Here is a 72089-nt window from a genome sequence, read left to right on the forward strand (position 1 = left end):
ATCTATATAGGATGTTTGATCCGTTACAAACTTCTAATAAACAAAAGCGCGCCCATAATCTTGTATCATTCTTATTCGTACAAGCAAAACTGAACACTTGAAATAAACAAAAAAAAAATAAAGGGTTCCTGGAACATGTTAGTATCTAGTGGAATGTCCCCAAGACTTTTTAATTGCTTACATCGTCGCCGCATAGAATACACTAATTTCTTGCACATTTCGGGGCTGATTTTCTGCCATTCCTAAATAATCACACTTTTAAGTTCCTCCTTCGTACGCATACGTTGCCTACGGAGATTTTTCTTCAACGTAGCCCAAAGATGTTCGATGGGATTTTAATCCGGAGACTGGGAAGGTGTTCTAAGCTGCTTAGGAATGTTTCAGATCAACCATGTCTTTATAATATCAGCAGTGTGTTTTGGTTCATTATAATGCTGGAATATATAAACAGGTGGCATCCCCACATTTTCGGCACCCTGCTTCACGTTTGCCCACGATTACATTATAGCCCTCCTTGTTCATTATTCCGTCGATGAAATATATGTTACGCACACCTCTGGCTGACATACAGTCCCAAACCATTACAGACCCACCACCGTATTTTACAGTTGGGAGTGCATTCGCCACATTATTGTCTGTGCCAATTATTTTCCATATTCTGTGGATGCTATCTGACCCAAGAAAGGTTTATTTTTGTCTCATAAGACCAGAGAAGATCATTCCAGAATTCTTTCTCCTTATTTATATGCGCCTTAGCGAATGCCAGTATAAGCCGTCTGTTTTTATACTTACATATGGCCTTTTCCGAGGGATTCTTCCATAGTACTCATGCCGATACAGGATCCGGCGGATGGTGGAGTTGCTGATCTTCTTTCCAGTTCGTTCCTCCGTGAGTTGCCTCAATACTGGTGCACCTAATTTGGAATCTGACTTTATAAGTCGAATAACAAGCCGTTCTTTCCTTTCAGTTCAACACTTTCTCTTGGGTTTCCTTGGCGTGTTCTTAATAGTGCCTTTGTATTTAAATGTATCAACCACATATTGCACCGTAGACTGTGTTCTATTGACCAGCTGTTCAGTCTTTCGTAATGGAAGTCCTTTAAGTGCCAGTTTAAGTATAGTGTTCTTGAGCTCCGTACATAAATCTGCACTCCTGCCACGCCGTTCGGTCTTCACACATAGCCGTAGCACGCTAACACGTTCGGCCACTCTGCTCGGTCTTCACACATAGCCGTAGCACGCTAACACGTTCGGCCACTCTGCTCGGTCTTCACACATAGCCGTAGCACGCTAACACGTTCGGCCACTCTGCTCGGTCTTCACACATAGCCGTTGCACGCTAACACGTTCGGCCACTCTGCTCGGTCTTCACACACAGCCGTGGCACGCTACCACGTTCGGCCACTCTGCTCGGTCTTCACATCCTAATATGAACTTAAATTTTTCTCCTAGTAAACAATATTCTAAAAATACTCTTGAAATTCTACGTCACTCGTCACCTTAATACTCACTAATATCGACGGAATATCTACACTACGTATTGAGAACACTTCACATATTTCATAATCACGCAGAATGGGCTCGCATATTTATCGTAAAAGTCTGAAATTAGCTTCTTCACCGGGCGAGTTGGCCATGCGGTTAGGAGCGCTCGACTGTGAGCTTGCGTCCGGGACCTGAAGATGGTTTACCGTGGTTTCCCATTTTCACACCAGGCAAATGCTGCGGCTGAACCTTAATTAAGGCCACGCCCCTTCCTTCAAACTCCTAGGCCTTTCCTAGCCCATCGTCGCCATAAGACCAATCTGTGTCGGTGCGACGTAAAGCCAGTAGCAAGAAAGAAAACGCTTCTTCGTCTCTCTGTGGCAATCGTTCTTCACGCTTTTTAGGGCACTTTCTTTCTTGAAGTAAATTAATGTGGTTATGCAAAAGCTGATTATCGAATATAGTTGAAAAAGTGTCAGGTGACAATTTAAGATCTTTCCTAGAAATGCGAATTGGTTCACTATTCTCAAGGGGAAAAATATATTTGCGGACAATTAAATTAAGAATCAAATGTTTGATGCGCACGACAGTTTCATTATCTACAAGTAAAATTATAGAGACGAATGCACAGAATCTATTTCTCCCGAAAACCTTATCCTTCCGTTAGGGCAGAAATGCCCGAACAATTGGCCATTTTTGACCTACGGAGAAGTACACAACGTGACCGATCCATGCTAACTACATTCTGCAACACCACCACACAAACACAGTGATAAACACTAACCTATACGGCACTAGGTGTAAACACGAAATAATTAATCTCCAGGTATTTTGAGCTTCCACGTAAAAGCATCTAGCGACTCAAGTACCTCAAATACCCCTTTATCAGTGTTGAAAATCATGAAGTAGACCAATCACAAGTAGACTCGAAATAATTATTTCACAATTATCACGTACTTTAAACTCGTAACCGCAATCACATACAGCCTATGCATGGCCTGCGTTCACGGCCATATTGCCGCCAATCGAAACCTGCAGTGACGTCCGAGTATTGTCGGTCTTGATTTGTGCTCCAGCTGTTCTCCTCGGCTGACTGTATTGTGATGACGTCATGTTCCTTACTAGTGGCGCTGTGGTGTGCAGGACTACACTCGCCTTGGTCGCGTAATACTTGTGGGATGTTACTATAGACCACCAAATAGCCCATTATGTGACCTTGAACAGTCCCTGGACTTAGTCATTGCAGCTCTCCCTCACGGCGAAGTAATTTTAATGGGCGACTTTAACTTGTCTATAAAGTAGTCTTCTCCAACTACCGGACTGTCAACTAACCACTGTGACACGTATTTTATAGACAGTTTTATTAATGGTCTCGGACTGAAACCGTTTAATATGTACCAAACTCGAGGACACAACACCCTGAACCTCATGATCTCCTCATTAGAACTTAAACCTTTTCCTCTGTGAACACCAGTCTCTCTATGTTACATTCCTCCTATCCCACCCTTCCTCAAAGCCTCACAGCAGGACATCCTCCCGCCCTACATACATCTGGCGCCGTGCCGCCTCGCCTGCAATGTGCCGAGCCCTGGAATGCCTTCCCTGGAGCCTTCTCGAAATAGCTGATATCGAATCGGCTTTTGACCTGCTGCACGATTGACTGCAAGGTGTAATTCAAGACTTCGTACCTGCACAACGAGCTACTACCAGCAAATGTGAACTCTGGATATCACAAGAGACCAGACTGATACTTTGTAATAAGAACAGAGCTTGGCGCCTGTGGAAAGACTTCTCTAACCTACACACTCACAATATCTTCGTTAAAATCCGCCGCCACGCGAGGTTTATGGTCAGAAGAGACTACAAAACACACGTATACAAAGTCGCTGGAAACGTCCGCAGCAATCCCAAGCGCTACTGGAGTCTCATCAACACACACTGAGAAGGACGGAGCGGATTCCTGCCAGCGTGAACCACAACGATGCAACAGCAGACGGCGCCGATCGCAATGAACTGTTCAACAGGTATTTCTTCTCCAACTTCTTCCCTCCCTTACAAAATCAACCGCTCCCTCCCGTACGTACAGTTTCAAACAGAACCCTATCAAGCATAACTACCACACTAAGTGAATTTCATAACCTTCTTCAAACTCTTCGTATCAACAAAGCTACCGGTTCCGACACTATAGGTCCTCTTTTAATTAAAAAAATACTAACAGCACCCTTTGTGTCCCTCTCTCTAAATTATTTAACAGGTGTTCTGCCGCGGACTATTTTCTCATTACCTGGAAACAGGCAAATATTGTTCCACTTCTCAAATCTAGCAAAAGATTTAATGTTTCATCTTACCGATCAACTTCCATTCTCCCTACACTATCCTTTATCTTTGAAAAAATTATACACTAGCGCCTCCTCGCATTCACCTTGCCCTATTACCTCAACCAATCAGCATGGTTTGCTACCAGGTGGCTCTGGTCTAACAAACCTGTCCACTCTGCATAGCTTTGCATCACATGCCATTGCAAGCTAAATCACAGCTGGATAACTGCTACGTAGATATTTCGGAAGCTTTCGATTCTGTAGACATACTCTCACGATTTAATATACATGGCAGTCTTCTGATCCTTCTTGCTGGCTTCCTACATAACCGTTGGCAGGGAGTGGTAATATCAGGCACTTCATCCTTATGGTTACCAGTCACCTCCGGTGTCCCACAAGGCAGTACCCTTGGCCCCTTTATGGACGATCTGCCGTCCGAACTGAACGAAACAACAAATACCCTACATTTTGCTGACGACTGTAAGATTTTTAGGAAGACCAGGAATCCAGCAGATGCAGCTCTGCTACAGTTCTCATTTAACGCCCTCTCGAACTGGTGCCGTACTTGGAAACTTATCCCCAATCCAAAAAATGCAGCCACATGACAATAACACTACGTAAATCTCTTCTACCGACATCACATTACCTACTCGACAAGCCCATCACTTTAGTTACGCAACAGCAGAAGCCTTAAGTCGTTTCACGTCTACAGACCAGAACCACTTACTTTCCCTCTCAGTGGACTCGCAGTCGTTTGTTATCTTCCCTGATGGTATCTGTAATAAAATCCTAAAAGAGATATAGCACTGAGAAGTGCTAGACAAATGATCTTGGTGTGTACTTAAAAGTACGCGAATGCAGACAAATTGCTCCTGTATTTGTATGTACAAGTTGCTGACGCGAAGAGAGACTAGCCATAAGGCACGTTCGTTCGTCTGTTATCACCACAGAGCTCATGCGGCTAAGAACTATGATGCCCGCGAAATTGCACTTCAGGAAGTGGAAAAGATGGTAAATAAATTCCATTGTCATTAAAGCAGCAGTAATACATGAAAATGGACATGTCATTGTGAAGTATAGTGGGAAGGAACGGATGAAATGGCTTCACAGAGCAACAAGATCAGCACGAAATGTTAGTAAGGTAGCTTATGATTTGACGAAGGCTGTAATTGTACCTATCCATAAACGAGGGAACAGGAAAGAATGCAACAACTATCGAGGTATTTATTTTATCAGTATACCAGACAAGGTGTTGTGAAAAGCAAGATAAAATCATCGATGAGAGTAACCTAGATGAAAACGTGTGGTTTTAAACAACTGAATTGTTTTCAGAAATTGAAAAATACTACGAGAGAAAACCACAGTTTTTTAATTTTCTTTAAATTAAGGCATTCAACTTCTTAGAATTACTGGTGTTCATATGTATGTTGTTAATACCACTAAAATAATGTTTTTAAAAAAAAAAGCAGTTTTATTTTCCTTTTTATGGAACCTAGTTCAGTCTGTCTTACAAAAATCTCGTATTACGAACTTCTGACTTGCTTTGATTACCTTATCTTGTCATGTGTCAAACAAAATGTTTAATTTGTTCTTGTGTGTCGAAAATGTTAATTTCCACTAGGGTATATTCATGTTACGGTTTCAATTTATTGGACCACTATATGAAAAGAACGTCTGAAATGAATAAGTGCCAGGATATTACAGTGCAAACCACCGAAGACCCAACCCTGCAGGGACTCAGGTTTGTGATTTTCATCTGAGAAGTAAGGAAGCACATCGAAAGCTCAAGAAAGCATGGTCAGGTATTTAACTACAGACCCGTGACACTCCAAAATATCTGGGAGTAACGCTTGGAGGAACCCCCACATTTAAGAAGCAATGCATGAATTCCAAAATGAAAGTTTCCGCACGCAACAACCTGTTGCGTAAATTGGCTGGATAACAGTGGTAAAACCAATCACAAACTATCCGCACATTAGCTATGGCTTTTTGTTACTCCGTCACAGATTATGCATGTCCAGTTTGATACTCACCATGTCATGTCAAACAGGTGGACGTGGTCCTCAGTGAGACCTGTAGGTTAGTGACAGATTGCTTAAAGTCTACTCCAGTCAACAGGCAGTATCATCTAGTAACAATTTCTCCACCCGGTATTCATAGCGAACAAGGACACCACTAGATTAAAACAAGAAAGTGCCCATCCACCGCACGGCCGTGTACCCCCAGTTGAAAGCTTCCTGCGAATATTACAGAAACTAATGGGAACACTTGAAACAGCAAGAGTACAGTTATGGAGAAGAAAGTTCCCTAACATCCCGAGAGAGTACGTTTACCACCTGACTACAATGAAACCTGGACTGTATGGAAATTTCTAAATAGACTGAGGACAGGAGTGGGCGGGTACAAAGCCAACCTTGCAAGATGGGTCTACAAATATGCTAACAACATCAATTGCAAATGTGGCGATCAACAAACCCTGAAACACTTCCTTTTCTTCTTTTGTTTAATACAATCTGCTGTAGACTAAGTCGCAACGACAAAGATAGGTCTTATGGCGACGATGGGAGAGGAAAGGGCTAGAAGTGGAAAAGAAGCGGCCGTGGCCTTAATTTAGGTACAGTCCCAGCATTTGCCCATTGTGAAAAAGAGAAACCACGGAAAACTATCTTCAGGGCTGCCGACAGTGGGGTTCGAATCCACTACCTCCCGAAATCCAGCTCAGAGTTTTCGCGTTCCTAACCGCACGGCCAACTCACTCAGTAACACTTGCTTCAATGTCTGATGTTTCCATCTTCTTGTCCTGAAGACGAACTGTTTCAAGCAATGCGCAATGCGTTCGACGTCGCAAAATAATGGTCACATTCCTTCGGTGTTTCAAAATAATATTTGGCTGTGTACAAGATATTTCTGACACGATTATAAATATAAAAACTATATGAAATTAAAGAACGAAGCAAACGAATCCATGAGTGATCCTGGACGGTTCCAAAATCGCCATTTCTCAGTTGTATTTGCCCTTCATGCTCATATTTTGAGTAGAGTCTTCTAACTTATTTCTTTGCAAGAGGCTTTACGTCGCACCGACACAGATAGGTCTTATGGCGACGATAGGATAGGAAAGGCCCAGGAGTTGGAAGGAAGCAGCCGTGGCCTTAATTCAGGTACAGCCCCAGCATTTTCCTGGTGTGAAAATGGGAAACCACGGAAAACCATCTTCAGGACTGCCGACAGTGGGATTCAAAGCCGCGCGCCTCTAACCGCACGGCCAACTCGCCCGGTCTTCTAACTTTCAAAGTGTCTCTTTTCCATATATACGTGAAGATATTAACAACATCAAGATAATGTAATATAGAATATGGTAAATGCTATTGTTTACGTCCAGAAAATCGTTTCTGTGATTCGCCAACCCTGTGGGGGTCTAAGGGATTTTCAAAGGGATTCGTCAATTTCTTTCTAATGAAGTAATTTGAAGTTACTCTTATTGTATTGTACCCATACTGGGTCATTAAGGGCAACTATTACATAATTTGGTTTCACAAACAAATGTATAGATGGAATAGTTGGATGAGAACCTCCAGAAGTCACTTACCATGTTTGAAGTCTCGTCCTCCCTACTTTCATTTCGTCACCGGCTGAACTCATAGCATATGGGCAATGGAATGTTCGAAAAAAGAAAAATAGGCACTAGATAAAATATAACGAAAGTAGGATTCAAGGGCGGTGCGTGGTATTGTTGCAGGTTTGCACAACTCCCAATAATTTTACGCTTCATTGGTAGTCTTTTATTCCTATTTTGCAGCTTAATAAACCAAACATGTACTCTAAAATGTGTTAAAACCAACCATCTTTTGTCGTTCGATGTACTAATGCTTCGTAATGGACCATTAAACTCCGCCATCTTCAAATCAAACTCAGGGGGTTGACTTTCCTACGCCAAACTCCCTAGCGCACAGCGCGCCGCTATTTAGTTTCAACAGGGACGAACCTAAGCCTGTATACAATGTATAGCATCAGGTAGCAAGCCCGCCAGTGTCGGTCCTAGGGAGTTGCACGAGAACAGCAAGTCCCCTAACGAAAAACAATTTCAAATGTCCCCGTTAGATTGCACCACTCTGCAGAGATGACTTCATCCCTGCTTTCTCTCCTCTCGCAACGGTAATTTCTTTTCCACGCCACTAGGGTAAGCTGTACCGCACCATTAACAATGTTACCAACATTTGTATTTCATGGGCAATCATGACCATTTTTTAAACCGCAAAATTTGTTTTGAGGATATACTTTCGGAGGAAACGTTTCTTCATCAGCATAACTTCATGTTATACATTTGTCGACCGTAAAGCGAGCTTTGTGACAACATTGTCACATGTTGATTGTTGATAAACGGCTGGACTATTGCGATTTGCGACATGGAGTTGTTGGTGTTACTGTAGACGTTATGTTTACATTTATCACGTGTAAGTATTGGTGTGTCTTCAGGTGATTGAGTGTTTTGGTTGTAGATAGTTTGTCTGTGCGTTATTATTATAACTGATGGATTCTAGATTGTGAGTAAGAGTTCGTCACAAAGCTGCCGGTGTTAGTGTAGTTAGGTATGACTATTTGTTGGTGTCGTGTCATGGCATTATCGGTCAAATCTATCACCTGTGGGTGTATTAGTATTTTGTTTTAACTGAATGTTTGGTTTGAAATATTAACTTTTCAAGGTGCAATCTCATGTGTAGCGGAGTGTGAGTGAAAATGAATACTGTAAGTAATTTACAAGTTAGAGAGTTTTTCCAGCTTGCTGATGAGGAGAAACTTACCGTAAAGACACTCGGAAAACCATTACCGGACTTAAATATTGTGCAGAATATTAATATTGGAAATAGACAGTTTAGGAGGGTGTTTAAAAGGGACATTTATACAAATAGTGATTGATTATGTGGTTGCGAACTTAAAAATGCGTTATTCTGCTTCCCGTGCTTGTTGTTTGGTGAGAAACCCGCGTGGACCAAAGTAGGAGTTACGGACATAAACCATTTAAGAACCAAAGTAAAGAAACACGAATCTCCAGCTGTTCACATTCAAAACTGTTTAAGACTGACACTTTTTGGAACTGTCAACGTAGCTGCACAACTCGATAGTGCATATAGAAGGGAAATTGCGGAGTATAACGAAGAAGTTAGGCATAACAGATATGTGTTAAATATTTTAATAAACTGTATTCGTTTCTGCGGTTCTGTTGAACTGGCCTTAAGGGGGCACGATGAAACTGAACCATCATCAAACCCAGGTGTTTTCAGAGGATTAATTAATTTTAGCGCGGAATTGGATGCCGTGCTAAAAGGTCATTTGGAAAATGCAACTGTTTTCAAAGGAACATCCAAAACAATTCAAAATGAACTTTTGAAAATTATGTTGGAGGTATTCCAGGAATAAATATCAAAACAAATAAGGGAATCAGAATTTTTAGCTATTATAGCAGATGAAACCAATGACATTTCCAATATATTCCAGATGGCTGTTGTGTACCGTTACGTAGTAAGAGGCAAACCAATAGAAAGGTTCTGGAGTTTCCTGCCTCCTGCAAAACATGACGCACGGACATTAGCTGCGTGTTTATTGGAAGAATTAAAGAAGCACAAAGTAAATGAAACACCCCAAAATTTAATTGCACAGATATATGACGGGGCATCCGTTATGGCTGGTTCCTCTGGTGGGGTACAAGCTATTGTAAAAAAATCCTATCCCAACGCAGAATATGTGCATTGCTATGCCCATCAAGTTAATCTTGTAATGAGCAAGGCGGCATCAATCAACTGCAATGTGAAAGTATTTTTTTCAAGTTTGCAAGGAATTTGTGCATTCTTCTCCAACAGTCCACAGCGTATCGCGATACTTGATGAGGTAGTGAGGAAACGTTTGCCACGGGCTTGCACTACTAGGTGGAATTTTCAATCACGATGCGTAAATACAGTTTATGACTGCAAGGAAGATCTTATTGAGTGTATGAACCAGATATTGGAAGGTGACTCTGTAATGAGTGAAACTACAATTTGTCAGGCTGGAATTCTTCCGTAAAATTATGCCACTAGTCGAAGTTCTCTTCGGTCAGCTACAACACGGAGACACTGATGCTGGTTCTGCACATAAGGCCGTTTCAGCATTTGAAGTAAACATCTCCAAGATCCGAGAAGAAATTGACTTCACGAGCGGTAATGAACCTACCGATTACTCATTGAAGAAAAAGAAATTGGACAGGAATGAATGGAAAAGAGAAGCAAAGGAAGTGTGCGATGTGATAATTTCCCAGGCTAAAAATCGGTTTAGCTTCTCAGGTCATCTTGTAGCTTCATCATTGTTTCTTCCAGAGAAGTTCTCCTTGTACTGTTCTAAGTTCCCTGAAGGTACCTTACATACAGTGTGTTCAGTGTATACGTTTTTGGACAAACTAAAACTACGCCATGAACTATCGTCCATCTATTTAGCACAAGAATTCAAATCATTGTCGGCTGCTGTTAGTCTAGCAGAGTTTATAATAACCAACAACCTAGAGAAAACGTTCAGTGAGTGCTTGAAACTGTTGAAATTAATTCTTACAATCCCTATGACGTCTGTTGAAGCAGAAAGATGTTTTCCTACTTTGAATAGGATAAAAACTTTCTTAAGGAATTCTATGACCCAGGAAAGATTGTCGGCTTTGGCAATGCTTTCTATAGAAAGAATTCTGGTGATGGAAATCGCAGACTTCAATCAATGGGTGACTGACAAGTTTGCATCAATGAAAAACAGGAGGGCACATTTTCAATTCAAGTGAGGTAAGAATAACTGTAGTTATACTGTATAAATAGCCTATTATTTCCTGTGTTTTAATTGCTGGTTATATTTCAGTTTTAATAGGAATGCAGTTCATTACATACGGATACTAGGGATTCTTGTTATTTCTGTAAGATTCTCATTTAAAATTGCAACATTGAAAATTTTGGTGCAACACCCAGCTTCAGATACCACCAGCCGCCACTGGTAGGATTCTATCACGTGAGAGGAATACACTAAATTTATTAAATGAGAAGATTCTTCGTTAAAATATTATTTGCTAAACATTTTATTTATACTGATAAATAACACGAGATGGTGCCATACTACAACATATGAACAAGAAACAGTCAAGAATAATGCAACAATTATATATAATATGCTTTCGTGTCCTTGTAGTTTATTCATAGTTGTAGTTAGTCCTCGGCAAACCTCAAATCATTCGATTATATTCTTGTCATGGTTTAAAAAATATATAAGTTTTATTTAAAACACGAGATTGCATCGCCGTATGTCAAACACATGGTCCATTTGACCACAACAATTATATATTTACACTGAACACATACGTGTATCCTGGGTTTACCTAACAAATTAAATTCAAAGAAAAATCAGCCAACGCTGGAATCGAACCCATCACCATAGAACACTTTGGGAAATAATAAAACACATAAACACACTACATAAAACATATCAAACTTATATCACACAATAAATCTCGTAGATTATGGCTTAACCAAGCCATGGTATCTGGTTAAATTCTTTGTTCCAACACGTGTCGAACACAGGTACTTCAGCTTCCAGGGTAAACAATTTTAAACTCCAATCACGAGTTTAATTCAATGCATAACATGGGAAGGGATTTATCGTTCGCAAAAATCAGAAAATTATCCGCATTACTAAAAACGTATCATTAGAATGGAATTGAGACTGCTCTGGTGAATGAAAAGGTTCTCGCCAGTAAACATTAGCCTGCTGGAAAACGACAAGCATTCCTCCGACCCTAAGTCCACCCCAATAAACCTGTCAATCATGACAACAGCTGTGTGACCAGGTCTGTGGCTACAAACACACTGAAATCGTAGTTCTTTCTTTCTTTTTCTTTGTCTTTCTTTTATATATCATCTCGGCTTATTCTCAAGTACGTATTCATTTGAGAGCCATTACTTCTTATGATTCATTATTTGGCTATATATTCAGCCCTACTCAATAAATCACAACAGCCACAATTATTATTATCTTTTATCATTCCAACAACACAACATGTTACAGCTTCACCCTTCCATATCGTACCACCGCATCTCAAAATCCGGTTTATTAATTCACAGAGAAGACTCAGTTATTACAGGTTATTTAATTCTTCTCGCATATCTCTATAATTCGCGAAATACCTCGGTCTGGGACATCGTCAGTGACCATCTATTATCATACAGGATTTATAATACCTGAACCACCCTGAAGCGAACATACAGTTTATATTCAAACTACTATAAAAATCTTTACCAGATAATAACATTACGAATAAATTATAAGTTTAGCTAAATCGCTATTCTTCCCAAATACGTGCTTCATATACACTACGAATTTAAGGGGATCTATATAATAATTCGTGCAAATAGACCTGCTAAATATCAATGATTATTTTTAAATCATTTTAAAATCCTAACTAAAATAATAAATCTTTCCCAGTCACACATGTATGGTGTTCCCTACATTTTTAATGATTAATTATACATTTTTAATATTTACAAAATAAAAACTGCTACTGGCATGCAAATCTCGTGGTTTATATATTCAAAATATGTACTTATCACATGCTGCGTATGGTTTGCCGTCATCTCGAGGCACATCTTAGGTTTTTATTCCTTCATGATGAGCGGTCTTCTCTCTGATAGTCCTTGGTTCCTCTCCATACTACCACGATCCAAGTCACGAACTGTGGTCTTCTTAGTTGAGTCTCTGGACGTTCCCTGTAGAAATGACTGCAGGCACTTAGGCGCGACTCTTGTAGGCTCCAAATCTTGGGTTCGATGATCACTCACGAACATACAAGCAAAAACGGGAAATTAGTTATTAAACACTGTTTATGTACTTTCAGAAGGGATCTACTGCTGGCACGATACACCGATAATTTTAAATAGATCAATGCAAATAGTGGCAAGTTTGTAGAAATCACTGTTCATTTCCCCATTAATCACACAGTATATCACCACGAGTGTCCATGGAGTACGCAAACGCTAAAATTTGTCAGGAACAGTTATTTAATTTTATTGAATGTCACTCACTCGTAGAATGCTTTGGATCGGTTATTACTGATTATTGTATATAATTAACTGTCCCACTACTACTAAACAATCTGACACGTTTGCCCTTTCATTGATGATTGCACCATGAGCTGTAACTGACTGTTGTTAACCATTAGAACGTTAAATATTAAAATAAGGCTTCTATTCACTAATAATGTATATTGTCTGGTACCACACGGCCTATTCCGCGATATCCTTCACCGGACTGATGTGTTTTTCTTCTATGACACAACTCTTCATAAACTGATATCCAAGTTCACTCCTAACGTGTTAGTACCGCAGCTACACAAATGACAATGAGATACTGTATCTAGGTCCTGGCTCTACTTATAGCCTCCGGACAAAATGATCAGGGGGAGGTAAATTATGCCCCTGCTGAATTTGAAGGTCCGGTAATCGGAAACTTTCAGCGACGTGAAAACACTCAAATTATAGCTTGTGACCTCTACTTTTTACTGGTCGCATATAATACTAAAGCGATCAGTAGGTAATTCACATTCTTAAAAGCGTCCTTTTAGAAGATCACGCGTCATGGTTCATCACGCAAGATCTCCCACTTTTTCCACACGTTGTCAGATTTCAGCAGTCGTCTTTACTCTGCGTACTGCTATATGACAAGCGTCATTACCGATCCACTATTCAAGTATTGCATTTATATGCATCAACAATTAGCATTAAATACATCAGTTCGAATGAGACCTGACTCATAATTTTCCAAAAATTATTTCAGATGAAGGTGTTCTTATTCTTCCTCTTTTTAGTAAATTTTAGTGAAGTGGCACCAGTGAATGCGGTGTTGAATTAGTAGAGGACATTTATTTCTCAGGGGTTAACACACCTTAACTCAGCCCACTCTCCGACAACCTACATCTCTACGCGTAGCGTCATCTTCCCTTCTCGCTTCCTCGGAAAGAGAGCGCGATTTCAAGGTTCAGCGGTACTGCGCTATCCTTTTCTCGTTACAGCGCAGGAAACTGCTCCCTTCGAGCTGTGGTATCGCGAATCACATCCCGGTTCGGCATGTAGACTGCTAATTACTAGATTATATGTCACAGAATGTTGCGGAAAACGGCATATATAATTGACTAGACCTCCTAACATGCCTATGGCATGGTGATGAACGGTTACATCCTTCCATCGCTCCGACTAAGAAAAATCACGAAACTAGGGATTTTCCTTATTCAACATTGTTACAAGTTATTCAATTTTATAAAATTATAATCTTATTTCCGAAGCGTGATGTTTTCTTGCATTATTTTACGTCTTTCCAGTAATATTGGTAGATATATTTGCATTTTGAGGTCTCGTTTTCCTGCACATTCACTGCACTCATCATCATCCGTAATTTTATCATTATTATTCACGACGTGTAGATCTTCTCCATCCCATAATAAATTAATTTCAGAAAATTCTTCATTATCTTCAGTATCATCTATGACATCGATTTCTTCTTCATGTGATCTATCAGTAACTAATTAACATCTTTTTCTTATAGCTCCGCCTCCCGCGAAGTATTCAGTTGCTTGAGGATCTGAACTAACTCCAAGACTCAGACTTAATTTTATTCTTATCATATAGTTTCTCATACTATTGATCTATATAGATGCTCTTAATATTATACTGTATATACACAATATCCATTTCCATTCAGTCGTAACTTGTCATTAGCCTACAAACCTTTCCTTTCGTCCACAAGACCCTACTTCTAAAGCATGAGGTCTTAAGCCAAACATCCCTCGTCTTTCACTCTAGGGGTGCGGCACAACCACTTTCTCTTTCTTCAGCCGCTTTCTCTTCATGAGTGCGTAGCTTGTCTGGAATGCTAAGCTGGGGTAAAACTTTCCTTTATTCATGTGTCTTCTGAATACATTTTGACGTATCATTTTATTGACGTCTTTCCTCTCCAATTGGTTCCTGACGAACTGAATATCATCATGCAGCTGATTTGGCCCAGTAACGCATCTCTTCAATATCCTGGACAACCGCTGGTAACTTGTAAAGTTGTCCGTCCCTTGGGTCCATCTCATAAATTTCTGAAGTTCTTTGATTAAGCCCTCACGAAGAGCAATTTTAAATACACTCTTCCGGACTACTGGTAAAACTCCCATCTTCTTCTTCTTCATCCGGTGTTTCAACTTATCAGTCTTCTTTTTATTCTTTATATTTTGTGTCAGCTTGCCTTTCCGAATTATCATTATTTCCTGATCCGCCTCACCTTTGAGCTTACTAATCCATTCATCATCATTGTCCATCTCTATACATGTATGATGAGCCTTCTGACTTCCTTTGTTAGTCTTCTCAGGTAATTCCTGCAATTGACCATGGATTTCCCGTTGCTTTCTTCTTACATCCAAATCAACATCTTTCTTTACACGGTCTAGCCGTCTGTCCATTAAAACTTGTACATCTTCTAACTTTTCCATTACAGTATCGATGCGGATATTGTATTCTACGGCCTGGGCTTTACAAAACGCTTTCTGGTTGTCCTGGCGTTTAATGAGACAGCCTACCTGTTCAGTTTGGTGATCAAGATACTCACCCATTTTATTAAACTGTTCCTGAGTATCTACGTTTGCCTGTTCCAAACGTTCTTCCAATTTATTAAAACGTTATTTACATTCTACGTTTCCCTGTTCCACACGTCCCTCCATTAGATGTTAAGAGACAGGCAGTAGCTTCCTCAGTTGATAATAAGAAACGCGTGCTAGATGACGGAGTAGGAAAACAGACGGGCGTGTCGGGTACAAAGATGCACGCCTCTCTGCTATGGCATTAGGCGGTTGAACAGTGACGGGGTAGAATCCACAGCCTGGTATAAACAGGAAACTTATTTATGACCAGAAGTATGAGGCGATTAGGGGGAGGGGGGCATTATTTTGTACAGGATGCGCATTCCTAGCTCCTAAACGATCTTCGTATATTTTCATGAGCAATTATTTGCCATGTGTTAATTCTTTTGATGCATTTTCGACGAGTTAGCACACCCTGCCCGAACCTTTAGGTCTATTGCATTTTGGTACCACGAAGAGCCGAATTGCAATTTGAGTTGGGTTTTGAAAGACTGATAAGGGTGTGAGGGTAGCGTGCCTGCCTCTCACCCGGAGGCACCGGGTTTGATTCTCCGCCAGGTCAGGGCTTCTTACCTGGGCCTGAGGGTTGGTTCATCATCTACTCAGTCTACGTGAATACAATTGGGGATCTATATGACAGTAAGATGGCGACTCCGGGTAATAAAACCGATAATAACGGCCGAGAGGACTCGTCGCACTGACCATATATCAGCGGTCGCTTTGTAGGCCAAGGTCCTTCTGGGCTGTAGTGTCATGGGGTTTGTTTGTTAAAAGACGTGTTTTGCATTATTTTTCTAAGATCTAAACTTTATCTTGAGAATGGTTGAAGTCCATCTCAGAAAAGGAACAACCAATCAAATCGCAAATTTATAAACGTGACAACTTTTATCGTATCAACCAATCATAACTATAACATTTTGCAGTTTCAAAAATATGCTGCCTCTACACGGCCTGGACGGGAAATGCAGTTGCTTATTGGTATCAGAATAGTTTTTCGCATTTAAAATGAATTAATTGGAGGGAAATCGTAAGGTAGGCCTATTTACCGCAACTACAACAACTGAAGGTTACAATAAGTTTGTTATATATCCAGTTTAGATCATTGCGAAATTGGCTCACGAGACGAAAATATTTCGGGGACATTGACTTACAAAATTGCAACGTTGGCAGTGATGATTAACAACGACACCATAACGTAGTGGAATCTATAATGGAGCCTCATTGTAGTGGGGTCTATAGCGGAGTCTTAATGAAATGTTGGCAATGATGTTCAACAACGGGACTGTTTTGTACACGTCTCATGTGTCGGCGCCTTGTGATCTGCAACCCGGCTCAGATAATTGTTTTACGCCAGACAGCAATACGTACCAATACATACCTCGTGACTAGCCTCAGCGGACGCTGCACATTAACATTAGGCCCTTACAACATTGCAACTTGTGTGTTAGAATTACCTGTATTTGTTTCAGTGTTTATTACAATAAATTCGGTCAAGTTGTATGTAACTGCTTGTCTATTCTAACAAAGAGAATGTTGCACAGCGCCAAAATTCTATGGTCCTCTAATGCCGGATGTAATTTAATTAACAGAGAATGTCGTGCTACGTAATACCAGTACGTACAAACGTGTTACCGTACGTGACGAAGTGCTACGACTTACTTCAATGACGCTGGTGTACGGGACCGGCTCGTGATTGAAACTGTGCGCTCTAAAAAGAGCATAGTAATGTCCGTAAATATCGAACGAAGACAATGCGGGCCGTGTAGCCTTCTGCTAAAAGACGCCGTAGCTGCTTATCCACGATGTTAATGCGAGTGTGAGTGAACTACCGACAACATTGTTGGCGGCAGACCAGCTCTACGAGAAACGAGAGATGCAGAACCTTCTCTGATGACAACCGTACATCGTCGTGGAGAGATAAACAGTATCGAAGCAGATCCACAACAACCAGGTGAGTTTAACCTGGTTCTTCCCATCCTAGTTTCGGCGGGCTGAGTGGCTCAGACGGTTGAAGCTCTGGCCTTCCGTTCCCAACCTGGCAGGTTCAATCCTAGCTCAGTCCGGTGTTATTTGAAAATGCTCAAATACGTCAAAATCTTGCCGGTAGATTTACTGACACGTAAAAGATCTCCTGCGGGACAAAATTCCGTCACCTCCTCGTCTCCGAAAACCGTAAAAGTAGTTAGTGGGACGTAAAGCCAATAAGGTAAAATTATTATTATCTTTATTTCCTTGATGCCTGGGCCAATTTGGATAACAATGATACACGTGTATTGATAGAAAACGAGTGGTCATCAAATGACGTGTGACTCGTTTAAGCTTATTTTTAAATGCTTTGAAAAATGGAGACACTCTTCATGAGGTTAAGCTTAGGAGAAAGTTATTGTCGAGGACGGTAAAATATAATGGCATTCAAACAAAACTGGAAATTGATAATCCCGCGGATGTGTCACATGATGCGGATAGAGCAACTTTTGGGGGCTTATGCTTGGAGATAAAATAAAAATAGAAACTTTGTTGGACAATGAAGCTACATCTCCACCTTCATCCATAAACAACGAGAGTGTCAACACTAGGAGAGTAGTAGTTCAGCGGTAAATTGCATGATTTTATGACACATTCGAAGCATTGATCGTCTACAATGATTCTCTAACCTATTTTCAAATATACTATGAGGACTGTAAATAAAGTAGTGGCAATATTGATAGAACGCAATATTTAATGAACTAAAAAATACAATTGCATGGCATTCCTTCAGTGTAGTCAGCCACAACATCTGTTACCTTTCGCCAAATGTCAGGAAAACGTTCGCAAGGCATTCTCTGTTGATGACGGCGACGGAGCGCTCTACTGCGCGATGTACAGATGCCACGCCAGGAAATCGGCGGCCTCGGAGGGTTTCTTTCAACTTCGGAAACAGGTTGAATTCACAAGGATTCATGTCTCTAGAGTACGGAGGGAGTTCTAAGACCTCCCAAAGTCACTGCTGCTATAAGAGCTTGACATTGTTTGCGAGGTGACAACGTGCGTTGTCATGCTACACGATAGGGAGATCGTCTCGCAATAAACGTGGTCGTTTGTGCCGCATAGTCGGACACAGATGTTGCTCCAGTAATAGGAAATAGCAGTCACTGTTGGCGCAGTATGCATATGAATAACACCCTCCTAGTCGTATGCAGCATAAGCTTCACCCGACTGGGTTCCTGTCGAAATTTCTGTGGACGTGGCGAACCTGGGGGATGCCATTCATTCGACTGACGCTTTAATTCAGGCTCGTAGGCTCGTGCCCACGTCTCATCAATGGCGACAATACGCTGCAGAAATGCGTCTCCTTCGCTCCGGTCTCTGTCCAGGTGGATGCCAGTCAGTGCATACCGGTGCCATTGCTGTACGTAGGTGAGTTGATGTGAAACCCACCGGAAAGCAATTTTCCTCATGTTAAGGCATTTCGTCACTATGTGCCATATTGGTGACTGAGACCAACCTCTACTGATAATTCCAGAGCAGTCCATCGATCATCTAGGGAAGCGAGACCACTCACGATGTCAATCTGATTTTGAGGAATGGATGGCCGATCTGTGCGGTGCAAATCCTCAGTCTCATCCGACTCGCACGAAATGCCTTGACCCATCGTGCAACCGTCCTATAATGTAATACATTCTCGCCACAGGCTTCACGTAATCCTCGATAACATTCTGATGCATTTTTGCCATGTGCAACCTCGATTTTAATCCAAGAACGGTGATCACGTTTTGAAAACATGCTTTAGAGCGGTAAAATCGACACTCCTCACTTCAACGCCATACAGCAAAAACAATCCGGACTGAAGGCCCTTCAAATGCATACTAAACATCGAAAACCGCGCCACCTGATCGTTCCTAAATCCCATTTGCGCATGCCCATCTCCAGCGAGTGTCTGGACTACGTAACCACTATTTTATTTACAGCCCTCGTGTTATTTGCCGTTGTGCTTGTCAGGTGAACTTACACCGTCTCATAGAGAATTGACCTCTATCGCAAGATAATGTCAAGGTCGCATGGGAATCAATACGGAATCGATACCACAACCGTAGACTCATTTCTGATCTGCACATCAGGAAATTGCAAAACATGCAAAACACTATTCAACTAAAGAGGTACGATTATTAATAAATCAGCTCTGTAGCAACTTAAATGCCATTGAAGCTTTAAAACCCAAAACGCCTTTGCACGACATCATACTATCATATTTATTATTAGATCGCATTAGTCTTAACGTTAGGAAATAATTGGAGAACAGTACATCAAGTGAAACGCACCCCAGTTTGAAGGACTTGCTTAATTTTTTGGAGAGTAATTGCCATACATTCGAGATTGTTGCAATAAGTAAGACTTCAGGGTAATGTGTTCTAGCTCAAGGGATGCACGGAAGTACTTAGTTCTTACATATCCCCATTGAGTAATGTGTAATTCAGCTCAGGCCCTGAAAAATCTGTCAAATTCAGAAATCACGATGTGAATGCCCGTGATTAATATGTGAGAGATCATAACCCATGTTACAATATCCTAAGAAAAGACCACATACTGTAGCTCGTAACTGTAAATCAGAGAACTGTCGAATCTGCAATAGAGGCCATCACACAATGTTACACTTCGAACGCAACATGGATTGCAGTGGTGCCTCCTCAAATAGTACTTCCCGACATCACTGCTATTGTTCAGTGAGGGGTACTTACCCTCACAGTGATGTGTTACTGTCTACGGCTGTAGTCAATATTAAGCGTAGTGACGGTCAAATTTATCAATGTCGAGCCCTGTTTAGATAGCGCTTTTCTAATTAATTTCGTATCGCAGGATTTGGCTGACCGTTTGGATGTCAAACATAGTAGCCATTACGTGCCCATTATGGCATTAGTAATGCACAGGCTACGGAATCCTCTCACTTTTGCCATAAGAAAATGGTATCTGGAGTTGGTACTTACAATAGGCACATTGTATGGTATGTTCTCTGCTGCGTCTCATTACCAGTCCACTTTCTTCATCAAGAATACATAATGAAGACTGGCAACTACCCACTGATATCTCGCTGATCCAAACTTCCGCCAACCTAGGGAGATAAACGTCTTGTTGGGTGCTACGATACTTTTTGAAATTCTGATGCCTAAACAACCTACCGAGGAAGGCTATCCAATACTGCAGGAGATGCAACTCGGCTTGGTACTGTCAGGATGTATTCCTGCTCATTCCATTGGTCAACGGATGAAGGCAGCGACTTCTTTCTTGTCAACAACTGAAAACCTGCACGCCCAGGTGAAACGCTTCCAGTCGCAAGAGGAGTTAATTACACGTTAACATTCATAGGAAGAGAACCTGTGCGAAGAACACTTCTTCAAAACTTTCACCCGTGACATGACTGGGAGATTTATTGTAAGATTGCCTCTACGAAAGGAAGTTGGACAACTAGGAGATCGCCTCACAAATGCTAAGCGGCATTTTGGTTTTATGGAAAGAAGATTGTCGCGACAACCTGATCTCAAGACTGAGCACAACGCATTCATTGAAGAGTATTGGCAGCTGAACATATGGAACTCATCAATCCTGTTAACCAGTCACAGTCATGCTACTATATGCCTCATCGTGCAGTAGTTAAGTACCGGAGCAGCACTACTAAGGTCAGAGTGGTCTACAGTGCTTCCGCTAAAACTACTTCCTCATTATCGCTGAATGATTTAATGATAATTGGGCGAACAGTTCAGCAGGATGCAACACACAAATACGCATTAACTGCTGACATCGAGAAAATGTACAGGCAGATCCATTTAAACGAGTCTGACGGAGATCTTCAAAGGATAGTGTGGTGCAGTTGTCCTATTCAAAAATCAAACATATATTCTTTGACCACTGTAACCTATGGCACTGCAACAGCTCCATACTTAGCCACTTATGGCTTACTCCATATTGCATTTGACTGTCAGCACAAATATTCTTCGGAATCAATCAATCAATCAATCAATCAATCAATCAATCAATCAATCAATCAATCAATCAATCAATCAATCAATCAATCAATCAATCAATCAATCACCAGTGATCTGCATTTACGGCAGTCGCCCATGTGGCAGTTCCTTATCTGTTGTTTACCTACTCTTTTCTTAAATAATTGCAAAGAATTTGGAAATTTATTGAAGTTGTTAAGCAAGGCTTCTACGGTGACGACCTACTGACAGGTACAGACAGTGTTGGGAACACAATCCAACTCTATAATGATATCACCTCACTACTAAGGACTGGAGGATTTCAATCCGAAAACGGAGCTCCAAAAACCCCGACATCTTAAGGGTTATTCCGTCGACACTTCATGACAACCGAGTACTTGCAGCCTGTCCTAGAAGATGGTGCGATGAAGACTCTTCTCATACTCTGGGATACCAATCGCGATTTATTGCAATTCAGTGTCGTAGATTGTACCCACAATAGTGCAGTATGGACCAAAAGGATGGTGCTGGTTAATGTAGCCTTCATCTACGATCCATTATGGCTTTTAGGGCCAGTGATTGTTGTATATAAATCATTCAAGTCCTTTGGCAACTATGCTTAAATTGGGATGAGCCTTTACTTCAAGACCTTCAGACACGATGGAAGGAAATTCACAAGCAACATCCTGAACTGAACAAAATTCGTACAGCACAAAGGACAACAGCGAACTGTATGAGTACAGGAGCAGAACTGCACGCATTCTCTGATGCCTCAGAGAGAGCCTATGGTCTCTGTGTTTATCTTCATTACACAAGCCTGAGTGGAAACAGCTCAGTGCATTTACTGTCTTCCAAATCGACGGTTGCTCCTTTGAAGCAACTGTCACTCTTAACATTTGAGTTGAGTGGTGCTCTCCTTTTAAGTCAATTGATGAATAATATTTACAAGGCCCTCAATCTGCAGATCAGCCACCGATATTATTGAACCTATTCACCCATTGGTTTGGCATGGATTGCTGAATGCTCTTCGTTGTGGAAAACCTACGTGGCCAACAGGATTTAGGAGATCCAGCGGCTAACTCGGGAAGTTTGAATACATGTTGGATCATTTGGCAAGCCAGCAAACATAATTTCCAGAGGATGAGAACTACAACAGTTTCGAAACAACAGCGGCGAGGAATGAAAATATGCTTTATTCCTAAACATGCGAAGATGGAGAAATTCTTCATCAAGTTTTCTACTTGACCAATACTGCATCGAGGCTTTACTTATGTTCTCAGATTTCATCAAAATACGAGGCAAGTAGCAGCATCAAGGCGGAATGGACTGCTGACTACTGTCGAACTGTGAGACCCTTTAACGGTTATCGTGCGCACTATACAGCATTTATCTCATGCTCAGGAGGTACAAGCCTTGCGGCATGGGAAGGCAATACCCTCTCACAGCAAACTCCTCACGTTACTTCCATTCCTGGATGGGGACAATCTGCTGAGGGTGGGCTATCGGTTGGAGAATACTAATGTACCATTTGGCCAGAAAGTCCCCTGACTATACCAGCTAAACATTACGTAACAAAACTGCTTATTTGCAATAAACATTTATAATATGAGACGTTGCGGAAGAGAAAGGCGAAACCGCCAGTGGTCGAATATATATTGTGCCCATCCCGGATATATCTGGGCAACAATTACATAATTTGGCTTCACAAACAAATATATAAATGGAATTCCTGGATGAGAACCTTCAGAAATCACTTCCCGGGGTTCGAAGTCCCATCCTCCGTACTTTCATTGCGTCAACGGCCAAAGCTCAGAAGCATACGGGTAATGGAACGTTCATAAAAGAAAAATAGGCACTACATTAAATATAACGAAAGTAGGGTTCTCTATAATGTAAGAGGAATACATTAATATTATTGAATGAGAAAAATATTTGTTAAGAATATATACTAACATTTTATTAAACTGATAGAACCACACGATAAATACATGAGAAAACGCCATATTATTACAAACAAAAATAATCAATAGTAAATCAATCAATTGTATACACTATGCCTCCACGTCTTTCACTAGCAGTTCGTACACTATCGTGGTTTTTGCTTGGCATACTTTAAATCCCTTATTAGTGTGCACTGGTACTATATACACATTTCACATACGCAAATTTACTTTTCTTTAAGCAATGATACTCGATGGTTTCTATTATTTGAATGGACTGACCAGAAGTCAGGGTGGCGTTCTCTCATTAAATCATATTAGTTAACCGTCATGGTTGTGGAATTTATGCATCTTATTAATACATTTTTCTCACGCACGAGATTGCATCGCCGTATATCAAACACATGGTCTATTTAACCACATCAATTACACATTATACTGAACACATACGCGTATCCTAGGTTCACCTAACCTTGTTATATTCAAAGTAAATCAACCAACACTGATATCTAACCCAACACAATATCACTTGGGACTAATGAAATACATAAATACATTACATACAGCAATATTAAACATACAGCAGACAATACATCTTGAAGATATGGCCTGGTCAAGCCATATAGTATCAGGTTAAATCCATCATTCTGACGCGGGTCGACCCGCGTTCTCCAGCTTCCGAGGTACAAAATCTTAAACTCCTATCACGAGCTAATTTGATATATAAACATGGGGAGGAATACGTCCTTCGCCGAATAATAAAATTATCAACGCTACTCATAATGTATCATTAGCATGGGATTGATATTGCATTGGTGAATGAAGGAAACTTACGAGGCAAATGTTTGAGACCATTTGGAGACAACATGGTTCCCCTCGGACCAGACAAATCCTTTTACATCGTAAATATGTCTCTTTCACAATGACCAATGTCCTAGCTCGCGGCCAAAATACACTTTCTATTTCTTTCCTTCTTTCTTTCTTTTTCTTACTTGTCATATTGGCTCGTTTCCAAGTACACATTTATTTAAGGGCCAACAATTCTTATGTATTATTATTCCGGCCATATACAGCCTAATTCAAACATCACAACAGCCATCATTGTTCTAATTCTTTGCCATTCCTTCATCTCAAACATTTCACAAGTTTCATATTCCCCATTCATGCTACTGCATCTAAAATCCATGTTATTCATTTATATAGAAGACTATATTCTCACAAGTCATTTGACTAATTTTATTTCACTTGCGTATCTATATAATTCACAAATTACACCTCGGCTTGAATATCTTCAATGATCATATATTTATTATATGGGATTTATAAAATTCCTGAATCACCCTGTGAAGCGAACACATAATCTATATTCAAATTATTATGAAGATCCTTACCAGTTAGTAACATTAGGAAGAAATTATAAATTTAACTGAAGTGCCATTCTCCTCAAAATATGTGCCTCACGCGCACTAAGAATTTATGGGATCTATGTACTAATTCATGCTAATAAGCCCGCTGGAATATTAGTGATTGTCCTTAAATCACATAAATCCTAATTAAATTAATAAAATAATCCTTCCCAGTCACACGCGTATAGTGTTCCCTACATTTAATATTATCAATTACAACATTTTTTAAAATTTACAAATAAAAGTTGTTACTAGCATGCAAATCTCGTGGTTTAATATATTTAACAAATGTACTTATCAGATACTGCCTGTGGTTCGCTGCCATCTCGAGGGTACACCTGGGATTTAGGACCTTCATGACGACAGCTCCATTCTTAAATAGTCCTTGGTTCTTCTTCCTCCTCACAACATTCCATGTCCCGTATTGTAGTCTTCTATTGTTGAAATCTCTAGACGTTCCCTGAAGAGATGAATGCTAGCACTTAAGGCGCGTTTCTCGTTGATTCCAATTCTTGGGTTCGACGATCACTCACGAACATACAGGCAAAATTGGGAAAATTAGTTAATAACACTGTTTATGTGTTTTCAAAGAACCTACTGGTGATTAGATCCACTTATAAATTCAAATGGGCTAATCCAAATAGTAGTAAGTTTGTATAAATCACTATTATTTTCCCCTTTAATCACACAGTCTGACTAATTGTTACACCGAGTGTCCATGGAGTATGCAAACGTTCTTCCTATCACGAACACCGTTCTTTTAATGTTACTGAGTGTCAATCACTGTTTAAATGGGTTAAAATCAGCCACTATTAATTACTGAATATAATCGGCTGTCTCACTACTTCTAAACAACCGGGCGAGTTGGCCGTGCGCGTAGAGGCGTGCGGCTGTGAGCTTGCATCCGGGAGATAGTAGGTTCGAATCCCACTATCGGCAGCCCTGAAAATGGTTTTCCGTGGTTTCCCATTTTCACACCAGGCAAATGCTGGGGCTGTACCTTAATTAAGGCCACGGCCGCTTCCTTCCAACTCCTAGGCCTTTCCTATCCCATCGTCGCCATAAGACCTATCTGTGTCGGCGCGACGTAAAGCCCCTTGCAAAAAAAAAGCTTCTAAACAACCTGATGCGTTTGCCCTTTCTCTGATGATTGCATCATAAGCCGACAGTGAAAACTTTAATATTTAAAGGATTAAATGTTGAAATAACACCTTATTAATCATTACTGTACTTTATCTCGTACCACACGGCTTATTTCGCGATATTCACTCCACGCTGATATGTTTTTTCCTCAACACAACAATTCATACACTGATATCCATAGTTCATTAGTGACACGTAAGTACTGCAGGTGCACAAATTATAAATGGGATCTTGCATTTAGCTCCGGGTTTTATTTATAGTGTTTGGGCTGAGTGGTTGTGGAGGAGGTAGACCAAGCCCCTAATCGAGATTGGGCTCCGGTAAACGGAATCTTTCTGCGACGTGAAAGTAATCGAATTATAGCTCGTGACCCCTGTTTTATACTGATCCAGTTTTAAGTCTATCTGATCAGCGGGTCGTTCACAATCTCAAAAGCGTCCTTTTATAAATTCACGTGTCATGGTTCATCTCGTAAGTTCTCCCACCTTTTTCCTCACGCTGCCAGATCTTAGTACTCAGCTTCAGTCTGCGCACCACCATATGACATGCGTCATTACCGATCCACTATTAAAGTATTGCATTAATATGCATCAACAATTTGCATTAAATACGTCGGTTCGAATGACACCTGACCTATAAATTTCCATATACAGTATTATCTCAGATAATGGTGTTCTTTTTCTTCTTCGTTTTAGTTAAATATAGTGAATTGGCACCAATTAAATGCGGTGTGTAATCAGTAAGGATTTTTATTTCTTGGGGGTTAGCACACCTTAATGCACTCTACTCTCTGACAACCTACATTTCCACACGTAGCGTCATCTCTCCTCCTCTCTCGCACCGAGTGAGAACGCGATTTCAATGTTCCGCGGTAATACCGTATCCTTTTCTCGATACAGCGCAGAAAACTGCTCCCTTCGGGCCTGCGTATCGCAAGTCATATCCCGGTTCGGCACGTAAACTGCTAATTACGACACTATATGTCACAGAATGTTGCGGAAAATGGCATATATAATTGACTAAACCTAACATGCCTATGGCATAGTGATGAACGGTTACAATACATGGATGTGCTAGGAGAAATTCGGGTAAGGGGAGATAACGGGGAAGAGATAGGAGATTATAAAGTGTATATGACAGTGTTGAAAAGGGAAGGGCAGAGTCTGGGGTAGGGCTGTTCATCAGGAATACTATTGCATGCAACATAGTTTCTGTTAGGAACGTAAACGAGCGAATGATGTGGATAAATTTGGCAATTGAAGGAATTAGGACGAGAATTGTCTCAGTGAATTCACCACGTGGGCGTGCAGATGAGGATGAAATTGACAAGTTTTATGAAGCACTGAGTGACTTCGTAGTCAGAGTCAACAGCAAGGGTAGGATAGTGCTTATCGGTGATTTCAATGCGAGAGTTGGAAATAGAACTGAAGGATACAAAAGGGTGATTGGTAAATGTGGGGAAGATATAGATGCTAATAGGAATGGGAAGCGTCTGCTGGACTTCTGTACTAGTATGAGTTTAGCAGTTACGAATACATTCTTCAAGCATAAGGCTATTCACCGCTACACATGAGATGGTAGGGTTACTAGATCCATAAGAGACTATATCTTAACCGACTTCGAATTCAGGAAATATGTTAGGAATGTACGGATTTTTCGGGGATTTTTCGATGAAACAGACCACTATCTGATCTGTATTGAACTAAGTATCTCTGGCCCTAGGATAAAGTGAAATCTGTCTGCAACAAACGAATAAGGGAAGACAATCTTCAGGTCGAGGATATTAGAGAGAAGAACTTCTAATTCTTCTTCTTTTCATACCGCTTTTCCCACACCTGTGGGGTCGTGAGTGTGAACTGCGTCGCACATGTGGATTTGGCTTTCTTTTACGGTTGGATGCCCTCCCTGATGCCAACCCTATATGGAGGGATGTAATCACAATTGCCTGTTTCTCTGGTGGTTGGTAGGGTGGTGTGCTGTGTTGTGTGAATATGAAGAGGCGAGTGTTGGGACAGACACGAAAACCCAGTCCCCGAGCCATAAAAATTAACCAGAAGCAATTAAGATCTCTGACCCGGCCGGGAATCGAACCCGGGACCCTCTAAAACGAAGGCATTAGATAGAATTACATGGGCATAATTAGTAAGAAGTTCCGAACAGTGAACTGTAAGCAGATTCAGGACATGGAAAGAGAATGGGTGGCATACAGGGATGCTGTGGTATCAACACCAAGAGAATACCTAGGAACAACTGTGTGTATAGATGGGAAAGAGCGAATATCTTCTTTTGATAAGAAGTGTTATCAAAAATGGCTCCAAACAAGGGCTGATGCAGAAAGGGAATTGTACATAGATGAAAGAAACAGAACGAAACAAATAGTTCTTGAATCCAAAAAAAAAATGTCGTCAGAAGATTTTGGTAATAACCTGGAAAGGCTAGATAAAGCAGCAGGAAAATCTTCCCGGACAGTAATAAAGAATCTTAGGAAGGGAGGCAAAAAGGAAAGGAACAGTGTTTGGGTAATTCAGGTAATCTCATAATAGATCCCAGGAAATTACTGCACAGGCAGAGGGAATGTTTTGAAAATCTTCTCAACTCATGGTGGTATCGCGAACAACGGAGCTCATGGGGAGAAGGAAAATGACGTTGGTGAAATTACGCTTGAGGAAGTGGAAATGATGGTAAATAAACTCCATTATCATAAAGCAACAGGAACAGATGAAATTAGACCTGAAATGATGAAATATAGTGGGAAGTCAGGGATAAAATGGCCTCATAGGGTAATAAGATTAGCATGGAGTGTCGGTAAGGTACCTTCATATTGGACAAAAGCAGTAATTGCACATATCTATAAGCAAGAGAACAGAAAGGATTGCAACAATTATCGAGGTATCTCATTTATTAATATACCAGGCAAAGTATTCACTAGCATCTTGGAAAGAAGGGTGCGATTAGTGGTTGAGAGGAAGTTGGATGAAAACCAGTGTGGTTTCAGACCACAGAGAGGCTGTCAGTTGTGTTTATGTTTCGTAGATCTAGAGAAAGCATATGATAGGGTACCGAGGGAAAAGATGTTCGCCATAATGGGGGACAATGGAATTAAGGATAGATCGTTCAAATGAATCAAAGGCATTTATGTTGACAATTGGGCTGCAGTGCAAATTGATGGTAGAATGAGTTCTTAGTTCATGGTACTTACAGGGGTTAGACAAGGCTGCAATATTTCACCGTTGTTGTTCGTAGTTTACATGGTCATCTGCTGAAAGGTATAAAGTGGCAGTGGGGATTCACGCAGGTGGAAATGTAGTAAGCAGTCTGGCCTATGCTGACGACTTGGTCTTCATGGCAGATTGTACCAAAAGCCTACAGTCTAATATCTTGGAACCTGAAAATAGGTGCAATGAGTATGGTACGAAAAATAGCCTCTCGAAAACTAAATTGATGTCAGTAGGTTAGAAATCCAAGAGGACTGGATGTCAGATTGGTGATACAAAACTGGAACAGGTAGATAATTTCAAGTATTTAGGATGTGTTTCTCCCAGGATGGTAATATAGTAAGTGAGATTGAATCAAGGTGTAGTAAAGATAATGCAGTGAGCTCCCAGCTGCGATCAACCATATTCTGTAAGATGAAAGTCAGCTCCCGGACGAAACTATCTTTACAAAAGTGTGTTTTCAGACCAATTTTGCTTTACGGGAGTGAAAGCTGGGTGGTCTGAGGATATCTTGTTCATAAGTTAGAAGTAACAGACATGAAAGTAGCGAGAATGATTGTTGGTATAAACAGGTGGGAACAATGGCAGGAATGTACTCGGAATGAGGAGATAAAGGCTAAGTTAGGAATGAACTCGATGGATGAAGCTGTACGCATAAACCGGCTTCGGTGGTGGGGTAATGTGAGGCGAACGGAGGAGGATAGGTTACCTAGAAGAATAATGGATTCTGTTATCGAGGGTAAGAGAAGTAGAGGGAGACCAAAGCAACGATGGTTAGTCTGAGTTTCTAAAGATTTAAAGACAAGTGGTATGGAACTAAATGAGGCCACAGCACTAGTTGCAAATAGAGGATTGTGGCGACATTTACTAAATTCTCAGAGGCTTGCAGACTGAAAGCTGAAAGGCATAATGGTCTATAATGATGAAGTATGTATGTATGTATGTATGTATGTATGTATGTATGTATGTATGTATGTATGTATGTATGTATGTATGTATGTATGTATGTATGTATACATATTTGCATCTCCAGGTAGCTGAGATCATCCCCTATATCACTAGGTTGATAAAAGCCTATGTGCTCACCCTTACTACATCGAACATAGCCGTTGTTTCGAAAGCTACTAATACTACGTAGCATGTGACAGATTAATAACGCTCATATTGCTCCGCAAGAGAAGGGCGAGCGCGCCAATTGATCATCTCCAAATTTAACAGTTGATCGCGAAACCAGCCATGTAACAAACCAAACATACGAGTTTAACAGTAGGGTGTTGTGACGTGCGTAATTTATAGAGGTATGATTACGAGCAACAGTGAAACTCATCTTATTAATTTTAATTTTTAAACCAATTAGGTGGGCGGCATGTTCGGTGCGTTTCATATCTCGGTCTCTTGTCGTCGGCAACCCGCCGTGGAGTTTTGTGCTACGCCAGATAGCAGCACTCACCAAATACGTGCCTCGCGACGAGCCGTAGAGGGCACTGCTCATTATTGCCTTACAGACTTGGCAACAATGCAATTTGTGTGTTAGAAGTATCTGTATTTCTTTTAGTGTTTTTACAACAAATTCGGTCAAACTGTATGTAACTGTTTGCCTATTTTACTAGAGATAATCTTGCACAACGCCAAGAGGGACCAAACACAAAAACATAGTGGGATCTATAACGGAGTCTTAATAAAATTACTATAAATATTACAGAACTTCCAGTCTTAATTTTTAGGACTATTGAAATACATGCCCAGTTTTCCATATCCTTAGATAATCGGCAAGTTAGTAATATTTTTGGGATCACACAATGACCATGCGCAGCTTATTGAGGAAATACTTGGAAAAGTACCGGTCCTAGACATGCTGCTGGCCTGTACGTTTGATAGACATACATATTTATTATGGAATACAATGACCACCAGCGTTAATCCTCTATGCCTACGTCATTTAACTAATTGGCTCTACAATCCTGTGACCGGGAGAATCGGCAGTGCGGTTAGGGGCGCGCAGCCGTAAGTTTGCATCTGGGAAATAGTGGGTTCAAACTCCACTGTCGGCAGCCCTGAAGATGGTTTCCCTTGGTTTCCCATTTTTATACCAGGCAAATTCTGGGGCTGTACATTAATTAACTCCACGGATGCTTCCTACCCACTCCTAGGCATTTCTTACCCCATCGTCGCCATAAGACCTAGCTGTGTCGGAGCGACGTAAAACAAATTGTAAAAAAAGAAATAAATGTTCAGTCCTTTGTTTGCAACTAGCTCTGTGGGCTCGTTTAGTCCGACACCTCTTGCCTTCAGATTGTCGGTCTCCCTATGTTTTTCTTACTCTCCATGGCGTGCTCATTATTCTCCTAGTAACTTATCCTTCTTCATTCGCTTCAATTAACCCCACAACCGAGGCTGATTTATTCGTACAACTTCAATAAAATAATATTATTTGCTTTACGTCCCACTAACTACTTTTACGGTTTTCGGAGAAGCCAAGGTGCCGGAATTTAGTCCCACATAAGTTGTTTTCCGTGCCACTATATCTACTGACACGAGATTGGCTTATTTGAGCACCTTCAAATGCCACCAGACTGAGCCAGGATCGAACCTGCCATGTTGGGGTTAGAAGGCCAGCGCCTCAACCACCTGGGTCAAACAGCCCGACCCGTACAGCTTCACTCATAGAGTTCATTCCTAACTTATACTATATTTTCTGACTTTGAGTATGCTGCTACCATTGTTCGTACCCAATCACTCTCGCTACTTTCATGCCTGTTACTTCCATCTTGCGAATAAGACATCCTGAGTCCACCCAGATTTCTCTCACGTACAGTAAATTCCATCTGAAAGCAAACAGTTGTGAAGATACTTTCACAACACCGTTGATCGTAAATGCGAGCTCACTCCATTAATTGTGCTACTGTACATCTAACCTAAGGACAAAAGAATAACTTAAGATTGTAACTATGATATTCTGCTGTTACCTGCTGTGAACTGGCTGGGTCGTTCCGTGGTAGTCCGCGCTGTGACACGACCTACATCAGCCCTGATGTTATGGTGGGACTCACTCGTCATGGTCTAAAGAAGACAAGACGTTTTTGAGTCCATCTGTGACGTTAATTACACCACTGAAGACGGGCCATACGATGTCCGAGTAGGATGGGGGTCATGGGCAGAGGAATAAATGAAAGGGCAGTAATTCCAGCGAAAGGCACTGTTCCGAACTCCATATCGGATGTGATATCACTGATAAACTTCTATCACTCAATCTCTTTCGTTTACGCCACAGGTAGTCGAACGTTCTTCGCCATGGGGAGCCGTGATCAGAAGTGGGGAGGATGACAAGAATTGTCCACCTCATTCAGCTGGAGACATAGGTACTGATATTTCGTGTTACGGAAGAAAGCCGACAGTTGTCAGCTCACACGCAACACTAATAATAATGAAGACTATTAACTGCAGGGAGTTGAAAGACCTACAAGAACACGTCTGTCAATTGGCGGTCGTCCAGCCCTCGGAGTGAAGTGATGGAGCCCCACTTTCCAACACATCGAGTATTAATTGTTGGTAATTACAAAAGAAACAAATGTCTATAGATAAAAGAAAATTGTTACCTTTGACTTCAGAATTGAAAGTCTAGAACGTTGCCGAAAAATTCAAGCGTTGTTTCTGACTATACACTGGTAGAATACTTCTGGGACTCCAAATTAGCTCCCAATTTCACTAAATCCAATGCGTTTGGAACGTTAGGCTGTGCTCTTTATCAAAATGTTATGTTGTATATTTAGGATTCTCCGGTGTTCTACAGAGCTTTACTTTTCTTAAAAATATGCCTAATTTCAGAGCAGGGAACCTCAAGGATCTGAAACGTTCCCTTTCGTTTCTTTCGATTCTAGATTCAACTCGGATCTTTCAGAAAGTCATGCCTTATGCCATTCGAACTGGCAGTCCCAAAGAGCAGACTTATGGTTGTAAGTAGGGTCTCATCTGGGAAAGATGACCTATATTTTGCCCTGTCGTTCTCATGATGGGTCTCATTAAGTAGTTCAGACAACGAACCGACTTGAGATTCTTTTTGTTTCAAAGTGTACTAAATTGCAGATGAAAACTCTTTGAGATTTTCTCTAATACCTCAATCTATGTTTGATATCCGTCTTTTTGGCGTAATGAGAAGGGTAGCAGACTTCGGTTCATAATGTTTCGGATCCGTTTGGTTATAGAGATCGATCTAGACACCGCAGTAGTGGGCCTATAGTTTACATAACAGATGCCATGTAAGCATTTAGAAAAGGCATACATGTGCAGTAATTATAATATTGCAGAAGTCCTAGAGGTGCACCTCGGTAAGTCTAGAATTGCATGACGATACCAGTAAAGGAGGAGCTTTCCTGGAAATGGTAAAGGCGGTTGGAGGTGGGCGAGGTCCATGTGATTAATGTGGTGCATCAATCATAAAGCTGTTGCGAATCAAGCCGTAGTGCTAAGGTCGCCCGGGGCCCATTCTCCACATCTTCAAAATAATTATTTCTTATTAGCATACTTTCGCCCTCATCATGCGAGACCTTGCCCGGCCAGAAACCACCACGTAATTATTACACTCGGCCAGGAATTAAAATGACTGCTTGTATAAAAGCGAAGGTAGACATGTTGTTGTCGCATGCCTCTCGAGGATTTCGCCCGGGAATATGGGTTACACTGGGAACAATTACCCGAGGTAAGCCATCTGCAAGAGGTATAATAATCAGCGAAAATACTGTACAGCACAGGGTCTAGAAATCTTACATCCCGTATATAAAACGCGCACGCTTTAGTGCCCTCTACCGAAGCCCGTACTTTCTCTTTCTTTCTGACGGGATATCATCTCATCAATGTTGAGGATTTATTTTAAATGTTTTGGGACGTCTGTAATCATCAGTCCAGTGTACTTGTGTCTTGTCTGTGATACTGTGAGGTCTGTATGATTAATGTTCAATGTAGTTTGTTGTATCTATGTATTTATTTCTATAATAATAATAATAATAATAATAATAATAATAATAATAATAATAATAATAATAATAATAATAATAATACGTTTCTCGTAGTTTACTGCACTAGGTTCTTCCGCTCTGACTGCCGCTGCGAATTGAAATTCCTCATCCGCATTTGAGACCGTTGACCGTGTTTCACGCTTCTCCTTTCTCAACCGGGCTTGGGACCGGCTATGGCGGAGACTAACCAAAAAGTTATTTGACTACCTGTGGAACAGAAGAAAACGACGGCATGGATTAAGGAAGTCCGTAAAGATCTAGAGAAGTCCAACGTTCAGAAAGTTTAGATGTTAGACAGGAAAATATTTCGGATCGTGATTCAAAATTGGGAATGTTTTCAAGTCGAAAGAACGGCAAAGACGGGAGGAGCCTTATGGCGACGATAGGACAGGAAAGGGCTAGGACTGGAAAGGAAGCGGTCGTGGCCTTAATTAAGGAAGAGCCCCAGCATTTGCCTGGTGTGAAAATGGGAAACCACGGAAAACCATCAATGAGCAGAAGAAGCAGCATAGCGCCAAGATAAAGGAGTACTGGGGGAGAGGAAACATCAGACAAAGGGAAAATGAAATTGTAACGTGATCCTCAGTGGTCAATTTGCAAATAAAAAAAGTAGGTCCCAGTAACTAATTTAAGGTTTTCGACTACGTCGAGGTGTCGAAATTTTGACTCCCGGAAGTTCCTTTACGTGTTGATAAGTCAACCAACAAGAGGCTGGTGTATTTGTACACCTGAGCCAAGATATATATGTACTCTTTTGCTATCGGTGTAACGTCGCACTAACACATGGAAGATGTTCGGCAACGCAAGGATGGGAAAAGTGGCTATGGATTTAATTAAGGCACACCTCGAACATTTACCAGCTGTTAAAATGGGAAATCGAGGAAAATCATCTTCAGGACTGCCGACGGTAATATTCAAACCCACCATCTTCCGAATGAAAGCTCATGGCTGAGCGACAATAACCGCGCGAGCGACCAACTCAATCGGTTGAGCTGGGATCGAACCTGTCAGTATGAACTGAACCTGAGCCACTCATCGCGGCATATATGCCTTTCCTTACAATTGGCTTTACGTCACAGCGACACAGGTAGGTCTTATGGCGACAATGGGAGGTAGAGGCTACTTTAAACGTTTGTAGGGATGGAACGTAAAACTTTATTCATGTATTGTGGGTTTACAAGCAAAACACATTACGTCAGGTTTTGGGTCTCATATATTTTCACACTGTCCTATGTATCTTACATACAGTGTGCAGGTGTTTCTTCCTGAAATTGTAAGCACGTGAATTTATTTGTTCGATTTTAAAACCTTGTGCCTTGTATTCCAACGTTGGCAGACGGTACGTAATGTACTTAAAAATCAGCTGTTCAACTAGGAAGAAGAACTAACTAATTTAACAGACAGTGAGAGCTCTATAGCTAAAATATCACTGCGCAGTTTCTTATTCTGAGAGCAGATATCGGCAATGTCTGACTCACAAGTCCCAAATCTCGTTTTGCTCCGAAGTAAGATTTTAATTTGGATATGTTTTTGGGCTGGGTTTCAATCAGGAATTAGCGTGGGCAGAAAACCGATAACCACGGCCGTAGAGTGCTTATGCCGAAGGTAGACCAAGCGCTGATTGGCTGTTGAGAGTGTTATTTCCCAGCGCAAGAGGTATCAAACGCCTGCGCGCGAGCTGTGTGGCGTTACCCGACGGACGATTTGAAAATTAGGACGGCTGGTTGCATGTGTAAGCTTAACGTAACAGGCATGCAGTCTGGACCATGCTTAACTCTACACACCCATGTTCGATGCCTAGCAGATAGCAGGCTTAATCTTACAGTCTTAGATTCGAAGTCAGATTTAACCTCACAGGGCTGCTAACCTTACTGACTAGACGCTTATGATTATTGGTGTGACGTTACTTGGCGAGCGATTTGAAATATGGGTGTGGCCGCCTATGTGTGCAGGCGTAACTTCACAAGGGTGCCGAACTTCCCCGCCTAAGTTCCATGACCAGGCTATCCTCATAAGAGTGCAAGTTCAACCGGACGCAACCTCAAGGTTCAGAGCTGACTCAGGACTCTTTTGTGTACTATAGAAGGCCCTTTTAGGGGTGCTACGGCGCATCCCTTAAACATTTTTGGGTGGTTTTTCGGGGCGGTACGGCGCATCGTTTGGTCAGCTTCTTTCGGGAGTGTTAAGGAGTAATTTTAAGTGCTATAGCGACATTTTAGAGGTACTACAGACCATCCTTTGGGCTTCCTTTGGACTCAACAGGGTTTCTTTTAGATATGTCAAGAATTTTTTGGGCATTATAGGACCTCATTGTGTAAGTTGCTGGTTTTCAATTGTTTTCTACATCATGCTGGGAGCTGCTCCGGCTATACGACCTCATTTGAGCTCTACAAAGCTTTTTTGGTACAATTCGGGCTTCTTCCGGACGATTTGGTGGTGCTTTAGGTTCAATTTAAACAGTTAATTTCCAACCCGATTCAGAATCGAACCCCGATAGAGGTGGACGCGGAGGAGGGGGCAGAGTTGGAGGTGGAGGCGGATGTTGAGGTTGAGATGGAGGTGGAGGGGGAAGTAGAGGTGGAGTGAGAGGCGTAAAGAGGGTGAGAAAAGGACTCTAATCGATAGGGGACTTACAATGCGTTGCCTAAAGTCATTGGAAGACACCGAATGTGATGTTAATAACGCGTTGCTCCTCCGCCAACCCTCGAAACGGCAGCAATACGGCGAGGCATCGACTGTACAAGGTTTCGGAATCGTACTTGAGGGATCTGGACGCACGTATCGTACACTGGTACCCACAATTTGTCTCTTGTATTTGGTACGCGGTCCATGGAGCGTACATCAGCATCGATAGCATCCCATAAATGCTCGACTGGATTAAGATCGGGGAATCTGGAGGGTCAATCCACGGTCATAACTTCACTGGAGTGCTCCTCCAACCACCTCTCTGCCACCACAGATCGGTGATATGGTACATTGTCCTGTTGAAATATGGCATCTCCATCAAGGTACTCTAGGGCCAGAGAGGGATGCAGAGGGTCTGAAAGAATGTCCACATAACGTGCACCTGTCAGCGCTCCATGTAGCTAGATAACGAGGCTTAATTGCAAACATGGGAACGCCACCCAGACCAGAACTGAGCCGCCTCCCTCCTGGACACAACCTTGTTGACACGCACGGTCCATAGCTTCACGGGCATACGCCAAACTCTCACGTGCCCATCAGATCGATACAACTGGAACCGGGATTCATCGGACAATACAACACATTAACACTGTTCCATGGTACATTGCCGATGTTCGCCGGCCCATACACGTCGTTGAGCTCTGTATCGAGCTGTCAGCAAAAGGATACGAGTTGGTCGTCGGCTGGTGAAGCCAATGCGGTGCAGTTGCCTCCTTACAATCGTGGTAGAAATGGATTCCTGACTCCCACCATTCAACTGGGCGGTGATCTGACTCACAGTAGCCCGTCGAGCGCACAGTATGGTTCTGCGGAGGCGATATGACGTACGTTCGTTAAACACCTGTAGTCTTCCCGTGCGGCGATTTACGCGGGTGGTAACATTCTCTCTCCGATATTGAAGATCCACTCTCGACACCGTTGACCTCGGAAACCCGAATTCAGGTGTAATCTCCGCAATGCTATGACCCATGCGCTGTGCACCCCATGATCATCCCACGTTCAAAATTGGTTAACACGTTACGTGTTGTCATCTTCATGACACTGGTGTCTGTGACAGACTGCTCAGCTACGCCGCAGCTACCCGCAACGCTCAGGGTTCATGCACGGCACATTTTCTAATGGGACACCCCTTCCCGTGACGTTTGGCCACTCAGTGTATATTGGCTAAAAGGTTCATATGAGCTCAGGGGCTTATATAAGCTAAACGGCTGAAAGGTTCGTATAGGCTAAAGGACTGAAGAACATATCAAGGCAAGCATTTTTACGCTTACAAGAATATCAAGCTCTACAGAATAGCTTTTTGGCATATTGGTAAACGAATTGTAATGGTAACTGTTTCGGAGTTATCTATGGAACGCAGAGGTGAAAGAAGGTGCTGGTGGGAAGGGGTCTACCTACGATATTAAAGATTAATATAAAACTTTAAAATAAATGTTATATATCTTTTCAGATTCCAAAGTTAACAAAATGCTTCACTAGGTGAAGGAGTAAGTTATCAGGTACAATAACAATGTTGACACAAGAATATAAAAACCCAAATATAGAGAATTTACCAGTTTTGAGCTTCAAACTCCAAATTTACAAGTTTATCAGGTCGCAAATTTTGCGTTTAGTTAGATAAGGAGAGATATCTTCCAGTACACCCTTTTCACAAGCACTTGGCTCCAACAGTAACAGTTTACGGCCTTCCAAAGGCACCACTCAAAAATTACACAAATCTCAAGAAAGAACTTACATGCTCTACAAATTCAACCAAGAAGGCTGCGCTCCCAAACTCTTATAGCCTACTCAAGGCAACTTTATAAAAACTTTACAATCTGGCCTCTGTAGGCACAACCTAGAATTTACAATCTAGTTAATACAGGGGTATCTAGTACCTATACTACTGAGCCTTCGTGAAAAGAATGTAGGGAGGCCTACACTTGCGCTTCTTGAAAAACAAGTTTTAAAACCCTACTTGGGCTAGTGGCCTGATGATGCAGAGGCTAATCCCAAAGGTACTGAGGTGACTCGAAGGACAAGTTAATTTATGATTTACATGAGAAAAACAGTTACAGAATCGTAGTCACCTCCAGATAAATTCAAGGGGAACTCGAGAGGGTAACGCACTCTCTATCCCCGATTTACAGTTTAATATTTTATGAAGTTTTGCATTAGCAAGAAGTAGTTTACATATTTAGGAAACGGATGGTTACATAGTGAGAAATTAGAACCTGCCTCTCGGGTAAGTTTGCGGAGATAGCTACAGAGATGTAAAACTGGTGGTCATTACCTGGGATGATGTTCTGTCTGTCGAAGAATGAGACACCCCGCCTCCTGTCTTAACACACACTCTCAATTACTCGACGATCTATAAGACAAGGTAACTTGGAAAAGCCGCAGCTTATATACCCGAGGGGAGGGTTAGAGAAGGTTCTTGACTAAATCCGGACACACCCTCTCATTTTTATTGGGTAAACCAGAAGCTACAAGAAGCCTGTGATTGGCTGAAAAATAATTACAGAAAATTTGCTATTGGCCAGACTCTAAAGCTGGCGGGATGGTAAGGAAGTGTTGCAAGCCTTGAAGTGCCAAAATAAATGAAAGTCAATTTAGTTGAGGAAACCTATAAAGGCAAAACTTCTTTAACTCATTAATTATTCCTCCTTGCACCAGAGTGCATGACCTCAGTTTTTGCAGAGACGTCCATGGAGAAAAATGTTCAAACTTCTTGATGTACACCAAAACCAAAACCAAAACAAATAATTCCAGCCAGTTTAGGAAACTTCGAAATAACATATTACTCAGTTATTCCGCAGTGACATCTTCTGAACAATGTCCCAACTTTATGCATTAGCTGTTTCAAGATTCGTCTGATAGATAACGTTCCTTAAGGCGCTTCTTTTAAATGTGCGGGGTTGAGGTGTACCTCCCGGTACAGTAATATTTTGAAGGTATATGTTTCTAAGCCAAACAGGACGTTAGAAGGTAGACACTGCCATTAATACTGGCGCGCGTTCTGTAGCACCGTCTTAACGAAGTGTAGCAAAGTATTCTACTACTCGCTGTGAGGGCTCCAATATCAAGCAAGTTTTTTTTTTGCTAGGGGCTTTACGTCGCACGGGCACAGATATGTCTTATGGCGACGATGGGATATGAAAGGCCTAGGAGTTGGAAGGAAGCGGCTGTGGCCTTAATTAAGGTACAGCCCCAGCATTTTCCTGGTGTGAAAATGGGAAACCACGGAAAACCATCTTCAGGGCTGCCGATAGTGGGACTCGAACCTACTATCTCCCGGATGCAAGCTCACAGCCGCGCGCCTCTACGCGCACGGCCAACTCGCCCGGTCAAGCAAGTTTTACATTAGCAAGAAGTAGCTTACATTTTTTGGAAACGGATGGTTACATAGTTAGAAATTAGAACCTTCCCCTCGGGTAAGTTTGCGGAGATAGCTACAGAGATGTAAAACTGGTGGTCATTACCTGGGATGATGTTCTGCCTGTCGAAAAGCTACTCAACTACTGTACAGTATATTGACTGCTTTGCTTCACGTAAACTCTCATTATTAACATACCAAAGAGTTTTGCAAGCTCGAATAATGAGTATGCCTCTGAGGTCTACGCTCCCCTCGTAAAGAGCACCGCACAATGTAGTCAGTTTAAAAAGCAAGCATTACCATGTGTGGTGATATCATGATACTCTACTTACCGGAGCACAGCCGACTTCTAAAAATCTAAGTAGGTGGAGGTTTAAATGTTAGGTAAATATGTAGGGTCAGCTATGCCATGTACCTGGCTAGATCTTACAATTTAGCATGGGAGTGGGAATGTTAGTCATTGAAGTGTAAGCAAGTTAGAATCGTGCGAAATGACTGTTAGTGTACAAAAACATGCAGAAGGGAACTTTAATATTTCGCAAACCACATAGTCTTACATGTGCACATTAGCGAACAAAGGAATATTGACACTCCTTGCTAAAGTTAGACATATGCAGAGGGGTGAGAAAATGAAACACGCAATGCAAAGTTAGGAATAACGCGCTAGTGTGGGTGATTACTTTCAGACTAGTAGTTTCTGAGATATAAAATGTTAAAATGTAGGGGTAGTTTTACTCCCTATCGAATAGTACATAAAATGATCTAAAAACGAAGTATAGATAAAATATTTGTTATTTGATAGAAACCATCACTCCATATTTTTGATAATGTCATGTGAAGATGTAGAGCAGGTAAAATTAAACGTTTTAAACTAAAGCGGAGTTTTCTTGGACTATCAGTTTGCAATGCAATGAATTTTTAATTTAAGGGGTGTTTTCAAACCTTTCGTATATTCTTACTCTAAAAGTAATTTGAAGCATAATTTGCGACTGTATTTTCACGTTGGAGGTTATTTTTACCCCCAAACATTGAATAGAAACATTTAGTTGTGAGTTGATATATATATTGTACCAAGAATGCCTACGGCCTGGAACATTGTGTAACGAGCTCGATAGCTGCAGTCGCCTAAGTGTGGCCAGTATCCAGTAATCGGGAGGTAGTGGGTTCGAGTCCTACTGTTGGCTGCCCTGAAGATAGTTTTCCGTGGTTTCCCACTTGCACACCAGCCAAATGCCGGGGCTGTACCTTAATTAAGGCCACGGCCGCTTCCTTCCAATTCCTAGGCCTTTCTTCTCCCATCGTCGCCGTAAGACATACCTGTGTCGGTGCGCCGTAAACCAAAATAGCAAAGCAAAAAGGAACATTGTGTTTTTAATTCGCAAATTATTTGCGACGTGAAGGCGCAAACACTTGAATACAGCGTGTGAGGTAGGGGGACAGGAAGGAGCTGCAAGTTATGTGTGTGTGTGTGTGTGTGTGTGTGTGTGTGTGTGTGTGTGTGTGTGTGTGTGTGTGAGAGAGAGAGAGAGAGCACTACGTAACAGACAGGAAGCATGCAGGATGACGTAATCTCCACGTGCAGCCGGCTCACTAGTCTAGAATGCACTAGAAAGATGTTTATATCTTCTAAAACCTTTCAGGTACAGAACAATAAAGTAAATCACTTTGAAGCTCATTATTTAAATGTAACCTTGCCAAAATTTCAAGTAAGTCGGCCTAGGGATTCTAAAGGCGAGGAGCAGGCAGCCACCCTCGAATTCGGGTATAAAAGAGCGGAGACTGGAGACGTACAGTTAGAAGGACGAGCTGACTGTCGTAGTGAAAGGACGTACGTGCCTCTCGCTGCGCTCTCCCTCTCCTTGCCAGGCGCTCTGTACTTTTCAAGTATCAGCCAGGCACTTGTACTTATTAGTACATTTTCGAAGGAGCATTGTCTGAGCTGTAGCACTTCTCAGTGCTCGCTCGCTCTTTCTTCTGTTTCAGGAATTCTTACAGGAGGACCAGGATGGAGAAGCCGACCCTACCAGTGAGGCTGGTCGACTACGACTACGAGGGAGCCGTCGACAAGCTGCTGGACGCACTCGACGAGATGGATGTCCCCAGCTACGAACGCCCGGGACTGGTGGTGTTCAACCGGCAGGGGGAAGGCGACCACCAGGGGACGCTGAGCGTCTTCGACAACCTGAATGCGACTGCGGAGTTCATCGGAGAGCCTCTCCTGCCGATCATCGGCATTATGGTTGCTACCTGGGCGATCATCATTCGCCCTAACGACACAGCCAGCTTCAGGGTCTACGAGGAGCGCGCGTCCCAGCAGTACCAGGTTGCCCGGCTACCAGGACTCAGGGAGCACCTGGACGTCTCGGGCTACCAGGAGGCAGCCTCGCAGACGGAGCCAACGACCGAGGACGACGGCGGCGCTCCCGAGCGCCGCGACGGCGCGACCCCAGTTGGAAAGCTGTACTTTACGAAGTACACGCAGACCAACAAGGCGACAACCAGGGCGAAGTGGTCGCAGACGCAGGCCTACCAGGAAGGGCCTGTTACCCGCGCGCAAACCAGGAACGCGCCCGTGATGGTGGAGAGCAGCACAGCGGTGGAGAAGGACGCCCCCTGGCGTACTGAGACTGCTGCCCAGGTCCAGCCTGCCTACACGTCTGTCGAGTTGCAGACCTCGATGTGCGCCCCCCAGGACAGGGAACGCAGTCGAGTGTTAGCACCGACCGACGCCACCACCGCCGCCGCCAGCCAGGAGAAAGAAGAAGATGGCGACGCAGAGGAGCCGGCAGCTACCCCGGGGTCACCAGGCCGGGAGGAGGGCCACCAGGGCGAGGCCTCTTCCCCAGCCGAGAAGCAACCCTTGGGACCGACCGACGCCGCCGCCAGCCAGGGGAAAGAAGAAGATGGCGACGCAACGGAGCCACCAACTACCCCGGGGTCACCAGGCCGGGAAGAGGGCCACCAGGACGAGGCCTCTTCCCCCGCCGAGAAGCAACCCCCGGGAAGAAGAAAAAGAAGACGACGCCGCACCAGGAAGCAGAAGGCGACGCTGGCTCACCAGGAGAGGACCGCCAAGCCGCAACCCAGGACTGCTCCCAGGACAGCAGTCAACCGAGGAGCCAATCAGGAGAGGACCTCAGCGGGTAGCGGCAGTCAGGTGAGAGTGAAACGTCCCCCTCAGCAGCTCTTGCAGTGTTTCCGCTGTCTGAGGTGGAGCCACCGTCAGGTCAGCTGTGGGCTCGAGGTGAGGTGCAACCGCTGTGGTGGTGATCACCACTACACGGCCTGTGCAACACTTAGAGACGCGCCGGTGTGCGCCAACTGCTCGGGGGGCCACCCGGCCTCCCATCGCAGTTGCCCTGTTTACCGGGCCGTGGCGCGGGCAGAGAGGAAGGAGGCCCGGCGACATGACCCACCCCTTTCCAGGAGGCCCCCGCCTCGGAGGGCTTGGCCTCATTCTCCGGGATCGGAGACTGGGTACGAGGTACCCCAAGGAGGTGGAGTCGTGCGACAGGCCCTAGTGGTACTTGACGCATGGCTCCGCAGCCGGCAAGGACCGTGCTAGTCACAGCAGTGCCCAGACGGACTGATCCCCAGGTGATGGAATGGCAAGGAATTGGTTTATGTTTTGTGCATGTTACCTGTTCCTAACTAACACAACCTCTGGTCTTTCTCCAGCCCACATCCTTGCATGTGCTATCACAAGATGTCAGGTTTTACATGTAGGCTCTTTCTTCTTTCTGCCTATGTGGTTTTTCCCTGACCCTTCAATACCATACTTCAACACCATATACCTAATACAATAACGCCTGGTAGCGTGTTTGACATGGAAACAGGCAGATACTCCTTGTATCACTTCCCACTCTTCCCTGCTATCTCTTTCTTCTTCTTAGAAATAATAGCATGTCGGAGGCCATGTAGATTGAGTCGTTGGTCACGCGGGGGGAGCGGGCTTCGGGGGCCCCCCCGAAAAAAAAATGAAAAAAAAAGACGTACAGTTAGTTGCAATGTACAACTCAACCATGACGGGTCATCGTAAGGTCGCCGCGTTCAGGTGTCGAACCTGAAAACTTTGTCGCGTTACGCGAAACTAGTCGTCGTACTTATATTTCTGCAGTGCTACGGACTTAGAAAAATCCGGCGTGTGCCAAGACGAACTCTAATATTTCTCAGTAATATCTCCGAACTTATAAAATTTCAGCGTATGCTAGAATGATTGTTTAACATTTGGCAGTGATAGATCGTAACTTAGGATATTTCGAGAACTCGGAACTTAGTATTTTTCGTAACCGAGAGTGGACAACTTTTTTCAAACATTACTTGTTTCTGAACTATGATATCAGATAACCTACTGAATCATAAGGACATTTTGTGGCAATTCCATGAAATATTAACTCAAGTCAAGGGAAATAACACATAATATCACCTTACTATTTGTGTTATGAGTAACTAGGAACATTTGAATACGTCTTGAGTGTGTAATAAATGAATTGAACTGGCACTTGTTAACCCGATAAGCTTTAAACTTCAGGTTTTATTTTAAACCAAGTACAAGGTGTGTTTGACTGATAATAACATTATTCTCATGTCTAAAGATATTATTGTTCACGAATTCCAATGGAATCATTTAATATTTGACATGCCCTTCTCATCGGCTAACATATTCTATCCACGATATCTACCATATAAAAATATAAATGCCGATATTTACCCAACGTTATTTAATATATTCAGTAATTACTAACTTTCTCTAAATATATTTTGTTTTCTTGTATTCTCATACCAACAAGTAATATTGAACACAGGACCTTAGACTCAATTGTCTACTACGTTAGGTTGCCAGTTCACATGACTCCATCTGGGTATCGAATAAGAATCTCAGACTTCATCATCTATCACTCGCCTATTCGAAATAACCTCTGCCTATCTAAATTTATGAATATTTATTTATTTATTTTTTTTTTTTGCTATTGGCTTTACGTCGCACCGACACAGATAGGTCTTATGGCGACGATGGGATGGGAAAGGCCTAGGAGTTGGAAGGAAGCGGCCGTGGCCTTAATTAAGGTACAGCCCCAGCATTTGCCTGGTGTGAAAATGGGAAACCACGGAAAACCATCTTCAGGGCTGCCGATAGTGGGATTCGAACCTACTATCTCCCGGATGCAAGCTCACAGCCGCGCGCCTCTACGCGCACGGCCAACTCGCCCGGTTATGAATATTTAAGCTCAGGTATCCATCACGGACATTCCCAAAATTTCGAATTCCAAAATCCTATAAAAGCCTATATAACCACTTGCTATGTGTGCGAAGAGCATCATTCTATTGGCTCAAAAATAGGTACGATGTATTTTCACTATTTGTGGTTTCAACATCATATAATAGCCTTAACAAAAATAAATAACGTCTGCCTACTTCAAAATTAAATCGCACATTCAGGGTTAACAATGCAAATTTAGATAAAATACTACTCCGTCCCTGAATAACAATATCCGGACATAGCAATGATAATGGGCGACAACAATGCGCTATCATGGCTATGGAGCTTACCCGATCAACATAATAACCAGCCCCACGTATGGAAGCCAAGATAATTATGTACCGTTCCCGTCTAAAGCAATATTCTACCGGCGCCTTCGGAGTCCATGAGTTCGACTCTTATAGTATTAATGAACATTCAAGGCAAATCTAGCCTCTCTCGCTTATCATGCAGCTAACACCATTATATTTCCCCTTTATTATATACCAGGCACCCACGTCCTGTATTAACACACATTGTAATCTCAGTATCAGGCTAATCTTGCCTTTTTCTCGTAAATTTATAACACAATACCAATTTGCTAGTTTTCTTTGCCGATCTAAAAAATACTAGTTCAACGGTGCACTTTCACGCTGGTTACAACTGCCGTACACTCCTGTAAACATGCTACATGTTTAAAAAAGTGTTCCCTACTGAAATTTATTCCCAAACAAGCTTTAGGCTGTGCAGCCTTCTTAATAAAAGAGTCTAAATCTTAATACAAAAAAAATGGAATACACAGTTACCTCTTGACATACATATATCCTCATCTACACCTAATCATTTCCCTCTTACCCATCTTATAAAAATGAAATAAAATAATATAAAAACATCAGGGTTCAAACATGCATCTTCCCTGTAACATGACATTAAACTATAAAAAGAAAACATAGCTCAGCCACAAAAGGACTGACATTTACAGTTAAAGTACTATAGGATCGAATTAGCCTAATTTCTTCTATCTAAGCATGCCTATAATGTTTTTAAATGAACTTATCTGGTATTATCTCAGCTTCTTCATGGTTCCAGGTCGCTGTGTCTGCAAAATTTACGCCATTATAGCAAAAAACTGCATGGCGTTACCAAATACACTGCAGGTCCTTTCTTCTTCCATCATCTTTGAAATGTGGTGCTTCGCACACACCATTAAATTATACCGAAACGATAACGACGATTCGCACACACTCTTCGCGTTACCGGACGTGTACCGATCACAATATTTGCACTATACAAATGCAAATTACATATACGGGTTTGAAAATACCGATAGTAACTATTTTCTTAGTTATAGTCAATCCCGTGCCACAACCGCACTCTGGCATACTGCATCATCATACGTGATCTTATCTATATAGCAAAAGTAATTGCTTTGTTCCTGTACAATACACTATCGTAATTACATTATATCACTTGCATTTAGGTAATATATTCTCATAAAATAAAGTTTCAGCTTTTACAAAAATATGTATACTTGTTTGATTAAAAATCGTCACTGTAAAAGTTACTTTCATATAACACTGGCTTAATGTAAGAAACACCGACCCGCGCGGTTAGCAACTTCAAGACAGAGTGAGCTTCCCATATCCAGAAAATGCTGCGTTCACCAAACTTCCGGTATTAGTATTATCATCGGGGATTTCACTGATGTGATGACGCCATGGCTCAGCCGCTTGCTCGGCAAAGCGCTTACTCAATAGAAACATATTAATTACATTATTAGTTCAGAATTAAGTACCGTAACTGGCTACAGGTAGTTTTTAACGTCTAACTTGCTTCTATTTCATATCAAAAACGTGGAGTATGGCTTTATAACAGATTACCTAATAAAATCAAGAGTAGTGCAGCACTGTAAATCTCGAAGTTGGTAGGTATGACTTCATTTGTTCTGTATATTCCTATCATTCCGCAACTTCTCTTCCAGGGCTGTGATTGGTCTCTTTTGAATCGGCCGCTCTCAAACACTCTCGTAAATTCCCCGATTGAATCGTACGGAATACCCGTGCTGCTCGCTGTCACTATGGAAGATAAGAAGTTATTTCTGAAGCCACGCGCTGCCAAGATCTTGCATTACGCAACGTCTATATTACACCATGACTCCTTCTTGTATGAAATGCACAGTATTACACCATATTACCTAGTTACTATTTGGGGCATATATGATATGGCACAGTACCTTCAGCGGATCGCTGTAAGTACCCAGGTGTTAATTTAAGGAAATATCTTCGTTAGGGTAATCACACGGACTATGCTGTAAATGAAGGTTACGAGGGTATTTAGGTGTTGTAGTGAGACTATAAAGGAGAGAACGTATAAGTCACTGGTAAGCCCCCTATTATAGCATGGTTCTAGTGAACGGGACCCTCACCAGCATTAGTGGACAAGGTCCGAAGGAAAGCAGCACGATTTGTTCCGGGTGGTTTCCGACGGAATAGCAAAAAAAAGCTACAGTATCTCCGTATAGGCCGTGAAGCCCTTGGAGGAGTGGAAGGTAAAGCCATCTACTAACCGCAACCTCGGCGCCGAGATGGAGAGTATGGTTAACTCTATGCCCGGCCGCCTTTAACCCTCAGGAATTAATAAGATCCTCATTTCCGGCGTTTGCTGGGTGAACCCCAAGGCTATGTGCATCTCCAGAAATGGAAATCTCGTTTCTTTAAAAGTTCTGACTTCTTGACGGAGAATCGAACGCGTTCCCTTCTAGATGAAACCAACACACCTTTATTGCCTTGGCTGGGCAGTCCCTTTTAACAAAAGGGCAGTGTTACGAAAATACTGAGCTGGGAAGTTTTGGGAGTAAGGGACGAGCTGCTCGATTAAACAGTATATTCCTAGCTGTCAGTGAGAGACGGAATGACAGTAGTAGACGAATAAGCTGGAGAGGAATTTCTAAACGTAGAAAACGTAATATGAATATGATGCTGTAATTTAAGAGGACAAAGTGGGGCATATATTTAGTTATGGGAAGATATTTTTAAGAAAATTATATTTGTTCGATCCCCACTGTCGGCAGCCCTGAAAATGGTTTTCCGTGGTTTCCCATTTTCACACCAGGCCAATGCTGGGGCTGTACCTTAATGAAGGCCACGGCCGCTTCCTTCCCACTCCTAGCCCTTTCCTGTCCCATCGTCGCCATAAGACCTATCTGTGTCGGTGCAACGTAAAGCAACTAGCAAAAAAAGAAAAAGATATTTGTTCGTGGCGTCGACCTCTGTAGATCTTTTGCCACTATTTGCACCATATGACATGAACCTGCGTGTAATTGTAGTTGCGGAAGTTTAGGGTGTTGAATGTGACGAAAGGAACGTTAAGGACGACACAAACACCCATTCCCCAGGCCAGGGATATTAATCATTTACAATTAAAAACCTTGACCCGGCCGGGAATCGAACCCGGGGCGGCCGGGAGACAGGCGGACGCGTTGCCCCCTACACCGCGGCGCCAGACAAGGAAGAGGAATTAGGGATTGAAATAATTTACCAAGGAAGATGTTTGGAAAATATCCCATTTCCTTTAAATCATTTATGAAAAGACAACGTAGGTAATCTGTCACGTGGTGATTGATTGATTGATTGATTGATTGATTGATTGATTGATTGATTGATTGATTGATTGATTGATTGATTGATTGATTGATTGATTGATTGATTGATTGATTGATTGATTGATTGATTGATTGATTGATTGATTGATTGATTGATTGATTGATTGATTGATTGATTGATTGATTGAAGGGACATAGAATGAACTATATTAGTGCCAAATGACTTAAAAGATGATCGTCCCTATTCCTTTTGCCCAGTGTGGTCATGCTGTAAAGATATTTCCAAGAGCAAGTATTCTATCGAGCCAGGCTGAGTGATTGGCCTTCTAAGCCGAAGTTGTGTTCGATCCCGGCTCAGTCCGGGCGTATTTGAAGACTCTGAAATATGTAAAAACTACTGGTTGGTAAAGGAACTGCTGCGGAACGAAATTCTGCCACTTCGGTGGCTCTGAATACCATAACAATAGTGCGGCGTAAAATTATTATTATTGTTATTATTAATGAGATATTGCTATTCTCTTTTCCTTTTCCATTAGAACAAAATTTGAAGAACGCATCTTCTCTGATTATCATTGTAATTTCTTGTTTACCATGAAATAAAATTTCTTGACCAATATCGTTAAGACATCCTTAAAAACCTTCAAACGTTAATGATGTTTCTAACATATAGAGAAGAATTCTCTCCTATTTCGTGCAAGTCTTAAGGTGCATTACATTGTAACCGCTTGGTTGGTTCAGTTACCGAAGCGAATGTAATGACGCTCTTCCGTCACAACGGCAAGAAAAGAACACGGTGACCAGGATGTCCGGCTGTCGACAAGAACCAAAGTGTCGCCGCACGAAATGCTCAAGGTTGGATAATATAATTAAGACACAACGGTTCTTCCTTCCTGAGTTGTAAGATAGGCGTAGAGAAACCAAGGGAAAGGAGGGCAACCGATTCTCTCTGATTTACTTAACCCTCTACTGCCCAATGTGACTTTGAAGTCACACATCATTCTGTACACATTTTCTACTGTTAGAATGCAATTGAGCCACTACTTCCCAGTGTAACTTTCAAGTTACAGTATGGCTGTGTGATTTTCAACTGTTTATAGTTTAATAGTTATATGCATAAGCCACCAGGAAGCGCCAAATGTATGGTTGGGAGCATTTCCCAGGCACATTACGTATACCTAGTTTTACAATTATGTTTTGCGTTATTACTAACAAATTATATGCATAAAAAATATAGAAACCAAAGGTAAGCATCTTGAATATTTTATGAGACTGTTATTTTATAAATTAGTCAATTTTCACATATCAGAACATTACTGCCCACTGTGACCTGGAAGTCACAAACCTAATTTTTGAAAATCAAAAATGAAAATTCAATAAAAACTGCATTTATGTGTAGTTTACAACATATTTACTTCGTATATGGCAGAGAAAATTTTTTAAAACACAACAAAATAATTTGGGCAGTAGAGGGTTAATTCGATATTACATTTGTTTGAAAATGTCGTACTAGTGAGAACCACTTCACTCGTATTGAGATTAACCTCTCAGCTTTGCAGTGTGATGTCTTGAGGAGCATTTTACATTAGTGAACAGTATGTTGAATACTAGGATCCTACCTATCCGCTGTAGTAGAGGACCTAGAATCGCTGGATAGGAGTTCAAGGGAAAAGTGGAGTGAGATAAAACACCGTTGCTTCTCTCACCGAGCCAGATGATGCTAAACATACTGAAATTCACGTACCAACCGACCTTATAAGCGACATTTTCACGAATAGCAGGGGCTGGCTGCTTGAGGAAAGGTGTTACTAGCTTTACTCATACCCCAGTCACTTTCATATTGTCAAATCCAAGGACGAGACTAATACAGGTCATGAAAATACACAGCCGGTTTCCAGTTATTTGACCAGGTCAGGAATGGAATGAATGAAGCCCGCATCTAGGGGCGAAGATAGGAAATGTGCCGGCTGCCGAGGCGTGTCACACTCCTCTGGGGCAATGATAAATGACTGACTGAGAGATGAAGTGTTAATGGAGAGTGTCGCTGGAATGAAAGATGACAAGGAAAACCGGAGTACCCGGAGAAAAACCTGTCTCGCCTCCGCTTTGTCCAGCACAAAACTCACATGGAATGACAGGGATTTGAACCACAATATCCAGCGGTGAGAGCTGAGCCACGGAGGCTCTCAATACAGGTCATGAATGTAGTAAATTTGTTCTCGCCGGTACCACAAGACATAGCGCGCCGTAAAAACTAGGTCTCGCCAGCTAAGGCACATTCTATTGAATATTAAAAGGAAACATACAGGTACATGTCCTTACGGTATTGTCCAATTTTTGACTTGTTCAAATTTGGACATGTAGATTGATCCGCATAAAAAAAAAAAAAAAAAAAAAAAAAAAAACGTGTGGCACAAACACAACCCATTAACGCCCAGGTGAGTGCCCAGGCAGAAGGCCACGTGACCAGGGTCCTTCTGACTGCTTGTAGAAGTTATATCCAAAAATGTACATCAGCTCACCCCGCATCCGTCGTCACAAACAGGCTGCCCCTAAAGGAAATGCTAATACTTATACTTTCCTTTATCGCTTTTCTCACACCCTACTGCGGTTGCAGCTGCGATCTGCGGCGCACGTGTGTTTTCGCTATGTGTTGTACGCCACGCCGACTCAGAGAGATTTTATGACGACGATGGGATAGGACTGGGAAGAAAGCGACCGAGTCATTTATTAAAGCACAGTCCGAGAATGTTCCTGGTAACAGGAAATCACGGAAAACTGCCTTCAATGTCACCGACAATGGGGATCGAAACCCACGGCTCGAACCGCGTAGGACATTCCCTTGGTGCCATACGTATCTGAAGGGATGTAATCAACTATTTCCTGGTGCTGTGCCAGTTTGCAGCATGGCGAATTTCGTATGTAAATGAATAGAACAAGTGGAATTAAACAGATACGGATAAATCAACGTCCTGGCTAGGAATTGAACTCAGGACCCTCTGAACCGAATGCCACTATCCTGATCGTTCAACTAAGGAGTCAGAAAAGAGATGAGATTATTCTGGGACATGGCAGCGTCGAACATTCCAGGTATAAATATTCATTACCAATTCTAACATAGAACTATGCGAATATTTAAAGGTACAATTTCAAAATGGCTGATACGGAAAACTTACTACTTACTGCACCTAATAATTCGTTCTTGTGCTTTTCATCAACCTAAAACTATCACGAGAAAATGGCGTGTTGCTCGTTTAAATGCATCCCAACATTCCTAATGAAAATTGCATATGACGAAATATAGGCTACAAAAATATGGTCAACAAACAACGTGTGACCGTACTTGGACCAGACAGATGGTCAGGATGACGACATTACCAGCCCTATTGCATTTCTTTCGTGACCAGGACGAAAACCTACTCAGTTAACAAAATATACTTGAACCTTATTGAATCACCTTCGCATTTCGGAGTTGTATATATGTACACTCAAACAGTTCGGAGTTGTATATATGTACACTCAAGCAGTTCGGAGTTGTACATATGTACACTCAAGCAGTTCGGTCTCGGAAACGGTTCAGAACGTGACACGTGACGTGTCACTTTTAATCAGTCACCAATGATATGTATTTACGACTGTCGCCCAGGTGGTAGATTCCCTGTCTCATTTTTATATAGTCTTTTTTAATGTTTTCAAAGAACATGAAAATGTTTCCCATGATGAAACATTTCCTGGTGCTGTGCCAGTTTGCAGCATGGCGAATTTCGTGTGTAAATGTGTAAATGAATAGAACAAGTGGAATTAAACAGATACGGATAAATCAACGTCCTGGCTAGGAATATTAACACCTAGGTACTTACAATGATCCCCAAAAAGGAATGATGAAACATTTCCGATGATGCATTATTTCAATTCCATACTCCTCGTCCTATAAATGAATATTTGCCCCGATTTGTCCTCTTAAATTCCAACTTCGTACATTATCATTTTTGCTCATTTTAAAAGCTCCAAGCAAGCTTATTGATCTACCAGTGTCATTCCATGTGATTCCTCCACTGACAGTTCGGAACATACCATTTCATCGAGCATCTCGTCTCCTTATTCCCTCTCTTTTACATCCTTACTACAAAACCCTAAATACCCTCATAACCACGTTAAGAGATCTGTAACATTTCCTTACAACTTCATTATTGGGATTACCCAATTCCTTGTATTAACACCTAGGTACTTACAGTGATCCCTATGATGTACTTTCACCCTATCAACACAGTAATTAAAACTGAGAGGACTTTTCCTCTTGGTGAATCTTACAACCTGACATTTCATCCGGTTTATCATCATACCATCGTCTGCAGACCATCTCACAACATTGGCTACGACATTTTTTAGAAGCTCAAAATCCTGTAACTTATTTACTAATTTATATAGTATAACATCTCCCCTGCGAACAATGTGACCATGTCGTGGTGGGGAGGATTGCGCGTTCCACTCAAGCAGACAGCCGAAAGGCAGGTGCAACCATATCGAGTGGGTATATGTCAAGAAACCAGACTAACGAATGGTTCATCAAAAGAGGGGTAGCAGCTTTTCGCAAGTTGCATGGGCGCCAGTCTAGATGATTAATTGATATGGCCTTGTAATAATACTCAACATGGCTTAGCTATGTTCAATCTATCAGTGAACATTGATCTGCATTTAGGACAGTCAACCAGGTGGCAGATTCCCTATCAGCTGTTTTACTAGCATTTTCATGAATAATTATAAAGAAATTTGAAATTTATTGAACATCTCCCTTGGTAAGTTATTCCAATCCCTAACTACCCTTACTATAAACGAATATTCGCCACAATTTGTCCTCTTCAATTCCAATTTTATCTTCATATTGTGATCTTTCCTACTTTTAAAGACCGTGGTTTCCCATTTTCACACCAGGCAAATGCTGGGGCTGTACCTTAACTAAGGCCACGGCCGCTTCCTTCCCACTCCCAGCCCTTCCCTGTCCCATCGTCGCCATAAGACCTATCTCTGTCGGTGCGACGTAAAGCAACTAACTAGCAACTAACTTATAAAGACACCACTCAAGCTTGTTCTTCTACTAATGCCATTCCACGCCATTTCTTCGCAGACAGCTCGGAACATACCACTTAGTCGAGCAGCTCCCCTCCTTCCTCCGAAGTCTTCCCAGCCCAAATTTTGCAACAGTTTTCCAACGCTACTCTTTTATCGGAAATCATCCAGAACAAATCGAGCTGCTTTTCTTTGGATTTTTTACAGTTCTTGAATCAAGTAATCCTGGTAAGGGTCCCATACACTGGAACCATACTCTAGTTGGGGTCTTACCAGAGACTTATATGCCCTCTCCTTTACATCCTTACTACAATCCCTAAACACCATCATAACCATGTGCAGAGATGTGTACAATTTATTAACAGTCATATTTATGTGATCACCCAAATGAAGATCTTTCCTTATATTAACACCTAGGTACTTACAATGATCCCCAAAAAGGAACTTTCACCCCATCAACGCAGTAATTAAAATTGAGAGGAATTTTCCTATTTGTCAAACTCACAGCCTGAGTTTTAACCCCGTTGATCATCATACCGTTGCCTGCTGTCCATTTTGCAACATTATCCAGGTCATTTTGCAGTTGCTCACAATCCTGTAACTTATTTATTACTCTATACAGAATAACATCTTTCGCAAAATGCCTTATCTCTGATTCCACTCCTTCACTCATATCAACTCATATATATAATAGAAAACATAAAGGTCCAAAAACACTGCCTTGATGATTTAACCTCTTAATTATTACAAGGTCAGATAAAGCTTCGCCTACTCTAATTCTCTGAGTTCTATTTTCTAGAAATATAGCCACCAATTCAGTCACTCTTTTTTCTAATCCAATTGCACTCATTTTTGCCGGTAGTCTCCCACGATCTACCCTATCAAATATCTTAGATAGGTCAATTGCAATATAGTCCATTTGACCTCCTTAATCCAGGATATCTGCTATATCTTGCTGGAATTCTACAAGTTGAACTTCAGTGTAATAACCTTTCCTAAACCCAAACTGCCTTCTGTCAAGCCAGTTATTAATTTCCCAAACATGTCTATTATAATCAGAAAGAACGCTTTCTCAAAGCTTACATGCAACACGTCAAACTGACTGGCCTGTAATTTCAAGCTTTATGTCTATCACCCTTTCCTTTATACACAGGGGCTACTATAGCAACTCTCCATTCATTTGGTATAGCTCCTTCATGCAAACAATATTAATATAAGTACTTGATATATGGTAGTATATCCCAACCAATTGCCTTTAGTATATCCCCAAAAATCTTATCAATTCCAGCCGCTTTTCTAGTTTCCAACTTTTCAACTTTGTATCTTACTGTAAACGTCATTGTGATCACAGGTCAATTCTAATACTTCTTCAGTATTAGCCACGTCCTCTATCTGGGAATTACCCTTGTAACCAACAAGCTTTACATACTGCTGACTGAATACTTCTGCCTTTTGAAGACCCTCACATACACACTCACCTTGTTCATTAATGATTCCTGGATTGTTCTCCTTGGAACCTCTCCTTGCCTTAAAGTACCTATACATAATCTATTTTTCACTAAAATTTGTATGACCACCAATTATGCTTGCCATCATGTTATCCTTAGCTGACTTCTTTGCTATATTCAATCACCTAGTAAGTTCTTTCAATTTCTCCTTACTTCCACAGCCATTTCTAACTCTATTTCTTTCCAACCTGCACCTCCTTCTTAGTCTCTTTACTTCTCTGTTGTAATATAGTGGATATTTACCATTCCTTACCACCTTTAACGGTACAAAAATATTTTCACATTCTTCAACAATTGCCTTAAACCAATCCCAGAGTCTGTTAACATTTTTATTTACCGTTTCCCGCTGATCATAGTTCCTTTTTAAAAACTCCCTTTTGCCTGTTTTATCAGCCATATGGTACTGCCTAATGGTCCTAATTTTAATACCTTCCTTCCTTTCACATTTATTTTTAACTACGACAGAAACAGGTTCATGGTCACTCATACCATCTATGACTTCGGTTTCTCTACAGTTCATCTGGTTTTACCAGCACCACATTCAGGATATTCTTCCCTCTAGTTGGTTCCATCACTTTTTGAATCAGCTGACCTTCCGATATTAACTTATTTGTCATTTGTTGTTCATGCTTTCTGTCGTTCGCATTACCTTCCCAATTGACATTTGCTAAATTGAGATCATCTGCTACTATCACACTCCTTTCTATATCGTTTCCAACAAAGCTGATTATCTTATCAAATAATTCTGTATCAACGTCAGTGCTACCCTTTCCCGGTCTGTACACTCCAAGGACATCAAGTTGTCTATTATCTTTAGAGATGAGCCTTATACCTAGAATTTCATGTTTGTCAAATTTAAAATTTCGTAGCTTACGAATTCTCCTTTCACCAGAATGAATACTCCCCCTCCTATCATTCCTAACCTATCTCTACGATACGCACTCCTGTTCCGTAAGTATATTTCTGCATCCATTATATCATTTCTCAGCCATGATTCAACTCCTATCACAAAATCTGGTAAGTATATATTTTACCGGTTACGACCTGTACATGCCGTATTTTTGACTATTAATTGTACTTCATCATCACGCAAGACGTTCAAACGAACTTGGTTTGTTTACGTTTGGAGAAGCGAGTAGGCGAGCCAGCAACAGCTTTGTGTAAGGCTCTATAAGATGGGTATGCTTAGCCGCCATTTTGGTTCATACATGCGCAATGGGCCATGTGATTAAACTCTAGTTTCTCCTACGAGCGCTCGCTTCGTCACATTGAACGAATTGCTTTAATCACCGCATGCAGGGACAGAATAGTGTTATATTTGTGTGGATATTTATTACATAATGGTGGGTTGTTCTGCTCCTAATTGTAGTAATTTCTCTACTGCGGGATACAGGTTGTTTAGATTCTCTTCGGTTCTGCATTATACCTCCACTGCCTCTGCTACACCTTCTACTTCAACTGCTGACTTACACATGCATCCAGCTCCCACTGACATTACTACACCCCTTAATTCAGTCACATTAATCATTCAATATTCAGTTCTGCCCCCAAAGTCCAGCAACAGGAGTTCAACATCCAAACACCACAGTTACAATATTTGTCAAAACTAACTTCATATGACAGAAATAATTTTTTTAACGTTGGTGGTAGCACAACAAATGCATTTTTGTATACCAAGATCTGTGGTAGGCCTATATGCAGACAGTTTTTAAGACTATGAGCATTCTGACTCAAGCTCTGAAATAATCGGATTTTTATTAAATTGGGGTGATCTAAAGAAACGAAATTGTGAAGTTATGAAATTAATTTGTAACTGTGAGGCCTTCCATAGGGACTATAAGCAATATATAACGCAAAATGGTGCAAATGTTGTAACGGAGAAAATTTTGAATGATAAACATACCAGTGTATGTTCTCCAACATGCTTAAATTTTTAAAAAAAGGTGTTTGACACTCCTTCCAAATTCGATCCTATACTGTTGTTGACAACAACAAAATGTACGGAATGACGTAAAATGTATGGAACTGCTTCGGAAAAGAAGAGAAAAATGTAAGCAACGAATGGAATGTTATTGTTTTGTAAATACTGTAACAAAAGGAAACAGTAAATTTGTAAAATATACTTAAATATCTTTTTTTTTAATGTGCTGCCTGAGCATGTTCACCAATGTTGCAACCCTTTGAAGTTTAATAAGGTGAGTCGTGTTGAGAAATCATACTACTTCTCCTCAAAGCAGAGGAATCTCTGTAAAAAAAAAAAAAAAAAAAATGTACTGTTAACTTTGCTTAAGTCTAAAATTTTCAATATTCTCCACAGCTCGTGGGTCACTCCCCTTACATGTCACTGGTAACTGATTATCAGTGCAATACTTCAGGATGGGAGAAAAGATTCAGCTATAGAAGTAGTTACTGTATTCCTATTTTCTTCCCGAATGTAATTTATAATAACATAATATTTGTTTCATGAATGTTCGGTTGAACAAACTAAAATCCTCTGTTCATTACAACTGCATTAGCTGATGAGGTTCATAACACTCACCAAACCCGAGCTTGATAGCTGCAGTCGCTTAAGTGCGGCCAGTATCCGGTATTCGGGAGATAGTGAGTTCGAACCCCTCTGTTGGCAGCCCTGAAGATGGTTTTCCGCTGTCTTCCATTTTCACACCAAGCAAATGCTGGGGCTGTACCTTAAGGCCACGGCTGCTTGCTTACCACTCCTAGCCCTTCCCTGTCCAATTGTTGCCATAAGACCTATCTGTGTCGGTGCGACGTAAAGCAACTTGCAAAAAAAAAACACTCGCGAAAAATTAAGTTTATTTTGCACATAGTTTTTTTTTAAATACTGGTAAATAATAAAAGTGAATAGAAGAATGAAACTTAAAGAATCCCAGTTACTTGGGCGTGTTCATCTTCGCACATCACATTTCAGAGTTATTTTTGTTCGAAGAATAATTTTCTTATTATTTCGACAACATTGAAAATAGCTCTGAATCAATTTTACACAAGTGTGAAATACTGACTGATATAATATGGTATCAAAATCTTCTATCACAATTTATACATCTTCGACACTGACCGATTACCTCGTCAAATTCCACGATTTAAGAATGACAGAAGCCTATATCAATACCACGGTGTCCTTCATTTCATTAGACGGTACCGCGACCCATAGCTTACGAACAACCTATCTACCTATCAATAATACAATAATTTAAAAAACCAATTTATTAGAAAGCTACTTTTTCTAATATTTCTCCAGTGAGAGTACATGCCTATTTTGTTGGTTTATTAAAAGGCAAATTATCAACGGCCTTGCTCTTACAATCACCGTCTGGAGTAAAGATTACACAGTCATTTACGAAATATATTGATATTTATGTTGAGTAACCGTTTGAGTAATTCTGAAAAAGAGTATTTTTACAGTATGTTAGTTTAGCATCATTTTCTAGCGCCAAGAACAGTAAAAAATAGGGATATATAAGGCTGGGGCGGTCAACTGCCTTACCAACGTAGTGCAGGAATGAACCATAATGGCTGGCGAGCATACCTAGTCTTTAGAGAGCCCTAGCTTTGTGTGTGACGTAGCTGCAGGGACAGGATATACTACCCGCCTGACGCCACGTGTGGCCTGCATGGCCTGGTATATTCTGGATATGAACTTCACGCCTTTGCGAACATTCGATGTTGAAAAAATTTCGAAACTCCTCTAATAGTAATCGCAGCGACTTGAGCGATACGTCATTTTGAAAAGGATAACATAAACATCTCAAATTGAAAATCTCAAGGAAATCCGTCGAGGAATTCACGAGATAATCAGCTTCAAAGAGATCACATATCTGATGACGTAGGAGCCCCAAACTGAATATAAGCTGAGCACACTTGACCCTGATCACACAGTCATAGCTGGGTGTCCAGCCTGACTCTCCACGCTGCAGTGTTCGTCGAAGTGCTGACAGAGGTTATCTTCGAATATTCAGAGTCTTCATGTGGGACTTAAGCTCTGACAGTCGAGTTGAAATTATAAATTGTGCGCGTGTGAACTCTAATGTATAACCAAGTCTTTATAATGGACACTGAGTCTGTCAGTTAAGTTGAACTTGTAATTTTTGCGTGTGATGAAGATCAAATTATTCAAAGTCCTTATATAGTAGACTCGGATTATATCCGTCAAGTTGAACGTGCACATTTTGCGTGTGTTGGAACTCTGATTATGACAAGGAATGTATTGGACTTAGGTGACAACAGTCAAGTCGAACTTATATTCTGTGCGCATGTAGAAACTTATCGATATAACTTACTTTCGTTCTTGTAGAACTGAGTGTATTACCACGTTGTCTGTGTGAACCTCAGCCTCGGAACAAACACGTCATTAATTACAATGTGACACTACTACGTTATACTATTAACTGTGAACTTTTTGTTAAATCTCAGTCAGCATAATTTCATTAATAAACAAGGATGTTTATGAAAGTGGTCGAACTTTCACATGAATGTTAATGCAAGTGATTACATAATCGTGCGCTACGACACCTGTGTTTCACTCCGAACTCAAACTGCGTTCTTTATCCAATTCAAACAAAACTGTGTATTATTTCTTCTGAACAGTGTGTAAATTATTTGTACGTGACTGCCAGCAGTGTCTTTGATAAACTCTCGAACAGTCACCTATTTTATTTAATGTCAAGTGCGCCTAACAACGAACTGTGCTTTTCATTTCAACCTTATTTCTTCGTCAAAGTGTTTAGTATTATTGCATGACTGACAGCAGTGTCTTTGATAAACTCTCGAACAGTCACCTATTTTATTTAATGTCAAGTGCGCCTAACAACGAACTGTGCTTTTCATTTCAACCTTATTTCTTCGTCAAAGTGTTCAGTATTATTGCATGACCGACAGCAGTGTCTTTGATAATCTCTAGAGCAGTCATACATTCCTTTCGATGTCAAGTACTACTCTATTTAGTGGAAAATCACCACGAACTGTGCCAAGTGCGTGAAGAATTTTCAGATTCATTATTTCCATTCATGAACTGTGCTTTATTTTCTTCCAGTCTCGATGCTACCCGCATCTTCATCTTTAGTGAACTTATAAATTCTCTCTACAAGATTAAGAGTGAATTCGACTGCATATCACAACCACATTAAATGAAACAGTGCTGTTAAACCAAAGTGTCGGAGGACTGTGTAATTCTGGGCACTCGTATAAGTTATGTGACGAGTGATTACCCCGCAACATCGTCGGAGATCGTCGTAGATCGTCGGAGAACGTCGTAGAACTTCGGAGATCGTCCAGAACGTCGAAAGTTCCAGACTCAAACCCATATCAAACCGACCAGGGTGTTCCGGCCTTATCTCAACGTAATATTGGCAACTTCCAGAACCTGTTCGAGCCCCGTTCAGCCTGGTGAACTGGGAGCACGGGTTATCAAAAGGCTATGTTGAAGAGAGCGACTATCAACAGTAAGGTGATGTGCACTTTGAAATGCATTTCTGAATTAAATACTATTATTCAACCTCTTTAAAAAATTTCTTGTAGATAGGACCCTGCCTCCTGTACTAAGCCCTAGCTAGAAATCACCCAGTATTGCCCTGAGAACTACTTCGTGCTAACTTTAAAATTAATTCATAAAGTCGGGCTATTTTACTGGTACAATATCTATTAGATTACTTAATACGATTCCTTTCTTTACAATACCTCTACAGTTGAGCAATAACTTTTTAATGTCATCCCTACTTGACTTCCATTTCCCTGTACCCTTATCTCTGCTCCCTAGGCTACCCCGTTTCCCTGAATGTACCTGTATATAATCCTTCTAAACAAATTTCGTAACTTATATGTACCACTGCGGTTTAAGTGAAGGCCATCTGAGCGCAGATCCCTATCTCCTACCCTCCCATTAGGATCTAGAAATCTCACTCCCAGTTTCCCACATACACACTCCACAGTCTCATTTAAATCCCCAATCACCTACCAGTCAGTATCCCTCCCACACAGTATTCCACTGATAACAATCTTCGCTTCCTTTAACCTCACCTGTGCTGCTTTTACCAGATCCCACACATCCCCAGCTATGCTGGTGCTTATACCTGCTTGTCTTACGTTGTTAGTACCAACGTGAAACACTATCATCTTCTCCTTTCGCTCTTTCCTCTCTTCTACTTTACTTAACATCTGCCTCACCCTAATTCATGGATAACACTCTACCTGGTTCCCTTTCCTCCACACACTTTCCCCACATGTCTAACCATGGAATTCCCCATGACCAGAGCCTCAACCCTACCCACCTCCTTTGATCACCTCCTCTCCTGGTCATCCCTATCTTCTCTCACTGCTGCAGATGCTACTTCCTGCTTCATTTTCTCTCTCGCATAACCCTGTTCCACCTGTATTTTCCTATCCACTACTCCACATTTCCCTTTCCTATCTTTTCCCGTCCTCCTACTTCCACACTTATCAGCAACAGTTCCCTGTTCCTCATCTTCCCTCGGTTGTCCTACCTGCAGTGACTCGTACCGATTTCTCACAGGCACCTGTCCTGAATTCTGATCCTGAATAGAGCCATTAGCCTGCAATCTCCTTCCCCTTAGAACATTAGACCACCTGTCTTCTACAATTTCCCCCTTTCCTTCCCATCCTCTTTTACAACTACTCTATCCTGTACATTTTTGAGGGAGGCCCACTTTCCTTCCTGTCCTCTGAGAGAATCCTAATTATCTCCCTCAAACTGTCCAATTCCTCCCTGATACTCCTTAATGCCTGGCCACACCTACAGTTCCTACACATGCACTCCTTATCCATCCTTTACGGAATAATGAGAAGAGGGAAAATAAAACAACTTATTCTGGGCAAAATAAAAGTGACAGGAATGAAATATTATCTATAAAAATGAAAGGAAAGATATATTGTCTAGCATAGTTCACAAAGATCACACAACAAGGTAATTAATATAAGCTACTACTACACTACAATACTACTTAGTTGTACAATTTTTCTACAACACCGAAACAGAATGAAAATTGCTGTTAATTACCGAAAACCGGAAGTAATACACAAGAATTAGGCCTACACAATTCTAAACTGCAGTTACTGTAAGTCTACCCTAATTACTACAATAGAATTCTAGTAAGAGAGTTAAGATACCACAGATACTACAGATACTATACTACACAAATATTTCACAGTAACTTAATAGAATAAACACACTAATTTCTAATAAGATACAATAATGCACAACAATAATTTAAACTACTTTCAGACGTATCCTAATTGCAATAGGTTATTACTAAGCACAAGCAGAAATGGAAATTACAATTAAAGTTTGAAATCAAGACTACTCAAAATAATAGAATAAGCACTCTAATTTCGAATAAGTTACTGTAATACACTACAATAGTTTTTAAACTACGTTCAGACGTATCCTAATTGCAATAGGTTACTACTAAGCACAAGTAGAAGTGAAAATTGCAATTAGGCCTAAAGTTTGAAATTCGCAAGAACTACTAAACGATTACCAACAAAGTTAAACGTGTAGACAGAAGATTAGTATTAGTACTACTTTATCCTACTATGTTCTAATAGAAATGAAACCTTGCGTTTTGTTAAATGCTGAAGTATCGAAAGGGTTACCGCACACAAAGAAAAATCCGAATATAACAGGCAGGATGCTATCTAATATACCGTATCTTCACTACAATTTTCAACTGAAATGTTGTTGCGTGGTTATTACAGCTGGTGGATTACAATTATTTTCTCTACTCCACGGTACGGAGAATAAAAATGTCCTTAATTGCTTAATTGAGCAGATTTTGCTACTGAGTTCTTACAAGTCATTTTAAAAATAATCTTTAAATACCGGTTTGGTTTTTATAATATTTCAAATTTACTACTACATAGATAGACGATAGTGATACTTGCACAATGAACGGTACTTCACAAATTTTGGATACTGCTTGCAAGCTTATTTTAGTCCAGGTATGTGTTATGCACTATGGTTCACTTTAAACCAACTGTGTACTAATATTAGAACCCGCCCCTGAATCATGTGGTTCGCAAGCAGCATCTGGGAGTTCGTCTTGTAAATTTCCTATCTTCCATCCACCACATCTAGCATCTTCACATCCTCAACTGTTGCTGCTGAAGCAGAAATTCCTGACAAAAATAAAAGAAAAGATTTTCTTCATACCTCTGTCTGACGACTACGGCTCTTTTCCATTGTTCTGGGTTTGGGATTCTCATCCTGAAGTCTTTGGGACTTGTAGACAGTGGTCTTGATTTTCCCTCCATAATTTAACAACCTCGCTCTAATGTGCTCCGCAATACTATCTATAATGTCCGTAATAATGCACCTAGTCCTTTGATTGTAGACCTTTAACAAATCCTGACAGGTGGCTCCCGATTTGTAAGTGCATTAAGCAGGTTTTGATACGGACTTTCGTTGATTGCCTAATGCATTAAGCAGCTTTTGCAGCGGATCCTCATATTCAACAGTCTTTTAACATGGCTAAATGAATGAGTTTTATGCAGGCTTTCGCGTATTTCAGTAGGTTATGTTCCGGACTTCCAGACACCAGTAATAACACAAATTGGTCACATATGCATTAAGCAGGTTTTGATTCGGAGCCCCTCATATAATTTACAAATCTCTCTTTCTCCTCGAGAAACACGACCGCGTTCCACAGGCAAACTGGTATGTGCTTACTGAAGATTACTGAATAGAATAGAATACTTCTATACCCTAGTTCCGGATTACATGGAACTGGAGACAGAGTAATCATTTATTGCAATTCATATAATTCTGATACATTAATGCTTTTCTGATTACATTTAAATGTATCTTTTACTACCCTACTTTAAACATTACACTTACACCTAATTACTGTTTCCACCTAATCTCTAAATTGTACTTAAAGAAAGAAAACAATTAATTCTTGGCCTAGGCATGAGCAGTGTTTTATTGCCTAGAACAACATGTATCTTACCCTTATTATTAATTGGCGTGAGTATTTGTTTTTTTATGTGTCCAAATAAATTTCTCCTTAGCCTACACTAGACGCCGTGAATTCTCGACCTTCAGTTACGGAATTCCACAGCTGAGGAAGACACATTTAATCTATTGTAAGCTAAGCAGATTCAAATGCAATTTAACACATTAACAGTGACAAAAACAATACAACCATGATTCTAAACGTTTATTTTGTTCTTGGTTTCTCTTCATACTTTTAGTTAGTGCTATTCTTTTTCCATTTCCTTTTGCCACATACTCCATGAAATACAAAAAAATGCTATTAGTCCTGGCGTGGTCCATTCTTTGTTTAACAATTAAGCAGTTGTATAGAATTCTTTCTTCCTTTCTATTTTTGATTTATATTCACCACCCAAATATTTAATTCTAAGTGCATCAATTCCCCTACTTACTCTCAACAGACGAGTCTCTTCCATTTTTTCTCCAAATATTAAACAATGATTTTCATTATGTTTCTCTCACAGCCACTTATTTATATATGTCCCCATTAACCACCACACCACACATCTCAATAATCTATTTGGGAGCCTTTCTTTCCTTATTGACACATTTTGGATTATTTCACAAAATCTGCTTCTCAATGTCCTTCACTCTGATCGTTACTTTCTTGATGAATATCTTCTCTTTACTGTGCATCTCTTTATACCAGCATTCTCACATTCCTATTCTGTCTAGCTTGCTTTTCACTTTCGTCAGCCAATAATCATCATCTAGATGTTTCACCTGGCGTTGGTATGCCGGGATAAATATTTCCCTCTAATCTCCCCATATATGGTCATGCAATTGTATTGGCACACGGGAATCTAGTATAAGTTTATCTTATTGGTTAATTGTCATCGGGCCATTTCCGGTCTACTGCCGGCTTCGGAAAAATGAGGCGTGTGATGGGCGTCATTTACATCCGACCGCCCTAGCGAGCGCGTGCGCTCGAGGGTTTCCCTCCGGAACTTCTCTTTTTATTGGTAAGTGTTATTTCAGTGCTATTTCATGACATACTCTATGTTTTCTGATTTCGTTTGATTTAATTTCATTCCTTTTGCGTTTCGGTATTTATTTGCTTAATGTAATTTTTAAAGTCTTAAATTTAACGTGTTCGAGTTTGCCCTAGATTCCCGTTACCGTAATTACAATTCTTTCACCTACTTCGTTTTGAACTATACAATGTAATGTAGCATCACCTTTCTATGTTAAATCAATTTTTTCTCTTAAGTTACTTAAGTACGCCTTGATTCCGTATCGTGAAACTGTATTTTGTTAAAGTCTTTTAAACACCCTTCATTTCTGAATTAAGTATCAGTTGCTATGTCATGACCTTGTTTCTTGTAATATTGGTTTTGTTAATGTTAATAATGATGAGTTTCGAGGTGATGATCGTAAACATTTTCTCCCCCATAACGCAAATCCTTTCCATGGAACTCTTAGGGCTCCTGCATCTTCCACTCTCCTTTCTTAGTTGTCATTATTAGACCTGTAAGTGTTCCCTTGTATATGATTTAATTTTGCGTATTGAATGTTATCTGTCACGTTTCCATGCTCTGATGTGTATTCACCGCCACTGCGTCATTTTACTATTTCTTTATTCACATTTTAATTCAATATTTATTATTTTTATTATTGTTATTTTCGCATTATTATTATTATTATTATTATTATTATTATTATTCGCTGGGGCTATCAAGGATCACGTTAAGTCTTGTTGCATTTGACACTGAACTTGGCCTTCTTTAGAGCCCAAATTTCCCTCATTCTTTGTGAGTGGGCCTGCTTACGCTCCTCTGTCCAAGGGGCACCGTGTCTTCTCTTCGGTGGCTCGTCTCGGTTTAGCCCGTTCGTCAATATTTTCTTGAGGAAGAGATCTCTGTTAAGGGCGTCTTCAGCTGAGATATGTAGCATTTGCAGGTCTTCTTTGGTATTTCTAAACCAGGGAATTGTGGTTTTGGGGTTTGAATCAAAAAAGTGAAAGATTTCTTAAGTTAATTTTCTTCCGTCCATTCTTTTCAGATGACCGTAAAATCGTGCCCGTCTTCTGATTGTGTCGGTAATTTTCTCTATTTTGCTGTAAACTTCCTTGTTGGATCTCTTTTGATGGATTCCATTTCTGTACTTTGATCCCAAGATTCCTCTCACAATTTTGCGTTCTCTTTTCTCCAGTTCTTCAAGGAGTCCTTTGTTGGCATTTAGAGACAGGGTTTCGGCTGCATATAGAACTACTGGCTTCAGAGCTGTTTCATAGTGACGTATCTTGGTGTTTTGGGAAAGGCATTTTTTGTTGTAGATTGTGCGGGATGTTTGGTAGGCTATTTCCAGTTTGCGTACTCGCTCCTCAAGTGCTTCTTTGTCCAGTCCATTTTTCATGATGATCTCACCCAGGTATTTGAATTTGTCTACTCTGGTGATGTTCCCGTATTTTGTATGGAGTTTTGGTGGAGCCTCTTTGATGTTAGTCATTACTTCTGTTTTTTCAAACGATATCTGCAAACCAGTTTGTTCGGCAATTTCCTTTAAAATTTCAACTTGAGCTCTAGCGGTTTCTATGTCGTTTGAGAGAACAGCAATATCATCGGCAAATGCTAAACAGTCTGTTGCGATCCCCTTGGATTTGGTTCCAATTCTCAATGGACTGTAGTTGGTTTAATGTAATCTCACCCGCCAGGTTCTGATGATCTTTTCAAGAACACAGTTGAAGAGAATCGGGGATAGCCCGTTACCTTGTCGAACTACTGTTTTGATGTCAGAGGAATGCGAGAGACATCCGTGGAACTTCACCTTGGATTTTGTATCGGTCAGGGTGGCTCTAATTAATGCCAGCAGTTTCAAATCAACTCCAAATTCATATAAGATGTTTAGCAGGACTTCCCGGTCAATGGAGTCGTACGTTTTCTTAAAGTCCACAAAGACAGACACATACTGCTTGGACCTTAGTGTACAATATCTGATGATCGTTTTGAGATTTTGGATCTGTTCAGCTGTTGAGCGACCTTTTCTGAACCATCCTTGGTATTCACCTATTTGATGTTCGACTTGTGCTTCCAAACGCTCCAGGATGGCAAGTGATAGAATTTTGTAAGTCACGGGTAGCAAAGTTATTCCTCTGTAGTTGTTGATGTTCTTCATGCTACCTTTTTTGTGTAATGGATGGCTCAAAGCTATTTTCCAATCTTCGGGTAGGGTCTCCTTGTTCCAAATTTCTTCTATTTGCTTTTGTAAGATATCAAGCGATTCCTCTGGGGCATATTTCCATAGTTCTGCTACTACTGAGTCTTCCCCCGGCGCTTTGTTATTTTTGAGACGGGCAATGTGGCGCTTGATTTCATCTCTGTCGGGTGGTCTGGAATCTGGGTACCTGAGTAAGGGTTCCTTGGTCTCAATGGCGCTTTGCAGTTTAGAGCAATTAAGTAAATTCTTGAAGTAATCTGCCAGAATACTGCAATTTTCTTCATTTGACGTCGCCAGTGTGCCGTTCTGTCGCTCAAAGCATAGAGACGGTGTTTTATAGCCAGTGAGTTTGCGTTTGAAGGCTCTGTAGTACTCTCTGCTTTCATTCTTCCTAAATTTTTGTTCTATCTTTTCAATGAGAGAATTTTCGTATTTACGTTTCTCAGTTCTGAACACCCTAGCTGCTTGGGCACGTTGGGTTTTGTAGGTTTCCCAATCATTTTCTGATTTTGTAGAGTAGTACTGTTTCCACGCATTGAGTCTTTCTTGGAGGACTGATTCGCAGGTATCATTTCACCAGGCATGCTTTTTGCTTCTCTTGATTTCTGCAACGTCTTTGGCGGCCTCAACAAGGAGACTTTTGACGTTGTTAAAGTCACAGTCATTTGGTCTAGATTTCTCCTGGAACTCCTGGACCCTTTGCCGAAGTTTATCATTGCCGAAGCGTGTGATCTGTTTGGTTGTCTTCCTTGTGTTTGCGGGAATTGGTTTGAATTTGATAAGAGACATATAATGATCTGAGGCCACATTGATGCCTTTCTTTACCTTGACATTCATAATCTCAGGGCTGTTTCTCCTGGAGGTTTCAACATGATCAATTTAGAACTCTCCGAGAGCTTGGACGGGAGAACGCCAAGTCATTTGCTTTCTGGGTAGATGGCGAAAGTGGGTCGACATGACCTGCAGGTTGTGATTTTCGCAAATGGACACCAGTCTTTTGCCGTTGGGATTGGTTCTTTTGTGAGCAGGGTAATTTCCTATAACTTTCTTGTACTTCTGTTCACAACCTAGTTGGGCACTGAAGTCACCAAAAGAAGCTTGACATGGTGTTTAGGGATTTTGTTTAATTTTTCATCCAGTAGGTCCCAGAAATGATCAACTTCGTCTGGATCAGACTTGTTCTTATCGTTTGTAGGAGCATGTGCGTTAACTAGGGCGTAGGTTTTGTTCGCGCATTTAATTGTGAGTATAGACAATCTGTCATTCACAGGTTCGAAATTTGCAACCGATTAAGGATCTTGGTTCTAACAGCAAACGCGGTTCCAAGCATCACAGCTCCATTGAGGATTCCTCTTTGCGCTTTGCTCTTGAAAAATCGGTAGCCTTCGGATTCATCTGGGTACCTTGTTTCCTGTAGGGCCATTATGGATATCTGATTTTGGTGAAGAGCTTTGGTGAGGGTTTTCAGCTTGCCAGTTTGTGTAAGTGAATTTATGTTGAAAGTTGCTAGAAAGGTTTTAGATTTTGGCCTGAGTTTTTGACTCTTCGGGGTACACCGAGACGCTCCGACTCGTCTCTTGCATGATGTCGAGTCTCCCCCCAGAATCCGAACGAGACTCGTGCGCCGTGGCGTTCACAACGAGGGATTTATCCGAAGATTTACCCCCTGGGGTATGTTTCTTGAAATTTTGTGCCATCATGCTTTTTGACTTGACTTTGCTTTGGACGGGTACCCATCCTTTTACAACTAGGGTTGTTAGCCCTAGAGGTTGCCTCAAGATATTTTCTGGCTTCTGGCCGTAACCCTGGCAAGGGACCAGTTTTTTTCACGGTGGTATTTTATTTCCCTACTACCCTCTGACTCTGCTGGCGGCAGAGCCAGCGAGCTTCCACAATTCCAATGGGACGCGCCCGATGGAGGTAACCGGTAAATCCCCACACGGGTATTATTATTATTATTATTATTATTATTATTATATTTATGATTATTATTGTGTACGCGTTGTCTCGAATCAACGCTATAATAACTAACGGCAGATCATAAATAAAAATCATCGGAAGACAAGAGAACCTAGGACGAAGACACGGAAATGGAATTTGGATGAAATACCACAGGAAATTTATGAAATCACAGAAAAATCACAGAAACAATTACAAAACGTTGTTTAAAATTCAACGGGCACCTACACAAGTGGGTAACAACAGGCTAACAAAGAAACTTTTAAAGCTAGCACTGTCCCTGGAAAACCACAGCAATAGGTTATTAGAAATAAACTAAAGTCTACAAGAAATTGTTATTACCGAAGAAACTATTCAGGATACAACAATATTTAGAAGATGAATGGCAGGAGACGCAGAAACGAACTCACTGAACGAATGAAGAGATATTGGAAGGAAAAGAAGAAACTTTGTATTAAATAAGTTCAAAAACTTTCCTTAGTTCAGCATGACGAATTTATAGTAATAACAATAATAATAATTGTACCGGAAGGTACGCCCCAACGCCGCGCATTCATATTCAGCGCCTAATGAATTCCTCTATTGGTGAAATAGTGTGAATTGAAACTACACCAACTTAGAACTTTACTCTGAAGATGTCACCACTAAAATCTGACATAATTTTGTTATTGTGAAGTTTCCTGAACTGTGTGAATTTCTACTGGTTTTGTTTTCCATTCATCAAGAAGTTTGGACATTCTCTCATAGATGACACTACCAAAAAACTGTGATCATGCACCCTGGTGCTAGGTACAAGAACTTATAATTCAAAGACGTTTTGTATTCATAAATTTTTAATTGATGCTCATTTATTTTTGGGTTGGCGATATTTCCCTTTTATTTCCGCCAGTTTTGAGTCTAGTCAATTCCTAATTTATGTAATTAATTTTATACCAATCACTGTCTTCTTCTTCTTTTTCTTCTTCTTCGATTTTGAGTGTAACTTTTAATTGACTATTAAACATGAGAGGGTGTGGCTAGTTTAATCTTTAATGGTCTCGAACTTTCTCCTAGGGTTTATAAACTGCGGATTTTCACGTCTCTTAGCCAATTGATCGTCATTTTACTGAGTGTGTGTGTCTAGCAGGAGGCGGGTGGCCTCTTTCATCAGGCAGAAGTACATCGACAAGGTAATGCCCACATAACATCTTTACTTCTTGCTAGCTCCGCAGTTTAACCCGAGGCAAAGGTCCGAAATCATTAACTATGTAACCTACTTCTCTAAAAATGCATCTTTCTGCCGGCTAATGTAAAAATTTCATAAAATCTTTAACTGTAAATCGGGGTTAGAGAGTGATGGACCCTTTCGAGCTCCCCTTCATATTGGTTCGAGGTGACTACGTTTTGTAACTGGTTTTCTTCCTTTCCGTAATGTTTTAATTTATTCTTATACGAGTCAACTCCATAGTTTGGGAATAGCCCCTGTTTCATCGGCCTAGTGCCCTTTAGGTTTTAAGATTTCATATTTAGGAGTGCAAGTATACGCCTCCGTTCATTTTGTTGTTCGGGCCGTTTATTTAACCGTTATTCCTTTTACATGAAGGCCCAGTAGGTTGGGTATTAAATACCCCTGTATAATCATTTTCCTATTGTAAGTTGTGCCTTCAGAGGCCAGAATTTTTAAGTTGATGTTGCCTTGAGTAGGCTTGGAAAACTGAGAGCCGTTTAGGTCTTTTGCAAGGTTTTTATAAAATTAATGAATACCTCTTGAAGGCTAGATGTTGTAATTTTGGGAGCAAGTGCTCTTTGAATTAGGGGATTTCTGCCCTTGTACAATTTGTCCTCTTTTGTAAATTTGAGCTAGGAGCTCAGGAAAAGTAAAGTGAGGGCTTGAAGCCCACGATCAGTTTATACCACCAATCTTGTCTTTCCTAGACTTGTTTAATAATTGCTACGTGTACCTGTAAAGTTGTTAAATGTTGTGTTCTGAAAATATAACCTTCAGTTTAAGTTTCAAATTCAATTCTTGACATTGTAGTTAGACCCATTCATCCCGGCACCTTCTTTCACTTCTGCGATCCTCAAAAATACCCGAAATAATAATAATAATAATAATAATAATAATAATAATAATAATAATAATCATATAATTTCTGGGACCTACTGGATGAAAAATTAAACAAAATCCCTAAACACCATGTCAAGCTTCTTTTGGGTGACTTCAATGCCCAACTAGGTCGTGAACAGAAGTACAAGAAAGTTATAGGAAATTACCCTGCTCACAAAAGAACCAATTCCAATGGCAAAAGACTGGTGGCCATTTGCGAAAATCACAACCTGCAGGTCATGTCGACCCACTTTCGCCATCTACCCAGAA

Source organism: Anabrus simplex, chromosome 2 (assembly GCF_040414725.1).
Source record: "Anabrus simplex isolate iqAnaSimp1 chromosome 2, ASM4041472v1, whole genome shotgun sequence".
Classification (NCBI taxonomy): Eukaryota; Metazoa; Arthropoda; class Insecta; order Orthoptera; family Tettigoniidae; genus Anabrus; species Anabrus simplex.